The sequence below is a fragment of the Denticeps clupeoides genome, chromosome 10 (assembly GCF_900700375.1).
Source record: "Denticeps clupeoides chromosome 10, fDenClu1.1, whole genome shotgun sequence".
Lineage (NCBI taxonomy): Eukaryota > Metazoa > Chordata > Actinopteri > Clupeiformes > Denticipitidae > Denticeps > Denticeps clupeoides.
Window position 1 is genome coordinate 12,009,445 of NC_041716.1, and position 60,948 is coordinate 12,070,392.

Below are 60,948 nucleotides of genomic sequence, written 5' to 3' on the forward strand. Positions count from 1 at the left end.
CCAGTTGCCTTTCATGGATGGCCACTGCTCACTAAGGGTTAAATGCATAGGGCACACTTTGTTGTGTGTACCATGTGCTGTGCTATGCTGTGTATCACAATGACAAAACAACAACTTTCATGTATATAGAGTTGAACAGGGATTGTTACTGCTCTGTGAGTTGCTCTTTTCCTTCATGAAAAAATTTGCATGGTTACACATGACAAATGTAGAGAGGATAAAATGTCCCCATTTCCTGGAGAACTATTGATTTTCATGCCTTTCATGTAGCTTTTCGGCATACTTTTCCTACAGTCAAAAGTTTTGAGAATGTCACAAATACTGGTTTTCACAAAACAAGTTCTTTCTGTGGTGCATTGAAGTAAAATCACAAGAATTTTATAAGTTTCAAAGGATTTTATTTACAATTACATCAAATTTACACAAAGAGTCAATATTTGCAGTGTTGGCCCTTTTTTCAAGACCTCTGCAATTCACCCTGACATGCTGTCAATCAACTTCTTTGCTGCCCTTCTTTACACCAGGCCATCCTCCAAAAGTCTTCGCCTCACTGTGTTTGCAGATGCACTCACACCTTTCTGCCGCCATTACTGAGCAAGCTCTGCACTGGTGGCACCCTGATCCTACAGTTAAATCATATTTAGGAGACGGTCTTGGCACTTGCTGGACTTTCTTAGGCATCCTAAAGCCTAAACTTGAACCTCTCTCCCTGAAGTTCTTGATGATCCGATAAATGGATAAACAAGGATTTCAAGCATCACCCTCTTTTTAAAGCATCCAGTCTGCTATTCAAACTCAATCAGCATGACAGAATGATCTCCAGCCAACACTCTCACTTGTGTTAATGAGAAGGATAACTGAAATGATCTCAGCAGGTCCATTCGTGGCAGTTCTGAAATTCAGTGGAAATGTTTTTTGTAGGATTAAGTTCAATTGCAAATTGCACTATATGCAAATTTCCATAATAAAAAAAAACGGAAGCAGCAAACTTTGTAAAATACAGTATTTGTGTCATTCTCAAAACTTTTGGTCTCAACTGTAGATAGTAGTAAAACAGCACGGACATACATATGAGACAATATCCAAAACAGAATAGCAGATGTTTGAGATTATTACTAGCTTGGTACTCTGATTTGTGTCCAGTCTTCAGTCACTTTGCTTTACTCATTTTCATTTTGTTGAGATTAATAGCTCCTTGTTCTATATATTTTATGTACACATCGGCCGAGCAGGAATACGACCAGCCCTGATTCTTGAGTTTGTTGCTCTAGAATCGATGCACCCTGCCTTTCCGTAACATGACCCATAATCTCAGCCATCAGCACTAAAGATGGCAGGTTGATTTATAATAAGAGGTGTAGCGTGCAGCGGCATGAAAAAAGATTTAGTGACTGTGACTAAAGCTGAACGCTGATATTCTTCAAAACTATGAACATCTCTTTGGCTGTTTCTTTTGGGTTGTCGCTGAGGTAATATGATGGCGAATAGTTTCCTGACACAGTGATTGTGGCTTTCAATTCCCGCAACAGCCTTTCTAACATTCCCAGCATGGACAGAAAATTGTGGATCAGTCCCATTTTACCTTGACATGTTATGCAAGGAGCAGTGGGAGTAGGCTATTCTAATCTACGGGAACTGAAACACTCTGCAGGTTGGGATATGTCGAAAAATGACTGGTCTAGGGTGAGAGTACTGGTCTACTTAATGCCCCTTATTGTCCATGTGAGGCTTAACATAACCAGAATCCAATATGCAAAATACATTGTTATCTACAATGGTAAGGGGAATATCTAGGTTGTTTGAAGGATTTTAAAGTGAAGTGATTGTCACATGTGATACACAGCAGCACAGCACACGTTGCTGATTATTTAATGGATGGTGGACTTTCATTGTTTGCCATTATCCATTAGAGAAGTTGTTTGCTCATATGTATTGTATTGTTTGTTTGTTTTTTTACTTTGTGCTTGAATTTGACCCGAGAGCCCATCTTTGCTCACAGGTAACTAAAATGCCTCTGAGCCTTTTCTTGTCCTTCTCAAGGGCTGTTTCTCCTCTTCAGAGGCCTGTAGAAATTTTGAGTGGGCCATTTGAGCCTAGGCAGCCTGACAGCGATCCATGCAGTTTGCAGTTCCATCGGTTAAGAGAACACAGACCTATCACACTACAAACAAGAGTGGATATATGTTGCTCTTCAGACTGTAATAGCTTCTGATTAAAAGCCATTTAGCTGGTAACAGGGAGTGCACTCAAAGCCTTTCACAAGCGTACCCAAATCCGTACGGCAACGAGGGCAAAACATTCTTATTCATGCAGAGTAACTGTAGAGAAATCAATTGTAATGTGACCACAACCAGCATCAACAAACAGGCACATCCATAGATGCTTGAAAAGACCAGCGGGAAAGTCCACTCAACGGGGTGACACAGCCTCCCCCGCATCCACATTCAGAATTTAATACTGAGCAGAAGTTGGCATTATAGCAGCCGCTGAGCGAAAAATGCGGCCAATATCAAAGGGCCGGCCGCAACAACTGTTGGATTTTTATTGGTATGAGTGGTACCCTTTGGATCAAATTTTCACTTTTTTGAGGTGGCAGCTTTTTTGTTTGTTTGAGCATGAATGCCAAAGTAGCTGGGCCCATGCACACTCCATCTGTCCCATAGCTACGCCAGCGGCTCTTCCAGCATGCACCGAGTTACACGGTTCATCATTTATAAATCATTATAAATATTATACATTCTGTGAATACTGCATACGTTTTACGTAAGTCATATGTTTCTTATTGCGTCATTACATGTACACTACTTACAGTAACAAATACTATGCAATAAAGCACCTGTTATTCAGAAGCACTTAAAGGCACCAATCAAGTCAATGTAATTAACCAGATAATGTACTTATATTAAGTTTAACACTTCACATATATAAATGGAGCCATTCAGCAGACAAAAGCAGCAGGTTTATTTTAACTCTTTCTCTCACATATCGACCGCGTAGCTCAGTAACTCACCGTGGACTTTCTTGACGAAATCATAAAATGCATGCAAATATATCATGAGAGTCTGTTAATTATGAATAGGTGCAGCAGTGGCTTTGAGATGCCCAGCTGCAGGCGTGGTGAAATGAGCTCCAAACACAGGAGACATGCAACCCCCCCCCTCCCTGCAGTTGCCACAGTAACAGTCTAAAAATAGTATCTCAGAGCAGGGGGCTATTCAGGATCACAGTCGCTCAATGGCAAATGATGCTATATATATCCTGCAACTTTTACGTGCCACGTGAAAAACATGAAGGCGTCGGTTGACAACGGACAGAGAGCAAGGATTCTTGAGCTATCCAATTAAATTCTAACACCAGCGACTTTTTTCAGACATCACTGCCTACACATATATCTGCAGACCCCTTCTTCTAAATCCAGACCCTCACTTATTAATCCACTTCTCAATGCCCCGTTGGTAGCACTCAGCTTCTGGCTGCCAAGAACACGGTGACATGATGTGGCATTATGAAAAAAAGATCACAAAGTTAACAGGCTTCTGCGCTCAGAGCATGGCTGAGCCGCCTTTGCCAGGCTCGCACTGGGAACCTATGCATCATGTTATTTTATTTATTTATTTACTTTCACATTTAAACTGCTGAGGGATTCGAAAAAGGATGCTTTTCCAAAAGCTCCATGGCAACACTCCTAAGCAGCCAAAAGGGGTTTTGAGTTGATCGGGCTGAAACCTCAAAAATGCTTATGGATAGTGGCTTTCACTGTGAAGCGTGATTGGGGTGCAGAGGTAGTCACAGTTAAACAGACTGTAAAAATTATGAGATGTCAATCAGCAAAAGAATAAGAGTGGGCAATCGAAACGCTTGAAAATCCTGCAACTGAAAGAATTTTGCAGTGAATTTTCACGTTTCAATGTCAATTTTTGCCCGATGGACAGTTTTTTTTTTCCTGTTACACTGGTCAATTGCTTAATTGCAACGAATATTATTGAGTAAATGAATGAAAAAATGAATGTGACATTGTGTACCTGGTGGTTACACAATGGGGGCAAATAGACAGACACCGATGTGAATTGGAGAAAATTTAGCAAAAGCTAAAAATGCTCTCCTGAAACCTGTGCTATCATTTCCTCCTCGCTTCTCATTCCTGCAAGTGAACTGCTGGGTGGAGAAAGCTGCAAGCAGAGCAATTCTCTTCCGGGTTTTCAGTTAAAGCTGATGGATTGAGCAAAAAGACCCAGCACCAAATCCACTTTCTGAGGTGACGGAAATCATGTTTTACAGCGGCACCATCAAAATGATTCTGACCCATTGCATTACTGTCTGGTAAGACAACATCACCGCGGCTGAACGCATGCAGCTGCCAGAATAAGTGAATAGTGGTGCCTCTCCTGTCTGTAGTAAAAAAAAATGGTTATTTAAGCCTGCAGCATTGTACGGGACCTCTCCTGCTACTGAAGAGGAGACACTGCAGCAACAGAGCCAGATTTGCCAGAATGCAGGAAAGTATCTTCCCTCAGGCAGTGAGGCTGCTCCTCAAAACATTTACATTTACAGCATTTATCAGACGCCCTTATCCAGAGCGACTTACAACCAGTAGTTACAGGGACAGTCACCCCTGGAGCAACTTAGGGTTAAGTGTCTTGCTCAGGGACACAATGGTAGTCTTCTGGTTCATAGGTGAGTGTGTTACCCACTAGGCTAATAACACCCTACAATGCCACAGTAGCCAGAACCCCCAACCCTTCATTCATCCCATACCCCTGATCCACATAAACACAAGAATACCTTCTAAGGCTATCCAATAGTTTCTATTTATCCAATGACCAATCACATACTTAGTGACCAATCACAAAATAATGACAACTATTATTTTTGTTTAGTGGAACCATATATATATATATATATATATATATATATATATATATATATATATATATATATATATATGTGTGTGTGTGTGTGTGTGTGTGTGTGTGTGTGTGTGTGTATGTATATATATGTATGTATGTGTATATATATATGTGTGTGTGTGTGTATATATATATATATATCTAAGAGTCAATTACTGGTCAGTTGTGGTAATAGTTTAACAAAGGAGACAAAACGAGAAGGATAATTTAATGATTGTATTTGTTAAAGTGCATAATTTCCTAGTGTATACATCTTCCTATCATTCCTTCCTAGCATTTTTTCAGCTTCCAATAGACAGTAACATGTCACTTTTATTTAGATCAGTTGAAGTTTAAAGCCGAGTTAAAGGTTCCAACGTAATATTATTTTTTTTCTGTTTATTTAAGTCAACGTTTCTGGACTCCCTCATGTTTCCAATACTCGTCTGACTAGCTTCAGCAGGAAGAGTGAAACCGGGTGCCACTACGAAATATTCTGTACAAATAATCTGTGAGGCATATGAAAAACGCCAATATTAAGACATATACACACAATATAGTCTCAAAATACTCTTTAACTGTACATTTAAATGTTGGTTCTTTATTGATATTAACCCCGGACCCCTAGGTTATAAACTAAATGAAATTAAGTGAAATTAATGTAAAATACAGGTTATATCCTGCTGATGGTTCCCTGTTATTTATAAATACCCAAATAACAATGGCTTGTTACTTTCATAACCATTTTTTATTTCAACGTTATATTAAACATTAAAGTAGACACTGTAGTATTGCCGAATATGTTTGATTCACACAAATTTGCTTAATGTGCACAGTGCAGGTTGACTTTGACCCCCCATGATCGAGGACTAAGCATCATCATGTGTGCACAAAGGAGCCATTTACAACCTGGAGCATCTACGTCCATGTTCCGCTGTATGAGTGCGCGCCTTTATTTGGAGGTATCCCCTTTAAGACGCGTCATGTGACGGCGCGGGGCTCCGGTGCCGCAGCACCGCCAGCTAGCAGGCCCGTCCTCTCCTCCGGCGAGCCGAGAGGCGATGGCATTGTCGGCGACGTGCTGCGGCGAGGCCCGGCGGTCGTTCCCCGTCTTCACACCCCGCCGCGGCTTGCGCAAGAGTTCGGCGCCCTCCTAGCGAACGAGTAGTCGAGGTCGCGTCGCGCCGCGCAGGAGGAGCGCGATGGAGGACGACCTGGTGTGCGAGTACGACTCGACCTGGGACACGGAGAGCGACGGAGAGGAGCCGGGGGACAACGCGGGCCGCCGCTGCGGCCAGGACAAGACCAAGAAAGCCCGGCAAGGCTTCGTACGTGCTTTTAACCTCTCGCTGTTTCCGCGGCTGCCTCCTTCTTTATTTCCGATATCGTGGCGTATCGGCCGCATGTAGCTTATTAGCATTAGCATGAAAAAAACGAAACCTGCGAACTACTTCAGCCGCTTCTCCGCTTCGTCTTTGGTAAAGTCGTTTTCTGCGTAAATTGTTTGTTTCCGTACGCCTGCGTGAGCCTGTAGGTGGTCGGCGCAACCAAGGTTTTGGGCGTTTTGGACGCTGATTTACTTGTAGCAGGTTAGCATATTAGCCGTGCCGCTAGGCTGTGTTGCCATGTCCGCTTATTATAAACTCATTTGGCCGTAAACATCCTCTTGTCTTTGCTTTTATGGCTTGAGATTTTCGTTACGGTGATAATTGATGATAATTACGGTGGGTCTACGTGAATGTAAATTCCAATAAATATGGTGAATACAAATTAATAACATGGTGAGAGAATGCAACCATAATTTCCCTCAGTTTGAGGGGTTTCGCTATACTATTAGTTTCCATAATTTTTTTTCTTTTTTTTGGGCGTTCTGGCAAAATTTTTTAGCATGAAACATACACTCTTCAAATCACATACACGAACCCCTCCTTTTTCAAGCTTGTAAGGTCATGGATAGTGAATCTTCACTGACCTGCTCCTTTCAGTGCAGTTCACCTTAAAAACGCAACAGTAAATAATACAATGGTAATTTTCATGAAATTATCCACACATTTGGAAGTGTTTTATGTTGACCTGCATGGTATCCATAGCCTGTGCTATGAAGTAAGGACTTCATGTAAAAGACTTAATAAAACACCAGACACTTTTCTCCCTTGGAATAAAGGTGCAATTATTGCATGCAACAGAGATCCCTAAAGGTGGGATGCCGATTAAGGTTGTCTTGCTAGGTAGCTTGAATGCGTGAGAGAATTTCACAGGCACACGTTAATATGACTGGTATGTGCAGACATAGTAGACTAGTCCTGTCAGCTGACCAAGCACTGAATGCTTTCAATGATGCCAGATCAAAACAGATAGTAGGATGCAAGACTACTGCAGCTGAAAGATTAAATAAATGTGTAGTTCCATAACTTGTCCTTTTGGTTACACCTTTACAGTGGTCCAACTCCTCCTCCAGAAATGTAAGAGCAGCAAAGGACATGCAGAACTATAGACATGGTTATCCAGTAAGTCACCTCAGTTGATCACATAACAACTCAATTTGTATTTGGTCTGAAAATCTCACAAACAGTTATTGTCTCGACCTAGAATATTATAGAGGAGGAATGCCCAGAAGAACGGATGACTAATTTAAAATTCTATCTAAATGAAATCCCATCATCTCCAGATGGTATGTTTGGTGTTTTAAATAATCCTCCCAAAAAAACATAGCTAAATTCACATTGTGTGACAAAAGCAAGATTAAATATATAAACTTTACTTTTCAGATGTTTCAATAGAGATGTTCCATAAAGAATGGAAGACTGATTACAAAAGACTGGAGCGAGTCCATTCCTACATTCAATGGTATGAGTTACACAAATTTACTAGGCTTCATTAAGGAAAATTTCGTCACAATAAAATAAAACTAATCATGGTGCCACTGAGTATTTTATAATGACTGCTCAGGGGATGATTTGTTAGTTTCACAGTTTTGGAGTTTATGAGTGCAAGCCACTCATGTGCATTGTCACGTGGCACTTAGTTTGTAATGCGTTGCTGCTTCTCCACTTTCAGGCTCTTTCCTCTGCGGGAGCCAGGAGTCAACTACATGGCCACAGAACTCACTAAAAAGGAAATCCAGGTATGTTGGTGGAAGTGGACCGGCACCATTGTTATTTGTGCTTTATATCAATCTGTGCAATGTTTTTGGACATTTCAATTTCAAAGAAAGGGGCAATTTCGAAATATTTGAATACTTGCTTCGCTTTTGAACTGCAATGTAACTTAATTGTTTCCAAAAGAAACATTAATTAATTGTTACATTCACACATGTATTTTTATTTATTTGTCTAAGTATTATTTTTTCCTGTGAAGTTGCAATGCAAACTGAATTATGTTGTATTCATTACCAGTGTGGTTTTGCATAAGCTCATTGAATGCATAGTACTGCCTTAAAGGTTTTCCATGCATTTTAATAAAATGTTTAGTTGATCCACCATAATTCATATTTATGCCCTCATAATTTTAGATTATCTCAGTTAGCTAGGTAAATGCTTTGAAACTGTAGAATTTGTTATAGTCTGTGCTTAGTAGCATGTCTGATTTTAGCGCTTTTGCTCCCCTCTTCCATTGTCAGGCATTCAAGGACAACGAAGAGGCTAAGCGCAAGCTAGTGGAGTCCTACGAGCTCATGCTAGGTTTCTACGGCATCCAGCTGTTGGACAGAGAAAGTGGCGAGGTCCGACGATCAGACAACTGGAGGGAGAGATTTGCCAACCTTGAACGGTAAGCCTTTCTTTCACGTCGCAATAAAAAGACGACATGAAGTGATTGCTGTGTCTATAAATAGTGTGCAAACTCGAGCCGTAATTAAGGGCCTTTTAGACTTCAGACATCTACATTATGGATGTGGTGGCCGAGTGATGTCATGTTTTCAGCCTTTGTCTGAGTAGAGTTGTGCCCATCAATTTGGAACCCAGCGGCATGTATTCATGCATTACATTTATGCATGGTAAGAACTAGGACTTCCTGATTGCCGAGACACTGCTGTCAGGAGCATGCATCAAGTAGTTTGATTATAATCCAATCTTTGTTATTTAATTTTTTTTATTAAATCAACAACCTCTACACAATCACTTAGACAACAAGCATTCTGAAGTTCACCTATCACTGGAGACATCTTAAAAACAACATGAAATCCTGTTAGCCTTTATTTTGTAGCCAAGAATTTGTGTCGGCTACAGTATTTCCTTGGGAAAAACCCTTCTGCTGTCTTTTTATTTCTTCCAACTCTGCTCAGATGGTGATCAGTGTTTTCGATCATGACTCCGTGTTTAATAAATCTGCCTTGCATTTTTTGGTTCTGCGCCTCTCCTCCATCTGTCTGTGCAGTCTTCTGTGCCCCAGCTCACCATTTTTATTTTTATTTTTGGTTGTTCAAAATCTAGTTAAATGACAATTCTGCCATTTCTGGAAAGGTTCGTATTAAGGGCCACTGAATAACAAACCAGTGAAATTACAAGCAATAAGTAAAAATAAGGTATAAAAATGTCATTGACTTGTAATCCATTGGTTTGACTGAAATGCTATGTTTCTGTGTTTTGATTAAAACTTAATTTTGTTATCTTCAGAAATATGCACAACAACCTCCGCATCACCCGAATCCTGAAGAGCATGGGGGAGCTGGGCTTTGAACATTTTCAGGCGCCACTGGTGCGCTTCTTCCTGGAGGAGACGTTGGTGAAGAAGAACTTGAACAGCGTGAAGCGCAGCGTACTTGACTATTTTGTATTTGCCGTCCGGGACAAGCGTGAACGAAGGAAGCTTCTCCATTATGCCTACCAGCACTATGAGCCCAAGGACAAGTTCGTCTGGTGCCCTAGAAAGATCCAGAAACGCTTTAAGAAGTCAGAGAAAAGGCTAGAGTCTGAGGCTGGAAGTGTTGATGGAGGCAGCTCTGATGAAAGCCGCTCACGGGTAAAAGCCAAGGACAAGAATGCTGGGAACAGTCAGAAAGAGTCTTCAGAGGCGCCACAGCAAATGGAGGATGATGCTGCAATGAATTTGGATGCCGGAAAAGTAGTAGAGGCGTCCTCCTTGGATCCAGAATCTACTCCGGAGGGGTCATCAGTTGACCCATTAACTAACGGGGCAGATAACAGCAGCGAGAACGGAGAGATGGACCTCTCTGTCTGTAACGATTCCAGTCCCGCGAAGGATGAGGAGGGAGAAGATGACGACGACCTCAAGGAATGCGATCAGGAGAAGGAGGCAGAGGTGCGTCTGAAGAGTAACCATGAGCTGGCACCCTCCAAGCTCAGTGTGGAGAAAGCACAGAAGAAGAAAAGAGGGGGGCAACCGGGAACATGCAGCAATGGCTTATCGGCCGAATGTCCCCTCAGTCCAGGGAAGGGGAAAACCCCCTCCCTGCCTGGAGGCGGCAACGCCAGCAAGGTGCCGCTGAAACTGGATGAAAGCTCACCAGTGCGGAGGGCCCAGAGGAACGCGGTAGACAGCCCTAAGCATGTCCTGCGGTCCCGTTCTTCTGACGAGCGAGCGGAAAAGCACCCCAGGACCGATTTTAGCGGCTCAGTTGACCACGATGAAGCGACAGAAAAGTTACAGAGTGCCACATCTAGAGGGATGAGTGCAGACAAGGAACTGCACACTAATGGCTCTGAGTTTAGGAGCAACGAGGAACCAATGGACACAGAGTCAACTGAAGATTAAAATGAAGCCCTAAACCTCTGGTTTAAAACCGGGATCAAACACCAGTACACGTTTCAAGCTCCGGACTAATCGTTATACTGCAGACCTTTATTTATGATGTACTTTGATTCAATTGTTAACAATTGTTTAATGTTTATTTCACTGCTGGAATTATATGTAACTGATTTGTCCATTTTATTAATTAATGGAGTTTGGTCCATCGACAGCCTTATATTTACTTGAAGGTTAATATGGGAGTTTAATTTGTGTGAAATTGGTTGTTATTTGCTTGCTGGGATCAGTGGTGTACATAGCATTGACAAAGGTTCCGCCAAACCTTGACACAACTGCAGGCACTTCGCTCATACAGTAATTAATAAATGAGTAATAAAGTTTTAGGCTTTTACTTTTGAAAGGACCGTTTAGGTATGTTTAATTAGCCATTTATTAAATGTACTGAACGAGGAAATGTCCGTTAGTTTTTCCAGTGTTTCATAATGGTGACCTTCAAGCACCTTGTTAACCCACAGACTTTTGAAATGCATTCGTTTTGCACTGAAACTATATTTGACATAGTGCTGTAAGGTGCGGAGGATTGTACATCGATGCTTTTGCCGAAACACAGTTGCACAATTCTGTGGGGGGGAGGACAGTTTTGGCTGTGGGAGTATGTGCCAAAAGTGTGTGTGTGTGAGTGCGTATGAGACTCATTGATTGTATGAAGCATTCACGTTGTTCACAAAGGGGTGCTTCCCCCCCTACATTTAGTCCCAGACTATGCTTTATTCTTGTTCAGTACGAGCCCGGATGAGAGATATGACAAGCGTAATGTTCTGATTTAATGTTTAAATTTTTTCAGATACCACAGATATTTAATTATGATTTTGTGTAATTGTCGTCTTTAGATAGTTGGATTTTGTTTCTTGTTCCTATGTTACCGTGATTTTTGCCAAAGGTTAACCTACTGCCCCGATTCTGTTGAATAAAAAAAAAAAAAAGATCTCAGGAAGAAACAGAAATTGTTTCCGTCCTGATTGCATTTGTGTTGAATATTCCTTTTAATATGAAAGTGTATAAAAAAACTAGAAAATGTATTAATTGCTTGGGAAGGAGCTGGGGTTGAGTTGTAAATAACCAACAGTGTTTGGATGACTGCTAAATGAAATCATTTGGAAAAACTGCTGGAGCGAATCAAATAAAGTTTGTGCCAGTACGCAACGGCGTGTATACGTGCGTGAACGTTATTCACTTTCCAGAACCGCTCGGTCCTACCCGGGGTCACAGCTGCCGGGGCCCGTCCCGGGACACCGGGCGCAGGGCGGGGTGCCAGCCCGCCGCAGGGCGCACGTGCACATATGGATAATTCCTAGTTTCCAATTCACCTAGTGTGTATGCGTTTGGACGGCGGGGGGAAAGTAGAGGACCTGGAGGAGACCTGCAAAAATACAGCCACATGGGATTCAAACTCACAAAGATGGAGGTGCGAGGCCTTGTCCAGTTCAATCTTGGTTTTATAAATAAATGAAGTCTTTTTAGTTTATTTTTTTGTCATTGGCATTTGGCTAAATTCGAATTTGATGAAGAGTGGGGAAACTTAACCACTTCATTTAGCACTATTATGAAATCATTTAGATGTTAAATCAATTAAGCAATAGTAAAGAGGAAGTTAACTTCAACTTGATGACACCAACAGCGGAGAAGTACACAAAATAAGAAGTGTTGTGCTTAATAAAATGTAGCAAAATATGATTTATCAAGTCGTAACAGCTCCGAATCATATTTGAAAGGTTCAACATGTTTAACCCTTTATGAAGCTCTTACTAATTCACTGTACAATCCAGTCCTGCCTCCTATTGGTCCATATTATGGGATAAATAAAGACGTGGGAGTGTATCCCGTGCCCGACGTCTGCTGCTCTGCTCTGCTCGCACCCACTCCACTTCACCCCACCCCACGCACACCCCTCCCTCCTCGCACCTCCAGGACGGGGCGCTCGGGTTTGAGTTCAGCCCCTTCGGCTGGAGGCTCGGGTTCGTCCCAGTCGGCGCCCAAACTCATTCCGGAGCCGTGCGCCCACGGGAGAAGCAGCGGCGCGCCACGGACACCAGCGCCGAGGACCGGGGACCGGGCTTCCACTTTCTCGCCATTTCTCGGTGCCGAAGGGAGGACGGGACCCATGGCTGCGTCTTCTGCCGTGTGGGTGGTCGTGCTGTGCCAGCTTCTGGCATCATCGCTGGCTCAGGTGAGACGAACGGACGTGCCCATCCAGCGCTGGGGGAAATATGGGGGAATATGTGGGCGCATCCCCATATTTCAGTACAAAGAAACTTAATCTTGATGAACTTTAGTAAACTCTAATTATGAGTCATTAGGGTAGAGATCTTTTTAAAACCCTTTGACGTCTCTGTATGGTTCCACTAACCTGTTTCCACGCTCAGAGAAGAACGTCTCTTTTTCCTGATCTTATTTACCTGCGAACTGTATAAAGTCGTGCCCATGCGCAGGAATGCGTTGCGCGCCTGGTCACCACAATGCCACCTTTGTTCCCAGAGCTCCATGCTGAGAAACAGATTTGAACTTTATCAGTAAATTGCGATGGGTGTCGAATGCAATATAAATATATATTTACATATCAGTGTTCGTGAAGCACTTGTGTGCCGTGCGTGCGTAATTTGGAATGCGTTACAGAAAGCGCGCAATGCTTTTTTTTCATATGCAAATGTTCTTTTTTCACCAATACAACATTATTGTTGGTCGTCCATAGGATTTCTTCGGTATGCACATGGAGAAAACGTTTTATCAGTATGTGTCTGGCTAATTTTACCCCTAACGCCAAGAGGATAGTGAAGAATATTTGGACATGTCTGGTGTTTTGATACGCAGTGGATTGATTGATAGCATTCATTCGTGAACAGTTGTTGTTTTTGTGATAATGTTGTGCTTGTTTTTAACCTCGCGTGTTCCAGAGACCTGGGCTTCGTGGACCACAGGGGCCTCCAGGACCTCCAGGACCTGAAGGAAAGGATGGCATAGATGTGAGTGGAGATTCTGGTTGAGAAATCGACAGTATTTTGACATAATATCCATGCTTTTGTTGTGATTGTGATAGCCGGAACAATAATATATTATGTCGACTTTCTGCTACACAAAATTTTTGCTTTTAAAATGTACAATCCCTAAGACAGAACATGGACCCTGCAGTGGCATTTAAAAATAGCATCTTACTTTGCAACTAATAACTACTTCTCATTGCAAAGAGGATACTTTTGTGTCTGTTGATGGTTTCAGGGATGTGAATTGTGGAATATGGTCAGATGAACTTTATTTAGAACGCTCCGCCTCCACATCTTCATGCTCCACCTTTAGTTTGGCTTTTGTGGAGATCATAAATACTGCATTTCAGTGTAACAAAGTTAAACAAAAGTGAAATGTTTCAAGTTTCATTAATGGTTTTGCATTCATTGCCCAAAGAATGGAATCATTTCCTCTCATTATCAGTAAACATTTAACTGAATCTCACACCAGGCATTAAAAAATATTGGTCTGACATCTCTGGACTGGAAAAGGAAAGACTTGCACAGGAATTTATAAAGAAAACATTCAATGTTTCCTCAGAAAATGAAAAAAGTTTTGCTGCAATGTGGCTGCCTGCTATGACAGAGGACTCATTCATGCCACCCCGAAAGCCCAATGAGAGCTTCTTAAGTTACTTTTCTCAGACCCCACCCCTTCCTAAAGCCTACCTCCCCAGCCCTATCCAGGGGAACTAGCGGGGTCAGTCTCATGAGGGACTTGATGGTTGTTAACATCCAACCTACTGACATTTAATAATCTTATAATGATGTTATTCATTAATAATAATCAAGTTAGGTAAAATGTTTAATATTTAAATGTTATTTCATTCATTTGCTTCTTGACAGGGTAAACCTGGCCCTCCTGGACTTCCTGGAAAACCTGTAAGTGCATATAGATCCTTTTATGTATCATAATTGAGCATTAAGCCAGTCAGGGAGTGTTATGATATTTTAGTTATTGAGTTTAATTCTGCTCTCATTCCTTATTCAACCCTATGGACTGCCTAACAGGGGCCAAAAGGCAAAGGTGGACTGCCGGGCCAAGCAGGAAAACCAGGACTTCCTGGCCTCCCGGGTGTAGATGTAAGTGATGGCCACACGCCCGTGCAATGTGTTCATAAAGTAGCCACATCTCACATTTCATGACATGGATATGTTTACTATGTTGTTTGTCATGCATGTGCGTAGAGACTGTGCAGCATTGAATATATTTGTTCTGTTTGTAGGGACTTACAGGTAATGATGGACCTGCAGGGAAGGATGGGCCTCCAGGACCAGTAGTAAGTCTACCAGTGTCAGAACACAGCAATCTATGCACAATTTGTTCACATCATATGAGATGATACAGTTATGAATAACAGCAACACATCTCAGGGCAGTGACAGAAACCAGGGATGTTGTTGTCTGCTTTGTGTTAAGTTCACAGAGAAGCTCTGAACATGGGTCACAGTTTGATGCAGACCTGATTTTGAAAGACAAGACTGCAGCTAAGTTTTATACCCCAGCCTGTCAAAGTGGATATGTTGAGCTTCCGCTGGATCTTTGTGGGAAGCTTTTTAATGAGGAAATGTGTGGCTTCTGGTTGGAATTGTTTTGCATTGGCTGCTATGTTCCATAATCCTGCATGGAATGTGGAGACACCAAAACCTGCTTGACCTTTGCATGGTCATAATCTGCTGTGATCGTTTACAGGCAAATCAGGTTAGGATGTAGTAGACATAATCATTGTGAGTTGGCTATTTCTGTTTTTTTTTTTTGTTGCATTTTATAGCCCATTGCCCAATAAGCCATTAACATTAGGCTAATTGTAAAATGAGTATTTGTCTAGTCCCATAATTACCTGGATTTAATTTACCTTTTAACATTGGTAGTAGAAACAGTCTTTTGGCAGATGTGCAAGCAACTTGTGCAATAGAATGTTAAAAGAAAATAGGGCCCTGGATTTAAAAACAAAGGACAGGATCCTTTCCTGAACATCAGCAAAAAGAACATTCAATTAAGGAAGAGTACAGTTGTTGGATGTGCAACTCTGAGGTCTTTGCAGCATACATTTAAATGCTAATGTGTGTGTGTCTGTGTGTGTCATTCCACTGCTTGCACATTCCTGAATTGTACAGGGAAGTATCTGGCTGCAAAGACTGGCAACCTTGGCACTGCTGTGTTAGGTGTCTGAAAAGGTCATTTGCCTTTCACACCACACAAACACACAAAACACAGCTGATGTTTGAGGAGCAGGGTTCCACAGTATTTCTGCGGTGATAGAGGGTGGGGTCGTTCAGTTGAATTTTTTCCCCCCTCAATGCTCCATACTGAAGGCCAGCCCAGGTCATTTCAGGATCATACTTCACAGACAACAGACACAATGGCACCTTTTTTCTGCAGGCAAAGGGGAATTAGTGTTGGTTTTCATGATATCCTAACTGATTGTTGTTTTTAATGTTTTCATTTTATCAAAATGCATCATGGCCATGACAAAATGTTTGTTTTTATAGGGGGATATTGGACCGCCTGGGCCAGGTGGACCTCCTGTAAGTTGAACACCCAAAGAGCAGAGCATGTACATGCACCCATAAAGCACAATTTATATGGCTGTACCTGTCTGTCAAAACAACCACACACAAGCTGTCTCTCTGAATCACAATCTAACACGTCAATTTCTTCTTTGGGGATCCATTTTCATTCCTCATCATGCTGTAAACATAATATCATAAAATCTCCATCAAATCAGACTTCTCTAGTGTGCTGTAGGCAGAGTGTTATGTAGAGTGTGTTTATGCTCCAGTTCATCAAACTTTAATGAGATAAAATTGATTACAAATATCACAAAGGCATGTGCTAAATCATACATATTGCTGATGTATTCAGATGTATTGTGTAGCTGTTGAGGCTTTGCTGTTGCAGTGTTCATGGTTTTCTCTGTGTCTTATTTAGGGCAGGGGAAGACCAGGAGCTCCAGTAAGTGCACACCTTTTTTAATGTTACATTTAATTCTCTGATGAAGTGCAGTTCTTGTATAGCCTCTAATAGCTTGCTGATACTCTATATATATATATAGCTAATATTTTTGTGTGTATTTTGTGATATACACTGAATGAGGTCTGTGCATATTTTTTTATGAACTCAGGGGCCTCCGGGTGCCAATGGACTTCCAGGTGGACTTGGACCTCAAGGGCCATCAGTAAGAATCAGTCATAGCAATTAATAGCAATTATTTTATAGATTTTATATCCGATTTTTAAAACACAGAAAAGTCATGACCCTCTGCAGAGACATTTTAGTTTTGTCCAAGAGGGTACGGCGAGAGGAGAAGCATATGTAATCAGTGCTCTGCTGGAGAGGTGATTTCATGTGGACTTAAGTGGCCAGCTAGGATGATTTCACACAAAAACCATGAAAAAAGGGACAAAGGCAAATAATCACCTGTGATTTGAAGTGACTTCTGATTTGTTACAAGAGACTGGGGATTTTTGATTAGAAAGCATATTTTAAACCAGAATGTCAGCACAAAGGTTTTATGAGATTAAAAGGCCATTTTAAGTGGAGAAAATACATGAAAACTACCACTCAATTTCCTAATTATTATACTGGGTGCGTTATTGTGTCAAGTCTGATGTGCTTTGCTGGTCTTCTGCAGCATTATAGTGTTCATTTTTATCTTTCATCACTCAGGGCGCTGAAGGTCTTGCAGGACTTCCTGGCCCCCCAGGACCCGATGGACTCCCAGTAAGAAGAGCTAAAGTGTTTGCATGTGCCTTGGAAGCAGTTATTCATTTCAGTATTTTACTGGCCGTGACACCTGTGGTGATAATGACCAACACCAGGAGATTACTGCCTTAATTTCTGAACTGTGTATTTAAAAAAATGCAATTCAGATTAGATTAGAATAGAACGTTTAAAAATATTTAATTGTTGAAGTGTACTACTGCCACCTACTGGTTGCATGTGGAGGGTTTTATTTGAAAAATCACTATATTCTGTGTTCTCTGCTGTCCTGGGTGTTGGTGGAGAAAACGTGTTAAAAGTTTGTCTTTCTCAGGGTCTGCCAGGGACTCTTCCTGAAGGTGGTGGAGATCTTTTAGTAAGTTTTGCAGAGCAAATGTACCAAATTGTAACGCTAGTCAGAGCATCTTCAGTTACTGTCAATGGATTCAGGATCATGGGCACCCAAATCACATTGGCAGTTAATACAAAACATCACAATACAAATGCAACATGAAATAACACACAAAATAACCTGGTAGTCCTTTAAAAAATATTCAGGATTTCATTATGAGGATTATTTTTTAAAGATAAAATCAGCTGAACTGATTGATTTTACTGAGGATTGTTCAATTATTTTTATCATTTCAGTGTCCGGCTATCTGCCCTCCAGGCCCCCCTGGTCCTCCAGGAATGCCAGGATTCAAGGTACCACACAGCAAATACATAATACCACCATCAGGAGGTACATTAAGATAGTAATTAGCATACTATCTCCCTCTCTTTCTTTTCATTAGGGACATACGGGACACAAAGGGGACAAAGGAGAGCTTGGGAAAGATGGAGAGAAGGTGAGTTTGTTTGACTTGGAGACTTATTCCTGCACCTCAACACATTTATAGCATTTATCAGACGCCCTTATCCAAAGTGTCCTACAACCAGTAGTTACAGTGGAGCAACTCCGGGACACAATGGTAGTAAGTGGTGTTTGAACCTGGGTCTTCTGGTTTGTAGGCAAGTGTGTTACCCACAATGCTACTACCACTGCCTACTCGACTCTAGAGGTACCTTGAGGGATGAGAATTGTAAAATGTTTATCGGGTCATATACCCGAAAATGAAAGGATGCAGTGATAGGTCTTGGTTTGCCTTCTGCTGTTGTGGGATGCTCTTGAAATCAGACTTTACTTGTACTCATTTGTGCAGTGTGTGGGTTTATTGATGTAGTAATGTCTAAGTGCACCAAGAGTATCGTCTGCGATACTGCGATACCTCATGGGAATCATTAATGTTCAAGTACAGCTTTTTTCCTGTTTTGCCTGTGTTGCTATTTGATAACACTTAAACCTTTTTGAATGAGATATTCAGAGATGAATCCATTTATGAAATGAATTTTCAATACCAGTATTTGACCAGTCTGGAGCAGCTTGTTTCACATGAGCATGTAGTACCCCTCAGCTTGTGTAATATTGAGTAGTGCTGCTCCTGTAATGTATACTCACTCTAGTGGTAAACTGGGAGACTCTTTTGCTCATTTGTTGCTGTTGTTTTCTTGTTTTTTTGAGAAAGAGAGAGCAAGAGAGAGAGAGAGAGAGAGAGAAAGAGGTTATTGGTAATTTCACAGCTGCTGTGTTTGAATGCTGTGTATTCTTATTCTTAACATCCTAATTTGTTGACCAGCAGTACTGGCAGTGGGCAAGAACCACTGAACTACAGTGTGCTGTTCCTATAGTGTAGTGTAGATCTATTTGTATATTATACAGTAGCGTACTACTGCTTCCATTGTACTGTAATGTACTACACTGCTAATCATGATGCGTACAATTTCAGGCCTAATTTTCAGGACACATAGTCCAGTATTGCTCAACATGGAGCACCAAAACTCTATATTTTTACACACAGACTCTATTTCGGCTTATTTTACTCAGCATGAACATTTCTTCTCTCTAACAGGGCGATCAAGGGCCTCCAGGTCCACCGGGCATTCCTGGGACAGTGGGCCTCCAAGTACGTCATGTCTTTGTCAAATTCTGTTTCTTCTTGCTGTTTTTTCTGCCCCTTACATTCTTTCTCTCTGCACCTCCATTTCCTTGTCCTCCTCTGATTTGACAGTAAATGTTAAACTTGCCCTTTAGGCCCAGTGTTTTTATTCTCTACAGAGCCTGTGTCTAGACGGCCTGGTCCACAGGTAGTCACTTCTGATGTGCTCTGCTTCCGTATCTAGCGGTGACAAGAACATTGCAGTGGGTCATCATAGTGGGCCGGCCTGCCTAATTATTTTTTGATGGGCTTTGGGCTCTAATATGGCAATGCATTCGTTTCAGCTGTTGGTTTTGTGTTGCCATTAATAAATGTTTAACTCAACATTCAGCCTGTCATTTAAACCACAGAGGGTAAAGCCGTGAATGAGACAATGGCATAATTCGTTCCTGTCTGATGTGATCTCTGCCTGTGCCGCTCCAGGGTCCACGGGGTTTGAGAGGACTTGCAGGCCCCGAGGGGCCAGTAGGGGACAGGGTGAGTACAGCAGGATTAAATTATTCTGTTCAGGTCCCTTGTTAATGATAAATGCAGTAGCTGTGGCCCTGATATCATGCACCACCAACTGCTCATGCTGAAAATGTGAGCCGTTGCAAAAGATTGAAACTAATATATTAATATATCAGAAATATAGATTTATTTCTAGGTTGGGGCACATTTTGGTTATTGTTTATGAACCTGAACTTCATCCACAGTACTCTCTTCTTAGGGATTGCCTGGTTTCAGGGGTAAGCCTGGCGTCGCTGGAATGATCGGGAAAACTGTGAGTGTTTCTGTGCTTAAAATGTTTCAGTTAATTTTGAAGACTGTCCCATCTCTAAAACACGTTCAATCATTCTTTGAAATATGCCATGACTCTCGGAATTGAAGTGTCATTTGATCATTCCAGGGCGATAGCGGTGAGAAAGGTCCACAGGGAATCAAAGGGCCCAAGGGAGAAATTGTAAGTAAACGTGTTTCAGTTCAGTTGTGATGTTCAGATAATGTGATGTGCATAGAATGAGGTAATAAATGTGTCTTTTTGCACCTCACAGGGTAAAATTGGTCCCAAAGGCACTCCAGGCGGAGTAGGGCCTAAAGGGGAGCCTGTAAGCACTTGTCAATCACTCTTTTAAAGAGTTGATATGAAATAAATAAGTACATTTATAAAATGTCTCAACTCTTTTTGGGCCCAGGGCATGCCTGGCAGAGATGGGAAGGATGGCACACAGGGGTTAGATGGAGAAAAAGTAAGTTGTGCTTTCATTTTGGTATTGCCGCGATGAAAGCCTCGGCCGTCCCCTCTGGCTACATATCGCCGATGTCACAGTGACAACGTTTCTCTTTGTTACCAGGGTGATGCAGGCCGATCTGGGGTTGCGGGTGAGAAGGGCCCTAATGGGCTGCCTGTAAGTATTTGCATTTGTCTGAAACACTTCCAGAACAGAACAATGCATTTTGCTGAAAGGAGGACTGCAGCACTGATCCACTTCCCAATTCTGCATGGCATTTGCATGTATTAATCTTCCTTCATATTCCTCTTAAGAACACAGTTGGTCAATAAAGAATCAAGGGGTGTAAAACATAATGCCAGAAAATGAAAATATATATAAATAGGTTGCATTATGCAGATATGTATTGACATTTTTTAATATAAATGCCTACTGGATGGGTTAATGTACCTGCTTGCTCTGCAGTACAGACAATGTTGATAATCGATTAATAAATGTTGCCGGAACATCTGTATGAATCTACAAAGTATTCTGTCACAACAAGCAAAACCACTTCATCCACCTCAATTTAGCATGGCATTGATTTGTTTTGTTGTGTGTTACAGGGACTGCCTGGCAAGGCTGGGGCAAAGGGAGCCAAAGGGACAGTTGTAAGTGGGATTAGTTTTCTTTCATTATGATTTCTGTTGTGGATTGTTATAAAAGTAATAATCAAATGGGCCTAATAATCTAATTACCAACAACTGATCCGTACTTGCGTTGTGTTGTGACAGGGTGATCCTGGTGAAATGGGAGAAGCAGGGCCCTCTGGAGAGCCAGGTATTCCTGTATGTATCCTCAAAGGATCCTGCGGTTTAAGTGTAATCTGGGGTGCATAATAGATTAAATATATTATTTCATTAGAAGTGGTCTAGATGATAAAGCTAATATTGTACCTCTTTTTCTAAAGTTATCGTGGTGTCTCAATGTAAATTATTTTTCAATTGGTGGCGATATCAATATCACTGTCTCTTCCCACAGGGTGAGATTGGGATCCCTGGAGAGAGAGGAGAAGCTGGACCAAGGGGCGTGGCTGTAAGTACAAACATGGATCAGTCACTTCACTTTTTACATTGACCATGGCTGATCTCAATACAAGGCGTTTGCCAGATAATGAAAGATGATATGCCATTTCCATGGAGAAAACATGGACTGTAACTATCCAGGCACAATTCTGATTCAAGCAGGAACTTTTAAAACATTCTGGATTAAGATGTAAATGAAAATGGGCCTTTGTATATAATATAACATATTGGATTGCATAGATAATGAGGAAAATATGTTACCTTGTTGCTTAGCAATGAAGATATGGCCGTACCATAATGAGAACACAAAGGTCAGCACCAACATTAGCTTAGTGTGTCTACATATAGATTTGTATGCTGCAGATGACATATAGATTTGACAAACACACACACAAATAGAGATAAACGGAAAACACATAAGCCAGAGACAGCAGACAATTAAATACAGCAGAAGCAATATCATGAATGAGTGGAGAAATCAAGAAAAAGTGCTGGCAGCGAATGTTGACATTGCTGTCTATGGAAACTAATTGAAAAATTGATAAGAAATACAACAAATAATAAATAACCCAGGTTATTTTCAAAGGTTACTGTCAAAACTATAATTGAATTCTGTCTTTCTTGTTCCAAAAATAAATGACTTTCTGTAGCGTTCAAATAATACTGTTTACATAGAGAATAAAAACGCAAAATACCTTCACGCCCCTTTTAATGATGGTTTAGATAAGATGCTGCCTCAGCAAGTACCTGGATGTACCTGGTTTTCATTCTATTTCATGCTTCGTCCCCATGGCCTGTTTCAGGGTAGCATTGGATTGGTGGGGAATATTGGACCAGTGGGGATTAAAGGATTCCAGGTGAGTAAAACCACAAAAGCCAAAGAGATCAATGGAAATGAAAATGAATGAATTCTTAATAAATAAACTATCAATATCATAATTTGTTTATAAAGAAAAGACATGAACAGAGAAACGGAATGTGTTTTATACTATTATCTAAATGATATCTAATTTTAAATTATAAAAACTATTAAACCACGTGTGGCAGGTTCTGAATGATTGGTGCATCTTGTTTAGGGTGTTAAAGGAGCCCTTGGTGACCCCGGCCTTCCTGGGCCCACCGGAATCCGTGGCATTTTCGGTGAAAGGGTGAGTTGGTGCGGAGAATGCAGCATGGGGGCTGTCGAGTCATTTCTGAGCTGGTGAATAAAAATGAATGAATATTAATAAAATAGTTTACAGGTGAGGATTGCAAAATGAGGAATATGAATTTGAAAACTGTGATGTTCAGAAGTTCCCCAAATGTGTAAAACTGGTGTTGTCATAGATGCATAAGAATTGAAATATATTCTGTGGAGAAGGTGAAGATCATGACAAGATTCCACCATGACAACAAATAGGCCTTCATGAAATGGACACAGGGTCAGTTCCCTGCTCTCTGCTCTCTACCATGTTTAAAGCAACAGCCTTCCCCTCACATCCCTCCCTCCTCCTAAGCTGGAACGTGTTTTCATTAGCGGCATGTGGAGAGGTAGGGAACAAAGCCCCCTCCTGTTGATGGTGCCGGCTTGGAACAAAGCCTGCTTATATCCAGCCCTTCCATGGGCTTCGGGGTTTCAGAGTACACAGCACACAGCCCGCCGGCTCTCCCCAAGAGCCAGAAAACCCCGGGCTCCCCTGTTCACTGTTTATTCTCTCTGCTCGTCTCTCAGGGGCCAACAGGAGCATCAGGGCCGAAAGGAGACATGGTGAGCGTTTCATTCATCTGTTGCACGTCTACTTTGGAGAGTCCTGAGTTGGAAACACAGCTGTCACGTACCCACTCATTCCTTGGTCTTTCTGTATAGGGTGTAGCCGGAAGTGATGGTCTGCCAGGAGAGAATGGAGAATCAGTGAGTCTTAAGTTTTATCAAAATGTAAAATTAAGTTCTAATTAAGCATTTCATTTTGTGAAAAATGAAATAATGTTGATGTTGGTGTTTGATTTGATGCTATGTGTTTAAAATAAATAGTTTATGATTCATTTTTTAATTATTTTTATGTGAAATGTTTTTTAAATACATATGTTAAATGAATATGTTTGTAAAATGAAGGAAACTGGTGTTAATGAGATGTGAAATGGATGAGGACAATCATGACAATAATTCTTTGTTTTTACAGGGTCCATTCGGTCCTGTAGGCCAGAAAGGAGAGGTGAGAGCATGAGCATGAAATCACATTGAAATTAAACAATAAAGACTACATGCAAATGGAGAAAAACGATTTAAATAAATTACTGGAGAAGTTCATTTTTGCTGTCATGGTACACTTGTCCAAAAGAACAAGGAATGATCGCCGCAGATTAATATAAACCCTAATTTTATGGTGAAAGTGGTGTCTTATAGGACTCAGAACTCAAAACATCTGGAAATGTGATCACTCACAGTTGGTGCTGCAGTGTATTTAGTGAAGTGTAGTCAAGTCCTGGATTTTGCATATTCAACAATGACATTCAACAATAATATGAATATAATATTCGCTAAATAAAACGCTGTAACTAGCACAATGAGGTTTTGTGTAATCTGAATGATGTGATTGCATGGGGAGGGGGATGGAAAACACTATGAGGCCAAGTGATAGGCCCAGGCATTCATATATTTTCATATAAGTGGCCCTCATTGAAAAAAGTTTGAACACCCCCGTTCTATGATGATGATGCCTCCATCCACTCCCACTTGGTTATGAAAATCATAAAATACTTAAAGCTTCAATCATCACGTCCATTTGAACACCAACTAAAAACCCACCCCATCATAAACACACCATATGATGGAATATCTTTCAGATTTTCAGTACGTGAATAATAAAACAGGATCATCTGTCACCAGTAGCTCGAAAGCTAGTCTGGTGGCTGATGATTCCAAATGCCTTGCTGAAACCTGATGTTGGGTTTTCCTTTTATTTGTTATCACTCTACAGTGCACCACAGAGAAGCTAGATAATATTATGCAGATTTCCAACTAACTTCTGTCTGAAACTCTTTAAACCCCTGCTTGCAGATTAAGTGCATTCCAGAGGACATTTTACGCTTAACTGGATTAATTTTTCCTCCTGGATTGCTCCTTTAGCTCTATTAACATTATTTTTGCTGAGAACCAGGTGAGGAAAGTAGACAGTGTTGCTGCTGATGCCTTCAGCTCAATTAATGAAAGCGCAGAAGTGAAGCACTCGTGTGCTCCTCTCTCTCCGCCGCTGCCTGCCACTTGTATGTGTCTCAGGGCAGCCGAGCAAGTGCCGTGTTTACTGATTAGATTGTTATAAACTGAATTGTGTGATCATTGTTAACTGTCTCAGAATCTTATTATTCAAAGGAGCGAACCATGGAAGATGCCGTGTGTATATATAGGCAAGATTGTGGCCTAATGCTTATAACAATATATTTTTCTCCATTTGACATGTAGTATTTTGGGGGAATATGCCCACTAGGCCTATTGTTTGAATTCTGTTTGATGTGTTTTTATGTTGCATAAACATCCATCCAAAATCTGTGGTACTGAGAATTGTCGCCATCTCATCATCGCTCTCACCCAACAGGGTTCATGAAATATCTGTATTTTGTTGGTTTTCTAGAGTGGCAAGCATGGAGAACTGGGACCTAAAGGTTTGGGGGGGCCACAAGGAGAGCAAGGCGCCAGGGGGTTCCCCGGAAAGTCAGGAATTAGGGGACTGCAGGGAGAGCAGGGCATGCCGGGCGTCGCTGGAAAACCTGGTGTTCCTGTAAGTGACCTTCACAACGCTGCTTTCGGTCCTTGGCTGCTCTCATTAGGGGTCGTCAGAGCAGATAATTGATTTGGTGCCATATGCACCTCCCCATTTACCCTGGGCTTGGGACCACCACCAAAGAAAAAATTGCTTACGTCCGTCCCCATAAAGTAATGTTCTTCAATTTCGTATTTGCTATCTGTCTCACTTTAACTCCCAGGGTAAACTGGCAAGTGAGCAGCACATCCGCGAGCTCTGCGGACCAATGATTGATGGTGAGCATTCCATATTTTCCCTTACAAGAATACATTTTTGCACCCGATGACATTCAGACATGATGTTGTTCCTCTCTCAGCTCAGATCGCCCAGCTGGCTGCCAACCTGAGGAGACCTCTGGCTCCTGGTGCAGTTGGTCGGCCTGGGCCCGCAGGCACACCAGGGCCACAAGGCGTGGCTGGTTCCGTTGGACACCCTGGGTCCCGTGGACCTCCAGGATACAGAGGACTTCCAGGAGAACTGGGTGACCCTGGTCCCAGAGGTAGCTTTCAGTTCACTTATTTACTTGTATACATTTAACATGTACATTTAAATTCATTGGTTGAACTTTCATTGTATTCAGCCCCTTGGAGAAACATTTAGGTGTGTTGTTTAGCAATGATATTTACATTTACAGCATTTATCAGACGCCCTTATCCAGAGCGACTTACAGTCAGTACTTACAGGGTGGTAGTAGCCTAGTGTGTGAACCACAAGACCCAGGTTCAAATCCCACTTACTACCATTGTGTCCCTGAGCAAGACACTTAACCTTAAGTTGCTCCAGGGAGACTGTCCCTGTAACTACTGGTTGTAAGTCGCTCTGGATAAGGGCGTCTGATAAATGCTGTAAATGTAAATGTACAGGGACAGTCCCCCCCTGGAGCAACTTAGGGTTAAGTGTCTTGCTCAGGGACACAATGGTAGTAAGTGGGATTTGAACCTGGGTCTTCTGGTTCATAGGTGAGTGTGTTACCCACTAGGCTACTACCACCCAGTATGATATGGTAGCAGCAGGATAGCAAAGCAAAAGTGCAGCCTGAAGAAATGACTTTCAGTGAATTTCACTGCATTAACAAATGCGTTTGAAAGTCTGATGGTGCCACAGGAGCCACTGCTGTGACTGCAAAGCACCTAAAAATTCCGGAAGCTTGTTCCAATAGCGTTATTGCTATGCTATTCAATTCATCAAGCAGAACTGGACTATATAGTGATGAACTTGTATTTAAGGAGTTTTTAACTTTTATTACATGTTACAGGTGATGGAGGTGAACAGGGCGATAAAGGTCCAGTAGGTAAAGCTGTCGACGGTCCGGATGGTGACCAAGGAGATCAAGGTATGGCCAGCGTAGTTAGTGCTGAAAGATCTGATTGCATGACACTGAAGGTTAGTTTTGTTCTAATGTGTCGGCCAATGCTCTGCCATATCTGCTTAGGTCCTCCTGGTGTGGCTGGCATAGTTAAAGATGGCCGAGATGGGGCGCCCGGCGATCCCGGTGAGCCAGGCGAGCCGGGCCGACCGGGACGAACCGGACACTACGGACCCCACGGGATCTGCGACACGTCAGCCTGCCAGGGAGCATCCGTCGCTGGGAAGTCCAGCAACCCCAAGAACCATTAAACACTTTAGATCGCCCTAACCCTGAATGACAGCCTAGCACAGGGAGAGAAGAATGCACAGAGACGGACGAGGAAGACACCAAAGTTACTTCTTTAATATATTTAAAACACCAAACAGGAATAACAGAGAGAAAAGAAAGAGTGCGAGAGCATCCTGGGACGACAAGGAGTTGGAAGCAAACAAGGAATAACTGAAGACTCCTCCCATGAACACGTGGAGCTGCCTTCCATCTACTGCACTCCAAGTACCATCAAAGGTTTCGAGAACATTAAACACGAGTGGAAAAGCGGTTCTTGTTCATTTAAACCCAGTGCTCCTGTACAAATTTGTTCCCCTGTTATTTAAATTTGTTTTTTTTTTCGTGTACATAACCCTCCCCAGACGAAGCAACAACTGTGATTGTATTGCTACACTGAGGAGGAGCGGCAGAGAAAGCCCCACTGCTTCAGCTGGGAATTTACCTCAAGACGGGCTAAGGCAGAACATCCATATTCAGGTGTTTCAGAGAGCTTTGCCATTGTCCGATTAAAAAAAAAAAAACGATATGCGAAATTTGCTGCACCCAATGCATTTTCTCACACGCTAGGTTTGTTTTTAATGCAAACTGAGTATCTTGAAATTTTTGAAATGTGTTGAAATGTGTTTTTTTATCGTGTTTGGACAGACAATAAAAACAAGAAATTGTTTCTCCTACAGAAACTCTTAACTCATTGCCGAAATGTGGGCTTATTCACTTTTTTCTTCAAAAATCCACTTCATCCACTGTGTAATGGTGCTGTAACTATTAAATATACATGATTTTAAATACTATTTATTATTTGTGAGTAACTGTTGTATGTACAGTAATACACTATAGCACCATGTTGTAAGAAATAACGAATAAAGCCACTTTTCAGTAAAACATTTCTTTCTTTTAGGAATCCAGTGTTGTCCAGTTAGTTGAAAATGGCAACGCGCGCATAAACAGTCATGTTCCAGACTTCGCTGTCAAAACAATGAGGCAATTTATTTTTTCCATGCTGAAACACCACAATACACTAACAGCAATCAAATAATAGTAATTAAAAAACATACTATTAACATACTATTAATAAATTCGCACTGTATGACAGCTTTTCAAAATAATTGGATGCGATTTTCTGCCACCCTGTAATTTAAACGATATTTGTTTCTTTCACCATGAGGCTATTGTAGTGTATCACTCAAAATAAAGCGTCACAGAGAAATGATGCCATCTACAGCTGATTTTCTATAACTTTCTAGTTTTATGAAAACTACAGTCTGATCCCATTCCGGACCGTCAAGGACAGCTTTCATGCAGTACAAAGGATGAAAAGATCAATGTAAACACAACCAAACGTGTCAAATATACACTGAAAGTCCTATGGCTTTGGTGATTTATAGGTGGACAACTGCAACACCCACACACACGTATACTAAAGAACTATCCCATGAAAGCCATCTATAGTTTTGTCATTAACCATATTTTTTCTACACTAGTAACAAACTTTCTGTGTTAAAATTAATAAAAAACATTAAACTGATAAATGCTTAATTGAAGTGACTTAATAAATACTGTATAAATAAGTACTAATACTGTATAGTAACCCAAATAAATAAGCAATAAATACATTTAAAAAATAAATGAATGTGTCCAAAACCAAAACATAGTGCTGATTGTAGTAATAGTTAACCTTGAATGCGGGCGCACTTTTGGAACATCTTCTGACAGCACACACTGGGCTTTACCACTGGTTTGAGGTGCCATACGTCTCCTTTGTGCTGCTGTTTAGTTGCTGCTCAAGAGCTGATGACACAATGCTGGACTTCATCACTCCAGTTTTAACAGAGAAGGTGCTCTGGAAATCCTACAAAAACACAGCAGACATGTATGTATCTTTTGTAAAGAGCACTGTAATATAGTCACAATATGTTAAAACCCTGCCTGGGTTCATACGGGCTGTGGTACCTGTTTAAGGGAGTCTCCGTGGATCTCTCTGATGTATTTGAGGAAGGCTGTGGTCCACTGTAAGGTGGTGGCCTTATCGGTCTCAGAGGAGCAGAAGGGGACAAGTAGATTCAACTCGTCACAGCACTGACGGATCCTCCTCCTGTCAATGGTGTGGAAGTATGTGAGATCCACTCTGAGCTTTAGGTACATACATAGCAAACAACCATGGTTCCTGCATGTCTGACCTGCGATCTCGTTCCTTGTTGTTATGTCTCTCTCTGCGTTGCATGCATTCCAGAGGAGTTGCTAGTCTTCTGCCTCCGATGGCATCTTTGGACCTACCACCGCCATTCAAGTGTCCAGACCCTGCAATGGTGCTCAGGATCTGACGGCCGTGAGGTACACATGTACTGGACTGTTTCAAGGGACCTGTTCAAAAAAAAAAAAAATTAAGAGTATGTGAAGAGTGCTGGTGCACTTGTGGTGTACAAATGAACCAAGTTAAAACTCCTACCCCAGTACAAATTCTGCAATGGCAAAGTACGAAAGCACTTAATAATAAAGGGAGTGAATCTGTAATCCCGAGCAATACACGTTTTTTTCGTATTATTATTAAGAAAGGTTAAAGCAGGAATACCACTAGAGAGGGTCCAGGATATTATAGAGAATTAAACAAATTCATAAATTGTAATCACAGTATCAGTCACGAAAACCTGAATGTTTCTGTAAGAAGAAGACCAGTGATCATGGTGATTTTGTATAGAAGATGCATCTTCGAGTCTGCAGTTACCCTGTCTACAGTTGAAATGGTTGGGAATGACCAGTTCTGCGTGTTTACCGCCCTCTTGTATGTGTGCGAGACCTCCATGACCCTACAAAGCAAAAAATTCAACACATTAATCACAAGACGTTTAAAGGCACGACCTTTACTGTAAAATAAGTCCATGAACAACTAGCCAGGGACGCCTCAAAAACATACTTCTATGTAATAAAAAGTGGCAGTATTAATAAGGTGTATGTGTTACTTACCCAATCTTGACAGCATAAAGATGTGGGATTATATTTTTGTGTACAAAAAGAAATTATATGTAAACAAAACACATCATGTGAAAAGTATAACCTGTATAAATTGTATTTAGTCCTGAAAGAAATAGGAATAGCAACTACTGGCAAATGTTAGGTTGCTCTATAAAAATAAAGAACATTTACATACACAACAAGGTTGACACCTACGGTGCTGAAGATGCTCCCTCTGTCTGGGAATGTCTTGTCTGTCTGGGAATGGACAGCTATTCCAGTTGATTCGGACGGATGGCGCAGTGGTTTCAATAGCCTTAAAAAAAAAAAAAAACAGCACGTCTATATCTGTGGCTCACGATCAACGCGACCATGACCTGACGTGAATGAAGCCTTACGTGTTCAAGGACTCTGAATGGGGCTCACGCACGTCAGCGTAACAAGGGGTGCGGCTGAAGCGCTTCTCGAGGCATACACGGGCTGGCGGATGGCCATTCATCTCCAGCAGTGAAGTGCCATTCTGACCACACACGTCCACCCGGCTCCTGCCTGCTTGTGGGCCAAATCTGGCCTTGCCCAGCACAGAGCTCGGGACCTCTCCGCCAGAGGGTGGAGTCCTCTCCCCCCGCGTGAGGCTGCTGCCAGGCTCCCTGTCTAATACCACTTCCTCGTTGCCCACATGGTGGCACCCTGCTAAGATGGGCCCTGAAGAGGGGGGTGCGGAGGAGCTGGCCGCGTTGCGGATCTCCGGCCTGGCTCCACCTGAGCCACCTTGCTCCGTCCCTTCCACCTGAGACTGGATAACGTGCTGAAGATGGGTGTATTCCACATCAGAAATTTCCATGATGTTGAACTCCGTTGCATGGACACCATAAATGCCTTCATTTTGACCAACAATTACACTAATAGGCTGAGACATGAACTCGCCATGAAGGGATTTGCAAGTAACAGATGTGGTCATTCTGTTGAAAAAAAAGTATAGTGTACATTCATTTAAACATTATAATTTAATATCAGATCAAAATTAAAATGGGAGATAATTACTTGTTGGCGCTACATAAGCTAGTAGCTAAAGTTCATTAAGCTACAATCTGATGGATACGCTCGCCAAACGCGATACCAAAAACTATATAACATATTAATTCATATAGCGACTTCGCTAGCGCCATTACTATTTACATGTGAAGCAAACCTTCACGTTAAATCCTGATCAGCCGCCAAACTGCCCTTTGTTCCTCAAATGAATTTCCCGCGCTGGCGAACGACCGACAGGTGGTGCGCATGCGCAGACCGTCTCTCCGCGCCCTGGTCCCGTATGACGGACTCTACGAGTGTACGACTTTCAAAAACGAATCTGTAATGGTTCATCAGTTGCAGACACTGCTCTAACTGTCTGCGGCTATTCCAAAAGATGCGACCAGTGGCGGTTTTTGCTATGGGCGACATGAGCGGGTTGCCCAGTGTGGCATGGTGGTGTGGCCGGGATCACGGGCATCGGCAATTTTGTAGTATTTTATTTATTTATTTATTTTTTCGTGGGAGCGACAGGAGATTCTCTTAACATCTTATAACCAGCTCACGAAATAAGGCACGGCGCTGGAGTTGCTCTTTGTTCGAATTGTCCGGTCCACCTTAAATACTGCTCAGCAGGCTGCAATGCCCGTATCGTGGCTGTAGGGGGTGTAGTTCAACGAGGCTTATAAAGTAACGTTCTTATATTTACATTTACATTTAAGGCATTTGGCAGACGCCCTTATCCAGAGCGACTGGATTAGGGCGTCTGCCAAATGCAGTATCTGCCAAATCAGTATCTGGTGGTGATCTCTGTGCCCATTCAAAAATCCTGAATTATTGGAAATGACGTGTTACCTCTATGGCCCAACAATGTTTTCAATGAAAATTTCAGATGGAAACTGTGTATTGGCTTGAATGGAATTATTTTACAAAAATAAAATAAAATTAGAAGCTCTGGGTCACTGAAAACTCACTTGTTTAGGGTAAAATAGGATGTGTAAAAATATCAACTAATACCTTCCTGGCTTTGCTCATTTGCACGTAGATTTATGATGAATATTGACATTTCCATGTAAAACAAATAGCATTGGAGGTGGAACAGACATTTCGAACAAAGAAAAACTTCAGCATCATTGTGTACTCTATATTCTATCACACCCACACATGTGGGATGTGAGCGCAAGGTCCTCGGTGTGCCTGTTTACTGCTGCTGGGTTGAAGTCTGGGTTGGCAGGGGGGTCAGGCTGCTTCCAAATAAAGCACATTTCATTTATAATATTGACGATCCAAGCTCATTGTTTCACAATTAATTCTTTTCCCTGGGTTGTGCAAAATCGCAGAAAATGCAAACTGAATCTGTGCACTAATGTGTGTATTAGTTTACACTGTGGTGATCTTCAGGTTGGAGGATGGGTGTTGATACTGGAGTGCAAAACTAACATTGATGGAGGATGGACAAGAAAAGGTCAAATTCCTATATATGTTTATCTGGTTGAATTCAGTAATTTAACAATTGAACAAATGATTTTACAATAAAATGTTAATATATAATTCTTAATATGTGTTGTTTCTGTGTGTGTGCACCAAACCGCCCCTGGATCCAACTAATACTGGATGTAACTAATGTCTTAAAATTAAGCACACTGATTTTACTGCTATTTCATGAAGAGTACTGACTGGTGGAGGTCAAATAAAATGAGTTATTAATTCAAGAAAATTTTATTTTACACAGAAAGAAGCACCATAAATAAGAAAATTATTTTTGTTCATTTGAATGTTTATTTGAAAATGAGTTAGAGAGCTACTAATAATTTCCAATGTGTGCACTGAAGACAAAATGACCAGAAAAGATCAAGCACCACAGATTTATGTTAACTGAATACTAAGCAGTGCTACACAGCAATATCTAAAACAGTATTTTGGTTTTTAATATAGAAGTAACATTCCACTGAAATTAATTTTTTCCACTGAAATTCAATTTTAGTTTACTTAAGCATAAGTAATTTCACTACGTACTTTTTCACATTAGAAAATAAATGCTGAAAAATAACAGAACCATCACATTTAACTGCATTACAGGATACTTCTAGTATATTAATAACCTCACATAATGTTCAGACCAAAATCAGCCCTGAAATTTGTAGCAAATAAACAGCTACGTCTGAAATGTAGCAGTAAAAAAAAAACTTTAAAAAAAGTCGAAGAGCTGGTCATATGTTCAACAATAACAAATTACAAATTACTCCTGTTTACTGCTCTGAGGTTTGCTGTCTATTAATTCTCCCGATTCTGTGGCTCGTCGAAGGTCTTTTCCCCTCTCTGCTTTTTGTCTTTGATCACGTTCTCTGTACCTTCTTCTGTCCCTCTTTCGATTGCGTTCTTGATGCCTTCTGTGGACACCGACTCTGTTTCTTGGTCGAGCTGCAGGATTTTTAGCCAAGTCGTTTCGTTCAGCATCTCTGTTAAGGTTTCGATGCCAGTCCTCATTTCTCGTTCTTTCTCTTTCAGAATCCCTTTTGTCTGGATTTCTAGCTATGCCTCTATCTCGCACCATTCCTCTCCTGAGGTCACCTTCAGTCCTTCTGCTGCTTCTTCCTTTGCTGTGACCGACCTCTCGCTCCATCATAGGGCCCCTGTCCCAGTTTTGTTTCTGGCCTCTGTGTCTTCCATGGCCACCGTCTTCCTCTCGCCTGTATTCAGACACATCCCGGTGTTGTTCCCCTTGCAGATGAGGAGATTCGTGGAATTCTCTGTGATACTCTTCATTTTGCTCATCATAATTATAAGTGTCTTGGAATTCAGGATCCTCCCTTATGTAACTGCACCTTCTGGCAGGTGAGTTCTGCTGTTGCCAGCTATCGCCTGGGTTTACAAGGGGATGTTGCATTCTCGGGCTGAACATTCCAATGGGCCTCTCCATAGGAGTTGGCAGTAATGAACCACCACGCCGAAAGGGTCGTACAATTGATGGAGCATTTGGGTTCTCAAACCACGCATTGGTTAGAGTTTCGTTGTCTGCTAAATGACCTGGAGAATGACCTTGATTATTTATTGGCATGTGGATGCCACCCCTATGGGTTTGCAAAGATCCCCTGTACTGAGAAGAAGAAAATCTCTGATTGTGGGGCAGAGGTGTCCTCGGGGGCACAGATGTGTTTGATTGTCCAAAGCAAACACCCCTGTTTTCACCACCTTCATTAAAGCAACCTTGATTCACAAACTCACTATTATCCCTCAGCCCCCTTGGAGTCTCTAATAGAGCCATTCTAGGTCCAGCACCTCTAGGCCTCTGAAACTGCTGAGGAGAAGGCCCTCGTGGGCCTTCAATGTGTGGCCTAGGGCCTCGGCTTGCAAAATGGCCACGAGGTGGCCGGCACACATAAGACGCCGGACCTTCTGCTGAGGTATGGTAAAATGGTGGATCATCACACTGGCTTGAACTGAATGGTCTATGAAAATGATGTGGTGGACCTCTAGGAGCATGAAGATACTCTTGTTTGGAAGGTTCCCTTTGAATCACATTACCAACAGAACCCAAATGCTCAAACTGATTGTGGGCCGGAGGTCCTTTCTGATCCGCAGTATGAAGAAAGTTAGGACCAATACCTGGATCAGGGATGAATTCTCGAGGGTTTTTGATGTTTGGTTGCTCGCCTCTCCAACGTTTCCTAGATACATGCTGGAATTCTTCATGTTCTTCCCGTCTAACATTACCGGGCATTCTCTGGGACATTTGTTCTGAGTGAATCCCTTCCATGTCCTCACTTGAATCTTGCTGCCTCCTAGACAGCACAGATTCACGTTCAGCACTTGCTCTGCTGGCCTGTCTAAGCACAAGGACCTTCTCACTAGCATAATGTGAATGATGACCAACCTTATGATGCTGATTTAGCAGTTTTGGACATTCATTTCTTCCTGAGCTCTTTAAATTACGCCTACTTCTCAAATCTTCTTTCAATTGCATATTGTCACTCCCTGTTTCCTGAGTTGGCTCACTGAAATTCATTTCCTCATGAGAAGACTTTTTCTCTTGATCTTTTAGAGAGTCCTCAGGAGACAATACATCAGTTTGTGGAGATTTATGAGGTGGTTCTGACATATGTGGCGGTTTAGAGTCTTGAAAAGATGGTGTGTCCAAAATCTGGTTATTGCTGTCTCTCCTTTGTCGTGGGTCCCTGCTTTGATTAATCATTGGTGTGTCCATTTGCATTTCTGATTCCATGCTAAACTGTGTATTACAGTGAGCCACAAATGATTTCCCCGGTGGCGACATTAAAGCATCTGATACAGAGAAGTGGGCCATGGACACACCTACGGCCACTCTTTGCAGACGCAGCATTTCCTCTTGCTCTGCCAGCTGACGCTTCTGCTCTTCAATCTGTTTATTTAATTCCTCCAACATTTTCTGTTGCTGTGATAAAGTGGTTGACTCGCCAGCATCGCTCTCTTTTTCTATGGACTTCACTTCATTGCCTAAATCAGACTGCATTTCCTCAAAAAAAGTATCATCCTCTGGATCATACGCAACCTCTCTGGAGGCGACCAATTCCAAAGTAGCCTCAACTGTTTGTGATGGGCTCACAGATTTCCCACTGTAATATCCTGTTGCTGGATCATATTCTTCTGGATCATACGGCCTGTCATCCTCTTCATGCTCCCTGTCTATGCTAGTAGCTGGTTGCCGGAACACCATACAGTTATCTGGCTCATATTCCTCTTCTGGGTCATATGGTCTTTCGTCATTGATTATATCCGTCGTTGCTGTGAGAACATTCTTAGGATTCTGCTGGTACTGTTGGACAATAGGATCAACCATTTGGGTAGATGTGGTGAGGACTGTGGAGGAGTTGTGCTCAGTTGGGTGTTTCAAGACATCAGTGTCTTGCTTCTGCCTACCAAGCTGTGTGTATTGTTGGACAATAGGATCAATAGCGGGGGCAGAGGTGGTCAATGCTACATTGTCTGTGGGGTATTTGTGTTCAGTTGTGTCCTTCGTGTTGTCTGAATCAGACTTCGCCTTACCAAACAATGTTTTTAGAATGGTTTGAAGAGGAGTGGTGGTGTTTGTGGTGGCAGATAAATGAGCACTATTGCCAGATGTGTTGTTTACGGGTGCACCAGGTTTGATAATGGACAAAATACCAGTTAGATTCGATGGGGAGTCTGATGAAGATGAGCTAGATGAACGAATGGATTGTGGAGATCCAGGAGGTGTTTTGCTGATGCGGATCTCTGGATCATAAAAATGACTTTTGTTCTGGTTAACAATAACTTCAGCGACTACTGGAGAAGCGGGGAGACCATCATTATGTGGATCCGGGATAACCTGTATTTTTGGTCTCTTTTCATCAACCTCTTGTAGAAAGGCTCCTGGACGCTTTGGTTTCTGACATATAGCCAGTCCAAGCAAAAGATTAGGACGGTTCTCTTCGAGGCCTAGAGAACATTTAGGACAAAATTAAATGTTTAAGTTGTTCAATTTACAGGGACATAACTTTAATTATACACCTTAATGAAACATTAAACGTTACCTGGCCCTTCAAGTGGCAGTAAAATCGAGGGAACGGACTCTTGTGCAGAAAGAGGAATGAGGTAGAAGTCTTTGATGTGATTACAACTGTTTGAAACCACACCAAACCGCCTGCGACTGTTGAAGTAAGAGAAAAGTGACACATATGCCACTTCCTCTTCATCAGTGGCTGCGTGAAAACGGATCAAGCACAAATCCTAGACCAGCAGGAAGAAGCAACAGAGTCAGTTACAGAAGCGTAAGTGCTACAGGAAAGGGTTTATTTAAAAGGCTTAAAGAGTAGAGAAATAAAGCCCACCTTTAAAGGTGATGTCTTTAGTCTTTCCACATACTCCCACACTGTCTGTGGCAAAATCCGACCTCCAATGTGGATGGTATCTGGTATGTCCTAAAGATAATTAATCCAATACACTGTTAGGGAACAGTGTACTGCACAACAATGGCAGTGATGGTGGTCTTTAGAAATTTTGATTTGACTACGTTTAACATTCAAAATTACATGAAACCCATACATCTTTCAGATACTCTGAGGTCCCTGAGACCAGGTATCCCTTTGTCACAAATTTAGCGACTGTCTGCATGTTGAGGAATCCTTTCCATATGGTCTCCTGCCGGGCCAGGAAATGGCTGGTGTCATTGTCCAAATGAGGTCGAGAAGGTCTGTTTATAAAAAGGGGAACATCTGAATAAAAGTCAAAGTCAATATAAAGCTAGTAGGTAGAATAAAATACAAGCTCTATCTTCAACCGATTCAAACCACTAGCACAAATGGAATTGAATAGGCATGCAACCTATTCAAATTCCAGGTCTCAAAACCAATAAATAAATAAAAATGTCTAGTCACCCTATCTAGAACAAGTATGCTTTTAATACCAAGAGTGTAATCACCTTGAAGATGCAACAGAAGAGCTGTAAAAACTGGTGGCAGATGATCTTGAAGGATTCATGAGGATAGATTTTGGAATAGTTGGCGGAGCTGCTGGAGCGGGTGATGGGACTTCTTTTTTTCCCTGACTGACTGGTTCACCAAGAACAGATATTGTTGGTGTAGATGGTATCACAGCAGGGGTATCTTTAGGTCTTACTAAAGGACGATAGCCAGTGGTTCGTGGGTCCTGCCTCCCACTGGACACAGTGGATATGGATGGGATTACAATAGGGGCAAAGTCAGGTGACTCCATTGCAGAGTTCTGACAGTCCTCTGCAATAGGGGAAGCAGGGGATTCCATGATGGCCAAGTTGCTCACTGGTGTGTTTATAACAAGGCTTTGATCCACATTATCACCAGTACTATAAGTCTCTGGCTCAAGTTTGTCATCTTCGTTTCTAGGCCTCTTAACCTCAGGATCCTCTTCATCAGCTGAAATTTGTCCTATAGAAAGAAGCAATCATTGAATGTACTGAAAACTGTGATGTACTTATTACATGAGTTAAATGTAAAAACAAAAACTGGATTCCCACCTGTACATATCCTGCACTTGAGGTCAAAAAGATGTGTTTTATGTTCAGATGTAGTGTCTTTCAGCATGCAACTGATGACATCTGGAACAGAGTTGCTCACACTTGGTGGAGGCTGCTTCTTCTTGGATTCTTCTAGGCTATTTTTGATCTATTAAAAAATGAACAATGGCAGCATCAGTAAAAGAAAGGTCAAATAAAAGGGTGAAATATGAAATATAAGAAGTTAATGAAATGAGGGCAAGAAGGCACGGTAAGAGAACTTTGAAATTAGAAGTGCCGCAATGACAAATAAAGGTCTCAAGTGAACATACCTCCTTTTTAGATATAGGGGTACACTCCTCTTGAGCCACACTATTTGAGCCCATTGCTTTCAAAGGTGATTCTCGAGGGGTTTCCAAAACCTGACAGAAAATATGTTAATTGAGTTGAAAGGAAATCAGTGATCAGATTGAATTGATCCCAAAATTAAATATTTTAAGAGTAAAAAATTGTTACCACAGGAGATTCGCTGATCTTCTGCATCACTGTGTCCCTTGCCTGCAGTTCTTGCTGACTCAGCCGGGTCAGCTTGAATGGAGTGATCTCCCCTTTTATCACCTTGTAGAAGAGGACCTGTACAGTAAATAAAATTATGAAACATTTCAGTATATCACGATATTCAGATTTTTTTATACAAGATGAATACTTGCTATATTAGCCTTCAATTTCATGGTGCAGTTTCATGTTATGCAAGTCCAGCACACAATCACTGGTCAGTTGTGAGTTTCCTGGCTGGATTTTTCTTTAACATATACTATCTATCTAACTATCTATCTATCTGTCACTGTTGTTAGGTCAGTGTTTCTTCTGTAAGAAAAGGTAAAAAGGGACCTGACAAAGTAAATGAGTACATCATATCTGTAATGGATGAAGTCTGCTATTTAACTATAATAATTATAATATTATTCCTTTTCATTATAACTTGGAACTACTAATTTAATAATAACTTACTAAGAGAATGCAATTTATACTACACTGTAAGACATGCCCACCTTGTTTTTGGGGTCTTTAAGGTTAAACATTAGCGATCTGTACTTGTTCTTGTACTTGCTGTCGGTAGAAAGGAACATGTTGTACAGCTCTGTCTCAATGTTCACGGCCAGTTTTCCAATATCGCTTTGTGACATTTCCAAATCATCACTGGCCTCCACCCTAATTGGAATAATATTGTTGTATTACCTAAATATTACATGGACATTTTTACAGTTGCAGTGAAATCAGTATTATTCAGTATCGCTCACCTTTGGCAGAGGATATCAGTAAGTGAACGGCGGATATTTTGCCTGATCTGGCTGTTAACCTGGGGCTGCTGGGCTCGGGATGGGACAAGTGGAGCCTGAGGCCCTTGGGGAAATCTGCCCACTGTTGCCGGAGTGGAAGTTGAAGGTGAGGGTGAAGTGATGGTGACTGGCGGCTTGGCAGGAACCGAGGAGTAGATCCTGTTGGCTTCTAGGGCACCAGCTGTGTTGTGCCTCAAAGCAGTGGAGTCTGAGTGTGAAGAACAGAGTTCTGACTTCTTGGATTTGGCAGGAAGGAGACCCGAGTCTGGCTTCCTGTTAGCAGGTAAAGGTGGAGATTGCCTCTTTCTGGACAGAGATTTGCCTAAAAATGTTGCTGATGTGTCCTGGGCATCTGTGTTAGTGTTACTCTCTGTATGGTGTTTGTCCTTTGTTGCTATAAAAAAAAAAAAAAAAAAGACACTATATAAGAATGCCTGTATAATCACTGTTTATGATCTTTATCATTTTACTGAACATTTTGTTAAGGTTACAAATAGTTACTGATTAATGCAGATAAATAAAAGACAGTCTGACTTTGCAATTGTGCATGATATTTTATCATAACTTATTATGTAGTCAAATGAATATTTACTTGATATAATAATTTTGAAAGCGATAACATAAAAAAATACAACCTTGTGTTCCACCCATGCAGTCACAATCTCTCTTTATAAATCTAAGAGTCATGGGGAACTTAAAATCAGTTCCAACATTCTTGTCCTTCATCTTTCAGCTTTCTTGTCCTTCAGCTAATTAAAGCAGATCCCATTACAGCTGCTAGGGGCCACTGGGCGATCACTGCAGGAGCTTCTGATTATGGAGTCCCGAACCATCCCAGCTAAAACCAATTAGGCTTGAGGGACCAGGACTCCATAAGAACTGTTAGGCAGCACCCAGTAGGGTGCCACATTAACGGTTGGACTCTGAACAACTCTGCGTTTGTTTCAGTTCCTGACTTTATACCACACGCCTTCGGGTTTATTTTCGTTCTTTCCATTTACTTTTGGCAAATTATTTTTTTTTTTACCCTTGTGCAATGCTGTTTTGTTCTTTAATAAATCCATAATGTCCTGCTTCTTTGCCTCAAGTCGTGACAGAATGTGACAGCCCAAAAATGCGCAAAAGAAGCAAAAATAAGCAGAGGAAAAGATGGAGGACAGCCGCCAGCGGGGATCGCTGGAAGACTGGCCTGAGGAGAGTGACACCATGGCAAGGTGAGCCGTGGTGGAGTGGCAAACACTGCGATTTGAAGGAGAGGCGCAATCACTCTGATGCGGGGGTCACACGCCATGGCGGATGGGTGGCCCAAACATAATCCGCTAAACCTGGAAGTGGGTGAGCAGGTGGGAGGAGGAGCAGGATGACGCCAAGGAGTTTGCATCCCCCATTGTGGATGCGCGGACCATCAAGGAACTCTGCACCATTCTCAACCGCGCCCAGATCGAGTGGGACGAGGCAGTTGAGTGGGGGTGAAATGATGCAGGGTTATGCACTTCCCACCACTCATGTGCTGACAGATCAAGATCCCTGTGTCATTCCCCCCAACTTTCAGGTGCATGAAGGAGAGAGAGGTGGACAGCGAGGAGGAAGAAGGCAATGTGGAGGGGGTAAGCTGGTGAAAGGTTGCGATGGATCATCATCAGCCTGCAACTCTGCTGGTCTACGGGATCCTTCTGGCTGAAAGTGTCAGTAGGGACTTGCAGGGGCAGAGGCTGCACGTGCCAGGACAGTACAGCAGGTTGGGTATCGGCTCATGGGTGGTCTGGGATTACGCATGACGCAGGGAGGACTACTGGCACATCCAGTAGGGGCGTGCAGGGGAAGGGTCTGCACATGCTCAGACGTTACCTTCCTGCGGTTCGGTAAGCAGGCACTGGACAGTCTGGAAACACCTGCCTGGGGGTTGGCAAGGAACAATGCAAGTAGTATCGACAGAGACGTGCAGTGGAGGGTCGACGCGTGGCCAGAAGGAACGGCCCTGAATCATGTCCACAGGGTCCAAGACCACCAAGTCACATGACGTCCAGGGTGCAACCAGAGGGTCTGGGTCCTCCTGGACAAGAGAGGACCCCCAGCAAAAGCTGTGGTTGCCGCCACCACTCCCCCACCACCTGTGTTGGAACTTGGTCACCCCAGAGAGGCGCCCTTGGGAGGGGTTCAGTGTGACACCCAGGTGCCATTAGGTAAACACAGAAGGCGCTCCTGCACCTGATTATGGAGTCCTGATCCATCCGAGCTCAAACCTATTATTGATGGACCATGCCTCCATAAGAACCATTAGGCAGCCCCCAGTAGGTGCTCCCACATTAATGTGGACTCTGGCTTTATGCCACTTGCCTTCAGGTTTGTTTTTTTTTTTTTTCTTTCTGTTTCCTTTTGGCCCTTGAGCAGTGTTGTTTTGTTCTTTAATAAATCACTAGCATCCTGCTTAAGCACCTTCTTCCCCCTTTGACCCAAAGTCGTGACACATTCATAAAAATCTAGATAATTAATAATAAAATTACGTTTAAATTCATGATACATCCAACGCATCATAATAAATGTAGAAAATATATTAATTAAACACTGTCCCTTCATCCTGAGAATTTAGACCTGCAAAAGGCACAGAGGAATTGTAACATTAAATTGTACAATTTCACTTATTCTTGGCTCAAGTTAAACCTAAATGGCTTTTTCTCTGCTCTATTATGTGTGAACAATGAATGTTATTCCACATTTCTCTGCTCCTTCCTTCCTTTATGTATTGTATGTATTTTGGTCCATTCAAACATTCAGTAGTGCAAGCTGACATATGGTCCTTTATATAAAAAAAAACCATTCCTTTCTATATTTGGATACAAATATGTATTTTGCAGTTTGTGCTTGAATAGAGCTGCAATACATAAAACAGACTAATATATTAATAAAGCACTGTAATATTTAAACAAACAAAAAAAGGCAATTGCCTTGCTTTGTAATGTGAGAAACAATTTGCGTTCTTTGCAAAGGGAACATTCTTTGAAATTTTGTAAATATATTTATTTTAAATATATCTAGAAATTTAAATCACTGATTTAAAGTTTTTTGTTTGTTTTCACCTATGTGAGCAATTTAACATTTTATTAAGTGCATCTAAATCAGGTTAGGCAGTCTCTTCATGTCATGTTTTCCACTAACTGACCAATGTTTAGTATGTGCATTTTGCTTGATGATTCTGAAAAACTCTGAAATCACAGAGCTCAAAAAAGGTCAGTGGATGGTGGGTCAGAATCAGAGTAAAACAAGAAAACGAGTCTGTTTTGCACTTAAATTCATTGGTATGGAGTTTCCTCATCTAAAGAAGCAAGAGGCCTGAATTAATATTAAATAACCTATGAGCAACAGTTCAGGCAAAAACGTTATTCCTGGTAATATGACCAGACACTTTGTCATTGGTTAATTTACACCAAGCAAACAAGGAGAAATGCTTGGGACTGCGATTCCATACATAAACATAAAAAACCCTCGGCTGTTAAACATGTGGCCAGCAGATGGCAGACACACTCTTTGTACAAGAGGTGTTTTTTTTTTTTAAATAAATTCTAAAAGCGTTCATCCAGATGAGGGATCCAGGAGTACTCGGACTGTCTGTTCCTGCAGTAGGAGCACACTGCAGTATCCAGAGACATCCGTATAAAAGCTCTGAGCTACAAACTTAAGGCTTTCTGTCGTGGAAATTGTGCAGGCATTCTGTGCTCGACCTCCTTCACCTTCTTTCTTCAGACCATTTGGATAGTATTTCGCAAGTAAACATTTTATGGCAAAATCCAGCGTATTCCAGTGCACAACTGTTCTGACTTCCAAGGATTTCTTGCCTGGGCTCTTTCAACTGGTCTCCTTTCAATGAGCATCCGGCCACATTGTGCAGGTGGCCAAGGGACTTCTGTGACATTGCATCCATGTCCTTGTGTTAAATGCACCTATGAGTGCACCTGAGGACAATACTAACAAGAATGTACTTGTGTGTGGAAATGGGGCTTCAGTATCTCCCATCAGAGCCTTGTATGCTTTGTGTGTATTGAAATATGAGTATTCAAGAGTCACTTCAAAGAAAAAGCTATGTGTTCACATTCCACAACATCCTTAGTGTGAATTGAAAAAGTGGTGAGTTTTTGTATGCCAACAATTCAGAAAAACTAGAGGATTGCAGTTAAGTTTCGATTCAGAGTGTTTCACTGGTTACACAAATGCTTGATTCCACCAGCGATTATAATGTCAGATATGGACCGGTGTGCACCGTGAGTCAGTGATATTGTGTGTGATTTGAACTTGCAACATTTTACCCCTTGCACGCTCCTAAGACCAGGGATGGATCAGGGTCATCTGGCTTTCATTCAACACTTATTTTGCTGATTACAGGTTTTGGTCCTTATTAATGACAATTCAGGACCAGGGCAACAAATCACATGCATTTGAGATCAGGTATACAGGAGGGAGGTTGCTGAAGTACAGTTGACATGTGACATCTGTTGTATGTGTCTGCTTTAAGAACTCAAGTCTCAGTACGTCATGGCTTTCCTCATGTTTACAGCGTAATGAGTAAAGTATTTTAGTATGTGAGCACGCTATAAAAAACCTCTCTCTCTCTGTTGAATGTTTTGAAGTATAGAGCTTTTGTTATGTCACAGTCCCATTCCAGTTAGCTATCCAGGTCATGCCATTCACAACACAATCCTCTCATATTCATTAATCTAGCATGGGTATAACCCCTTCTACTGTCATGGGGTGTATGTGGTCAGTAGAAACCTCTAATGTGGCAAACAAAATAAAAGCATATGGCATAATTTTCATTAAAAATTGTTGGCAGACCTGATGGTTTGTGTGCATACAAGTAGGATGAAGTGTAATCTAATTTAAGTATCCCCCCCAACAAATGATATATTTGAACTATCCAACTTTACGATGCTCCAATAGCATAATTTCCCCCTTAGGATTATAAAAATTGATATAAAATAAAATGCCATTAACCATAAATAATGCACCCTTAATTGTCTAAGTTAAAGAGGTAGATCAGTATTCATTGTCGCATAGTAAATCATCAATTGGTTGTGCAAGAATAGGTGTTCATTTGCCTCCTAACTCTGAATACAAGTCTAGTGTGGGCCGGTGAGGCTCTTCTGGGCTTGAGACCATTCCAATTCCAACTGCCATATCTGAAAGCTATTATGATAGACTATTAGCATAACTTATGAAAAGCTCAATTTGCTAATTTTTATGTGCTGACACTGCAAATATATTTTTGGTGAGTTACACTAGTCTGCTAGAAACTCATTATGCCTTTCACTAAATGTCCCAAAAATAAATAAACAGAATACACAGACAGACTCACAACCCAAAGACTGTCTTAGGATCCTCTAACCTACAAATTAAATTAATCATATTCATCATATTGCTTAAGACAGCATCCCTATAATAAAAATACCTTCTGAAACCGAACGTCTGTTCAATTTATAATCTCACATGTGTACTTACCTGCTTTCAGAGGAACTTGCTGAATAGGCATGCTTGATTTGTTTTGTCAAAATTGCTTACACATTCTAAAAATTGCATTCCTATTTTGAATAAATAGTAAAGAGGACAAGTGTGACGCAGCAACTGTGATGGGGTGCTGGGGGCTGGGTTGAGAGTGGAGTTGGGGTCTGTGAAGTGATACATACTAGGCTTGTAAAATACTGATGAATCAAAGGCAGTTTGCTGTGCCCTCACTCCCTCGTGATTATGGTCGCTTTGCAGCTGAACTGCCTGCATATCACCAGCCTCCTCATCCTCAGTGTGCCCCTCCAGCGGTGACTCAGTTGCCCTGTTCTGGGACAAAGTCCCTGGAAGACACCTCTTCTGCCCCTGAAAACCATGCATGTATGATTATCAAAGAAAAAAGAATGCCATGTACCATGTGAACGGACTGTCCTTGATTCCATTACAGTGATACCTTACAAAGTAAGAAGTACACACTGCTTAACAAAAGCAGTGTGCATATGTCGCAAGATTACCTTGGGTGCAGAGTGAGTGGCTAGCTTAGCCTGTGCTTTTACTGCTGGCTTGGGTTGCTTGGCATCAGTGAGAGACCTCATTGCCTGTGCAGCATGCTGCAGGATGCACTGATGGCCACAGTAGACAGAGTCCTGCAGTGCGTCGTTGCTGCAGCCTGGCCCAATGCATTTTGGGAGAGAGCTTTCCTCTACCTCCACTGCAGTGGTCACTGCTGTTGTTGCCTAAGATGAAACTAAGATAGTTACACTCTCCCTCAAGCAACATGCCAGCAAAAACTGTACAGAAGGCTTGGTTGGCTGAAATTAGATTTGGGACATCTATTACCACATTCCTCAAACAAAATATATGCCTGGTGATACATTTTGCATGAGACAGTCACATAATTAATTTACAGTAAATATGCTGCAAATACGTCCCATATCAATCAATACTCCACAGCAACAATAGGAGCACTTGTATTACAAAGGTTCATATGAACAACGATACTAATAATAATTGTGATAACATATTTTATATTGTAATTGGGTGAGAGACAAACTGTCCACTAAAGTCTCACAAATCAATTACAAACCACAACAAGCTTCTGCCATCTTCTGATTCAATCTCATAAAACATTGACCGCTACATTGACTGCAGTAAACTGAGTGCAAAATTGAGAATCTATTCAGTCACATCATATTGACTGTTCTTAAAAGCACATTACACATTAAAATCAAACACAAGACATTTTACCGCTTCAATTATCTTCATTTTCCTCTTCTGACCGAAGCCGCTAGCCTTTCTAATCTTCCCCTTGATACTCTTGTCTTCTCCATGTTTCTCCTCACTCGGTGAGGTGCTCGGGAGGAGGGCCGAGTTCGTTGGCTGGGTTTGGGGAGGTGCTGGACTTGCGCAAGGGCTGCAATTTGGGCAGACATAGTCCTCACCGTTCTTCTCCATCATACGGCCACGCTTCTCTGTGATGCCGACACAATCGCCATGGAACCACTCCTGGCAACGGTCGCAGCAGATCATGAACCTATAGGGAACAGCGTCCCCCACGGGTAAATTCAAACAAAGGACAAGTGGAATAAAAAGGAAAGCATTACACGGAATAATAACATTACAATAATTAAAAATATATACTGTTACAACTTACTATATTTTATGTCATTTGTTACATGTTGCTATCATTATTCTGGAACAGTTATATTATTACAGTCTGATGAAAATGCCAAATAATTGCAAGGGCAGGATTAAAGGTAAAACACAATCAAATGGGACACAGAAGAGCATAAGTCATGTTTAGTCATGTCTCGATATGACAGCTACAGGCTAAAGAGGGATGTTTCTCAGGTTGTGGGTGTGGGCAATATATCCTGCACCATATTTCTGTTCTAGTAAATCCTTAGTTTACATCAGACAAGGTAACTATAAAGAGTTGTAATAGGAAGTACCCATATCAAACTTGTACCTTTTATTATGCTTCTGTCGACAAATGCAGTACAAGGCGTCAGGGTCACATCCCTCGCTGTCATATTTTCCTGATGACTCGTCACATGTTGTCTCCTCTTCCTCTGTGTCTTCAATTCTTCGAGCAGACATTCTACCTGTGGCAGTTTTCTGGTCTCTCTTTGCTGGCATGAAATCTCTAATGGCTTTGCTAATAAGCTGCAAGGACACAGTCTTAGCCTGAGGCTTTACAGCTGCTTGCTTATTTACAGAGCCAGCAGCCTCCTCTTCTCTCCCTGTGGTCTCTCCAGTATCTTCATTATTGTTTTTTAGCTCGTTTGCCTTCTCGCAGCCTTCTAGACCAGACAGTCTCTTCTTTCCCTCTTGCTGCCGTTTCTTTAACTGCTCAGAGAGTTCCTTCAGGGTCAGTTCATCACTGTCCTCTGCTGAAACTGCCCCCTCACTGACAGGATCAGTTCTGGATGACTGCTTTTCCTCTGTACTGGACTGCTTGGTTACCGGGACATTCCTCATCTCATCGGTGTTTGAATCTGCGATATTGTCTGCCTCGTCTGATGTTTGCCAGGGGTCAGTGCAGCTCTGAACTTTCTCTGGGCCACACTTACTGACCTTCACAGCCCTCTTAGGAGGGAGGCCTGGAGGAGGGGGTGTGGCCTGTCGACCCTTGGCTCGGTTCCTACCCTTGGGCTGGCGAAGGGTACGACGGGTTGGCAGCATTTCTTGGCTCAGTTCACCAACTTCCTCCATAAACTCTCGCCTGGCTATGGTGGACCTTCGAAAGCCCCATGTTTTTGTCATTTCAGGCTTTGTGTCACTTCCCTCCATATTCACATCTGGATCTGGAAGAAGAATTCTGGATAAGGACAGTCTACACATGCTTAACTTCAAGGCTCTGCTCAAATTCATTGTTTTAATATGGAGCACAGCTGCACATGTATACAAGACGTATCTTTTTCTTTCTTTATGTTGTCATTTCACTGTGCAAATACACTTACATAACACAATAGGCTTTAAATCGAATGGTATTTGGTACTTGGCCAAAAGGCCATTAGTAAATGATCACAATGAGTTTAGATCAGCGAATTTGGGAGCTGATCACACAGTACTAGGGGCAGTGGGGCATAGGTTAAGAAGGTGGACTTCTTATCAGACGTTCACGGGATTGACTGAGGTCCCTTTCGGCAAGGTACCGGCACCACACACTGCTCACAATTGGTGATGGGTTAAAAGCAGAGGACATATTTCATTGTGTGCCACATACAACAAATAATCACTTTATTTATACTGTCTGAAAACGACCCAACCACAATCTTGCACGAGACCACGCCCACCACAGTAGCATGGTGAACCTTGTTTATCATATAAATAGGTTAAATTGTTAAGTTTTTATTGTTTCGCACGCTTTGCATTGCACTGCTTCGCCTGAGCACTAATTCCAAGGGCGCGTTCGGAGCAAATGCCGGATAAAAGAGCGGAATACAGGATTCAACGTAAAATACTCGGCAATTGATTTATTTTACTGATAAATAAACCAGACCGGCGGTAAACAGCTTCGGCTAGCTTACATTCGTAGCCGAATCGGGGTTCGCCTTCAGAAGAGGAAAATAAAAGGCACGCAGCCTCGGTGTCCTGAATTATTGCCACTCAGCATACTACACACCACAAACGACAGAAGTTCGGCCGTAGCTGGAGCACGAAATAAACAACAAAAACAACGCGTTTCGAGCGCTACCGTGTTGACCGCAGAACTAGCACCACGGGTCAAAAGGTCAGCCCGTCCACGCACTAACCGAGCGACGTGAGGGGTGACGGGACGATCGTTTTGAATGCGGCCGACGGCGCACACCGACACGCAGAGCCGCCGCGACCCCGCGGCCGCCACTTACTTTTACTCTTGCGCTCCCGTACACGCGGAAGAGACGCGTTCCGTCTGGACTTGCGTGTGGCCGGGGGTGGGGGGGCTCTCGGGCCGCGCGGGGCGGGACAGCGACACCCGTGGCGCGGAGGCACCGAGCTCACGTTTCCACGCATGTCGACGCTCGGACGCCGACCTCGTCGGTCATGACGACGTCTTGCAGGCCCCGTAGCCAATAAGCTCCGCTAATCTATCGTTCTTTATCAATGGCGTGATATTGAAGGGTAACGCGTGTTCAGACTGTAGACAGCGCGGGCAGGAATACGGACGCCTGTAGAGCGGAAGGCGGAAGTGACGTCACTAATCGGCGCCCGCGGCCTTGCGTCATTGCGCGAGCTGCGCGTAAACACTCGTTCGCGTCAAAGAAAAGTTGTGCGTTCCGCGTCCGCCGCGGCCGTTGCTGAAGCGCCCCGGGGACGGTCAGGTCAGGACAGGCCAGGCCAGGCCAGGCGCGATGACTTGCACGCTGGAGAAGGTGCTCACCGACGCCCGGACTCTGCTGGAGCGCCTGAAAGACCACGACGCGGCGGCGGAGGGTCTAATCGAGCAGTCGGGGACGCTCAGCCAGAGGATCCACGGCATGAAGGAGGTGGGGAACGCGCTTCCTGACAAGGTAAAGTAGCGTCGGGCCGGACAGCGGCGTCCGAGGCGTGAGCGTTCTCGACTGAAGCCCGCTGTCGTTTCAGTATATGAAGGAGAGCACGGAGCTGCAGGAGCTGTCCAGGTACAAGCCGCACGTGCTGTTGACCCAGGAGAACACCCAGATCAAGGAGCTCCAGCAGGAGAACAAGGGTCAGACGTCCTATTTTCCAACGATTTCTATATTATTTGTGAGGTTTGTTGTGATAATGTTTTGAGACCTTTATCTTTTCACATCCGACAGACCTGTGGCTGTCTCTAGAGGAGCATCAGTACGCTCTTGAGCTGATCATGGGCCGCTATCGCAAACAGATGCTGCAGCTAATGATGGGGAAGAAAGAGATGGATACGAAGCCTGTGCTTAGTCTTCATGAAGATCACGCCAAGGTGAATTCTCGTCATTAGTTCATAGTCCACATCCTACTGGGGGGGGCAGAATAGTCGTACAGACCAACAGCCTGTCTCCAGCACACAGTGCCAGTTTTGGTCCATGAAAAAAGTCTAATTTGACTAAGCAGTTATAGTTTTCTTTATAATTATATACTTTTTATAATTTGTGTTTTAAAGAGCACAATCTATGTGGAAAGGTTTGGGTGGATGTTTCAATTATAATTTACTACATATCTTTCTGTTGTGCTTTGTGTTCCAGGAAGTCCAAAGCCAGCTGGAGAGGATATGTGAGATGGGTCAGGTGATGCGCAGGGCAGTTCAGGTGGACGACCAGCACTACTGCTCTGTGCAGGAGAGGCTGGCTCAGCTTCAGGTGCTGAGGCTCACTTAAAATGAAATATCTAATCATTTACATTTTACATTCACAGAATTTGTGAAAGTGAAAAAAAGTGATTGTCATTGTGAAGCACAGCACACGGTGCACAAAGTGAAATGTGTCCTCTGCATTTAACCCATCAGGGGTTAGTGAGGGTTAAATGCAGACAGGCACCTGGGGAGCAGTATGTGGGGACTGTGCTTTGCTCAGTGGCACCTCAGTGGCATTTTGTCAGGTCGAGATTTGAACCGGCAACCTTTTGATTACAGGGTCACTTCCTTAACCGCTAGGCTATTTACAATCAGTAGTTACAGGGACAGTCCCCCCTTGAGACACTCAGGGTTAAGTGTCTTGCTCAGGGACACAATGGTAGTAAGTGGGGTTAGAACCTGGCTCTTCTGGTTCATAGACGAGGGTGCTATCCACTAGGCTACTACCCACCCTAATAAACATTTAAACACACATGGGCTGTTGCTGTCCCTTGTAATACCTTGCTTACAAATGTGAGCAGGCATTTTAGAGAAAATCCACATTGATGTGTGAAATTTAAAATGATTAATCCTTTAATGCAGTGACTTCTCTGGTGGTTAAAAACATAGTCAGCAATGTCTGTATTTTACCCACCTTTAAAGCACACCACTAGCTAATCAAAACTGATTCAGAATGGATCTCAGCTAACAAGAAAGATTATACAGTTTAGTTTGTGTGCAATTTTCACTTTATAGTTAGTGGAACTGTTTTACCTGTTTTCATTTTAACAATTGATAAGTAGTCGCTGAATAATTTAAGACACTCATCTTTTTCTTCCCTGTGAACTAACCTTTGCTTTTTCATCATGCAGATAGAAAACAAGGAGTTACGAGATCTCATGTCCATCAGTAGAAGTTCTGTAAAGCCATTGAGAGAAGAGGCAGCACATCCAGACTCAGAGCCAGAACCTGAACCCTCAACCCACTAGCATGCAGATCATCCACCATTGGTTACATGCTTATTTCTGCTCTCATTTATATATTTTTTTCCTCAGGAAAGATAATCATACTTCACTGAATGATTATCAAAGAATGTATTTTAACCATTGGCTAAAAAATGTCATGCAGTTTCAAACACAGGACTGTATTTTAGCAGCACTGTGCAGGGCACTAAAAAGCCTGACATGGGAAACATTAGTCAACATCATATCAAGTGCACAACAAATGTCTTCTGTGTTATTGGAAATGGTACAGTCTGTTGCAAAATCAGTATCCTCTTCCAGCTCATCATCAAGCATCCTTTCCCATTCCCTTGGGTGCTCAGAACACAATGTGCCACTCATGGAAGACTCTTGCTTAATTCTGTCTTAAAACATACAGCTCCGCAACAATTGTGCTTTACGCGTTTCTTCAGTGCGGTCTGCATTTGAGGGAGCTGAATGTGCAGCTGTCCTGCGAGTATGGAATTGTACATGGTAACATTAGGCTTTTATGTGCCGTTAATGGGTTGTTCGACTGTTGTTATTTTTTTTAAATATGTGCTTTTAGGAATATTAATACAAAATATTAATATTAATTTGCCCCATGCTAACAAATGTCTGAACCATTTGAATGCAGCGTAATACGTGTCCATCCAGATGTCATTTAAAGGCTTGTGAAATGATAGTCATCAGATTGATTTGCAAGGCAGTGGTATTAGCATATCTATTTAAAGACTTAGAGATATTAGATAGGAGTAATGGAGTTATATAAATGTGTAATCATTACAAATGCAAATAAAGAGTTTCTAATAATGTAATCAGGCATTTTTGGAGTATTAGTGTACAGCTCTCAAGGCACAAGTCACCACCATTAAGAGATGCTATTGTGCTAAATCTGAGGATATGATCGATTTGCATTGTTTGCATGTGCAACACCGTAGCAGTTCAAGTCAAAATGCTAACGATGATGTAGACGTGTGCACAAAATGCAGATCTGAAAGCATCCCAGCCTTCCCATTAGAAGCACTGACCCTGTTGGGTCTGGTTATTGCTGTCAGTGGATATTTCTGGGTTGCGGGCCCAGCAACGGTGACACCGACCTGTGTAAAAAAAAAAAAAAGAAAAAATCCTGACATGCTTCTGACCAACACTAACACATCAATGTTGCTTTTGTGTTGGAAAAAATTGTCATTTCATCAGCAGCAGTGATTCCTTGTTTAAAAACCGACCTTTGGTGAGTGGGGCGCTGTATGCAGCGCCTGTAAAGTGTATTTATAAGACCGGGCAATGATTGGAAGGGATACGGGACTTTAATAAACCAATGTTACTGTATGTAACCTGGAATGGAATAATTTAAACCATGCATGTTGTGTTGCCTCTACACAATGTGGACGTTCAGGATTCCATGGATTCAACAGATACCTTTAGCCAAAATCAACGATGCTTGTCTTTTGAAGTAGCGTGTTGTAGTATCTGAACGTTCTCGGCGTTGACAGCGATCAGCCCCAGTAAATTTGATTTAGTAACCTGCGTAGGAGGCCGAGTAATATTAAGCTGCAGAGCACTGCTGTAGTAGGTCACGGGTGAATTTCGACAGAACCCAACCACCCCACCCCCGCCCCGGCATGACGTTAAAGCGCCACAATCTCAAATTACGACACCGCTGTTTGTTTGGTGTTTTTTTTTTTGAGTGTCTGTCCTTCACGGTCATATGTCAACAAGGCTGTGGAGCCATTACCCTCGTCACCTCTGAGTCAGGGTTCAACTCTGGATCCCGTCCTCCGTAGAAGATTACATGGTCATCTTTACAGGTCGATCTGCTGCTGAGATTAATACTAACGTGAGCCGGTCGTCTTAACACCGCTACAGACAGATTCAGGTCAATGTGCCATTTAAAAATGCTGTACTGTCTATTTCTCTGTGCAAGGCCGTCGTGCTCAAGATGGCGCCACACCTGCAGTTCCTAAGAACACACTGTTTGTTTAAGGTGGTAGCCAAGGAGACGGCAAGTGAGAATCCCCACCCGTGACAGGAACAAGTTGTTTTGTAAAGTAAAAAAAAAAAAAAAATGGGTCTATGCCAGCAGCAGACAAGAAAATAAACTGAAGAGCGCATTTTTATTAAACCTTCGGTTAAATATGCCTTTAGGTCCTTTTTTTTTGTTGTAAAAGATAACTATTTACTCGGGCAAACTACTGAAATGTAAACATAAATTGAATTATATGACCAGTTGGGGTCAAACAACTTGGTTGAACTCTAGACCTCCACAGAAGACATAACTAATCAGAAAGTTGCAGAGCTAGTATGTATTTGTATCTGATCTGCAGATATGCATTTTAACTGTTGGGTGAACTGACAAGAGAAAGAACAGTGTATATGAAAAAAAAAAAAAAAAAAACTTCTACACTTAAAAATAAATTATAGTCTAGTTAACTTAATAGCTCTGTGTTTACAGATGAGGTCTCGCTGTACAAATGGTGCGTGAAATTTCACCAGCATGAATGCTTTCATTGTGTACCACATTCTCTCATATGAAAAGCGTGCTTAGGATGTAAGCGCTGATCTTATGAATCCTACATAATGATAAATCATAACAAAAAGGAAAAGCTGTTGTCTTTGGATTTTTTTTTCCCCTCCCAAACCAGCATTGCACTCAAGCAGAAACCAGTTAAGTCAGTAAGTCACGAAAGAATCCAGTCCAGGTCTTGTGCAGTGTTGACCATCTCTGTTTTCACCCAAGCACTCCCGCCCCTTCCCACAGCCCAGCCATGTCCCTATTTGGAAGGTTCCCCCAGCAGATGGACGATGAGCTCGTAAGTGGACAAGACGATGGCGGTGTTGGGGATCTGTCTAATGAGCTGTGGAATGAGTCCTCTGTAAAACGCAGCATAGCCCTCCTCCACTGCCACCAGCCGAGCCGTCTGGAAGAAATACTTGTACTTGCTACCCTCTTCTCTGAGCCGCGTCCGGATGACCTCTGTACAAAAAGTTGAAAGAGGAAGCAGTGAGAAGGAGGATTCTTAGAAGTATCACTGATAGGAACAAATGTTTAATTGGTGCTAATGAAAGGTTCAGAAAAGATCCATATTTATACATTAGAACATGGTGACTTCCAGTGCTGTACCTGCTAGTGGGAGTCCAGGCCAAATCTCTTTAAATATAATTTAGCCATATTAAATTATTTAAAGAAACATAACAACTGCTCCATACATTACAGTCAAAAACCAACAGCAACGGTTGTCATTGGCCATAAGTTTTCAATTAAACCACTGCTCATTAATGACAACTATATGGAAAATTGGAAATGCCTGTAGTACGCCATGAGAGTGACAGTGCTGGTATGGTAAACCCCCCCGTCATTATATTGCCGTTTTTATGAACGGCATGTCTGAGCAGCACAGTCAAAGTATCATCTGTAATACAGCAGGAGGTGGGGCTTACCATGAGGATATGCTATGCAGGAGGCACAGCCTTTAGCGAAAGCTGCAGCCATCATGAGACCCAGGAAGTCAGATGCACCTTTGTCTGCTTCCGTGCTGGCAGAAGTGAACCTGCTTTCTGCCAATTGTTTCTTTAGCGTCTCATAGATGAGGAAGCAGATCATGGTTTCCGAGATGCCAGCATACGAAGCAGTCAGGCCCCGATAGAAACCTCGCACCCCTTCCGTTCTGTAAACATAGCGCGCGCACTGCAGGGCGTTCATCTTCTTCTCTCCCCTCGCCCTACACAAGATGAAGACATAATATTATATATGTTTAAGCGTATCACAATTTGTGGTGTTTTTAAAAAAAAAAAAAAAAAAAAAAAAAAATTCCACAGCATATTTAGTCTAAAAGTGGCCCATCATTCAACCCCCATATATTCAGTACAGCACAACAGTACCGGTTACCCTTCAACTGACACAAAGTTACTTATGACCGTTCACTGATGCTTCATGATTGACAGGAGGAGTGGTGGGTGTTTCATTTCAAGGCCGCAGGAAATGATATTCAGGCCTGACATACTTTTCTCACCCGACCTCTCTGGAGTCCCCTGGCCTGTGTGCTCTGGCGTGTAAATATAACCTACCCCCTCCACACCTCCTAGCATATCAAGGTTGAGATATATATATATATAAAAAATTCAGGGCTGGTCACATGCTCGCGATCATGCCATATAAACGCAATGGTCTGTAATGGGTTTAACACTGTCCCCAGAAGTTCAGGTTACGAGGAGCTTTGCCTGCTCACATCCATTTGGCTAAATGCGCTCTACAGATAAAGGAATACAAGGTAAAAAACAGGACCTACTTCTTCTCCAGCTGCATCCGTGTCTTAACCATCCAAATCGGGTTCATTAGGCTGTTTGTAACAAAAGCTGCGAAGAAGCAAGCAACTGTTGTGAAAAAAAAAAAAAAACTACTTCCCTCATCATATCTATGATGTGGAGACGGGTGACTTCATGAAGGGTGAAAGGGGCTGCGGAACCCACCTGCAAAACCGGCGGACGACATGTGCACAGCTCCACTGTTAGGCACAAAGATGCCATTGAATGTCTCTTTTGATTTGGAATAGGCAGCAAAATAAATGGCTCTGCGGGGTCACAGGGGATGGGAGGAACAGAAACAAAAGAGAGAGAGAGAGAGAGCATGCATTATTAAAACAGCAGGCACACCAGGTTTATGCAACTGGCACTGTATCGCTTTCATTCTTTGATGTGCTTCAGGAACAGCCTGTTTCAGACCAACACAATGTACCCAGAGAGCAGCTGGGTCTCCCTCTGAGGAATAACAGTCCGATCCAGCCGAGAAACCAGCGACTGTGAAATGATATACTCGGGTGGAGCCCTTAATTTGGATTAAATCAGACTAAAGGCACGTCACCATCCTGTTTGTGGTACCTTCCCATGACGCTGGAATAAAAATCACTACTTTAGCAAGCTATGCTAGGCAGCAAACAATATCACTTTAAAGAACAAGCAAAAAACAAAAATGCTGAGTCTAGATGAAAGAAGGCATTGCACTGCTCTGTGGTGTACTTTAGAATCTTACAGAAAAGTTTCACTGTTATTCAACTCAGCACTTGATTCCAAAAGGGCTGCCATAAATACACTAAACAGCACATCACAGACATCAGTTTAAATAATAAAAAAAAAAAAAATGAAAAGAATTATGTACATACGATGTACAGGGTTTCATGTCAAAATTATAATTCAGTTCCAACATACTATTGTGTATTGCACTATAAAAAAAAAAATAGAAAGAGCTCAACATTTTATAAAATGTGATATATATTCATCCACCATATATTTATTTATCTCTCTCTTTCTCTCTCTCTCTCAGGAGGATAAAGAACTACAGAATACTTGGTTTAGTTTACTCTTGTGAACTTTGTTCTGAGATGCACTTTTAGTTTAGAATTTTACAGGAATGCTTTACTAATGCTTGATTATGAACAGTACTGAATGGGCGTTGTCAGCAATCAACTTATTAAAACTCCCCGAATCCAAAACCATAGCCAAGTGCCTACAATAAACGGCTATTTCTTAAGTTACCAGAATGTTTAAAGACAAAGACAGAGCATGATCGGCAGAGGTAAAAGGTGGTTACTATGGTTTCCCATAAGGAAGTTCTAACAATGGCAGCAATGTTTTCTGAGAACCACTGATGGGTCAAAACACTCGGAATTACCTTGAGGGAGCCACCCCAACAAGATTTGGACCCAGCCCTCGGAAAAGTGATCTCGGCCCCTCCTTTTCAAGAATGGACCTAATCCAAGAAAAAAAAAGAAAGAAACAATACAGAACAGTCAGTGCAGTGATAACTTGGTTATGTTTTTGCCATTGTTTTTTTGTTACAGCTGTGCTTTCAGCTCATATAGATAAGAATTAATAAATATTATTCTGTAGCCCATTAAACTTGACAAGTGAGGTATTACACAAGTGACACTGATGACATTTTTGACATTATGAAAATACATTTTGTAAAAGAACCATCAGCTTTCAGCAATTAATAGCCATCTTTATGTTATCAAGTGCACATGTTAAAGCCATCAGCCATCTGTGGTGACAGGATCCATCCAGTTTGCCTCCCTGAAGGCCATGAACTGTCCTCAGAGTTCAGTGACTTGCTTATTATTAGCAAAAGAAAATCTGGAACCCGCAGCTAGACACAAACGCATACAGTGTGAGAGAAAAGTGAAACATTAGGCATTACTGTGGCAACACTATTATTACTTTAACAGGTAGTAAAGATCATTCCCTTTGAAAGCTATCACAAAGTATACCTGCTCATGAGAAAACACTGCTGTTGTATAGTGCTTCAAATCATTAACAACTACCAGCTGCCAACTGGGCAGGGTAACACACTCGCCTATGGACCAGAAGACCCACTTACTACCATTGTGTCCCTGAGCAAGACACTTAACTCTAACTTGCTCCAGGGGGGGACTGTCCCTGTAACTACTGTAATCGATCTGGATAAGGGCGTCTGATAAATGCTGTAAATGTACCAGCAGTGAAAACTGGGCAACATGAAATGGTGAAACACTGCAGCACAGCACATGGTGACACAACGAAACATGTCCTCTGTATTTCACCATTACCCTTGGTGAGCAGTTGGCAGCCATGACAGGCGCCAGGGGAGCAGTGTGTGGGGACAGTGCTTTGCTCAGTGGCACCTTGGCAGACCGGGATTCAAACCCTCAGCCTTCATATTATTGGGTGTTAACCGCTAGGGCACCACTGTCAATAGGTATTGGTTTAAAAAAATGATATTAATAAGGCCTTGTTTGCCATAGCTCTACAAGGGAAGAACTCGTCCAGTGAGGTGCTGCATAAGTTGCAGTCACGCATCTCTCTGCATTGGGAGATAACAAAGAGGAAACATCTGCAATCAACTTATTAAAACTCCCTGAAAGAGGAAACGTCCCATCCAGCATAAACCAGGCAATTCGGGGGTAGGGGCGTCACATGGTCCGCACCCTGGAGACACCCTGTTCTCAGAGGCATTCATTTGATACTGCAACAAACACCACAACTTCCCTTGCGTGACCTCCTCTAGCCGTCTGCTGCTGCTAGCGTTCTAGCGGCCAAAAATAGGCATGTTAAAGCCGCACAGCCCCTGCGGCAGAGCACGGACCAGGACTTATGTAACCCTGCTGGACTTTGATAGAGCGACAGCAGCAGGCACTGTGATAAAACTACTTTACGTAGTTCTTCCGTCTGTTGATTTTGCTCTTAAACAAATAGTTATTCAAATGCATTTCTAACGCACACACAGGCAAATATAGACAAATATATCCCCAAACTGCCAAGGTGCCACTGAGGTCCCCTAGAACAAGGTACCGTCCCCCACACACTGCTCCCCCGGGCACCTTTCATGGCAGCCCACTAAAGGTGATGGGTTAAACATAGAGGACACATTTTATTGCGGTGCTGCATATCACTTCAATGCACTACAACCAACTCACCGTAGGACCTGGAGCAGTCCGGGCGTAACAGCGCCGGGCCTGATGACCCCGGCACCACTCACGGTGCCCAGCTGCACATGAAAGACGGGCCGCAGCGTGATCCCCGACGACTGCAGCCGTGTCTTCAACACCTCCAGTGGGCAGGTCATAATGGCACCAACTGTACCACCACATCTGAAAAATGACAGCGTCAGCGTCATTAATGAGAGAATCTACCTTAAGCAAAATTATAAGATTATATTATAATAATTTTAAGTAAAAGTACACACATCCATTACAATTAGCGAAAGAAGCAAGTCAGCAGATCTGGTTTGAACAAAATCACGTTACTTTCCACCCCCACCCGACACAGGTTAATCACAAGTCAGGAAAAGTAAACTCGAACTGTGTAAATGTGCGACATCTGACGCACGCAAGCAGGGATCAATTCGGGAGACCATGAGGGTGGCCATGTTTACCTGGAAACTACTGCACTAGAACCAGAAAGAGGTTAACAATTTAAGGCGCAAAAAAAAAAAAAAAAAAAAAAAGTCAGTAGTGTGTAGTAGTTACAACAAAATTTTTGTATTTTCACAAGGAAGCACAAACCACTGCAGATTGTTAGGAGTTTGGCAGGCGTGAACTACAACCCCAGTCTGACCCAATCCGACTCAATAGATTAGACGAACAACTGAATGCATCAGATGACGTATGACGGCCCGTCCGCACACGGGGAAGGTCGTCCCAACAGATCAAAACGATCCAGAACACAGACGTTCCTTCGGGGGGTCGCGTTGGCGCCCCGCTGCCAAAACTCAAGGGTGCACATGACCACTTCCCTCTTAAAAAAGGCCGAGCGAGGCAGGGCTTTGTTTCGCAGCCGGCACGTGGCGTTAAACTATTCGGCTAACCTGCCATGACCCAGTCCTTGCACGTCCTTTCTTATCATTCAAAGCAACAGCGGTGTCCAAACCAGATATTCAAGCCCTACAACGTTTAATTATGTTCATTTAACAATAGTGTCAGCTTACTAAGCACAATTACAATCATCATTTTACTTTTTTTAATGACATCAAATTCACATTTCCCACATGCAGACCACTAAGCTTCGTGAGAAATAAAAAACATTAATAGGAACATTTTTACAAATGGGGTATGAAATAAACTCGATGTTTCAACATGTGTGCAAATCCTTCTCTCATGTACAATTAAGAGTCCAAGCAGCCATTTTCACGTGCCACTCACTTTGATGAGAAGGTTACGTAAAACCAGGCCCGTGCCCTTGGAGACCAGGAAGAGGGCGGGCGTAACGTCACGTGACCAGTCCGACGGCCAATGGGAGCGCGGCTTTATCCTCGCAGCCCATCCCGCCGCGTTGCGCCAGCACAGAGACAAACGCATTTATTGGACGTCTCGCTCGGTATTTTAGGAAGGAATTACGCGTGGATCGTTGGAAATGTGCGAACACGTTGAAAATTATGCTCCATTGGCTAAAAATATTGCGCCGTAGCCGCATTGGCGCCGGGATGAAAGTGTTAGTAAATATATGTATATGGTTCTAACTACCTGAAAATAATATGTACATTGTTCAAATAATACATTGTTCAAATGTATTTCTAGTATTATTATTATGTGGCCTCAGGAGCAGGGAGAGCCGCACGGCTGCTGATGTCACACACGTGCCGATGTTCTGGTCTGGACGCCCTAGTGTCACCTGGCCGAGATTAAAAGTATGAACTTGCATTAATTGTAAATCCCATTAACCGATATCTCAGGGAATCGGATTAGCTAAATGAATGTCCCTTTTGGATGAATGTGAAGAACACTAAACTCGATCACCGGCTACATGAAACCGGCTCTTAAAATAATAATAATAATAATAAAGTCAAGCGAACGTAGGACATGTGGTACGCGGTCGCATCACCCGGGGAAACGCGTAAGTATATTCGAGCCGAGAAGATGGTGGCACCGCGGGGAAGAAAACTTGACGGCTTGTAGCCGCAGAAGCGCCACATGGTTCGGCCGACGACCGCCGCCGGTGACGCGCCGGCGGAACTTACCCCCCGGCAAAGAGGTGCAGCAGCGTGTCCTTCTGCGCCATCGCTAAACGCTCATCGTAGTGCGCCGGGGCTTCGGAAGAACGTGTCGCCGACGCGCAGTGCGGCTTCTGCCAGGCCGCCCGGCTCGCACCGCTCCGTTTCGCCTCTGCGCCGCACTGCGCAGACTCCAGGCTCGCGCGCGGGGACGCGGTGACGTCAGAGAGGCCGGTCCGGGGGCGTTGTCTGTGACGTAGGAGTAGGACGAGCGACCAGAGAGGGGGTGGACATAAAATAATTACTGTCGCAAGCAGGAGAGCGCCGCGTGGGCCAGTGGCGAATGCCGGGCTATTTTCTGTCACAGTCATCTGAGCGCCAAATGTCGTCCACATAGTTAGAGCCA

At 42.5% G+C, this 60,948-nt stretch overlaps 6 protein-coding genes across 6 annotated transcripts; 3 read left to right on the plus strand and 3 right to left on the minus strand.

Moving 5' to 3' along the window:
• Positions 1-5,854: 5,854 nt before the first annotated feature.
• ogfr (opioid growth factor receptor) lies at positions 5,855-11,804 on the plus strand. Its single transcript, XM_028993797.1, has 7 exons — positions 5,855-6,214; positions 7,325-7,393; positions 7,476-7,557; positions 7,655-7,733; positions 7,944-8,010; positions 8,506-8,654; positions 9,500-11,804. Exons 1-7 carry the CDS (start codon positions 6,089-6,091, stop codon positions 10,596-10,598), a joined length of 1,671 nt encoding a protein of 556 aa, XP_028849630.1. The 5' UTR covers positions 5,855-6,088; the 3' UTR covers positions 10,599-11,804.
• Positions 11,805-12,571: 767 nt separating this feature from the next.
• On the plus strand, positions 12,572-27,963 carry col9a3 (collagen, type IX, alpha 3). The gene is made up of 32 exons (XM_028993252.1): positions 12,572-12,819; positions 13,544-13,612; positions 14,498-14,533; positions 14,663-14,734; positions 14,878-14,931; positions 16,144-16,179; positions 16,583-16,606; positions 16,776-16,829; positions 17,321-17,374; positions 17,688-17,729; positions 18,002-18,058; positions 18,148-18,201; positions 19,303-19,356; positions 19,813-19,866; positions 20,099-20,152; positions 20,279-20,332; positions 20,424-20,477; positions 20,565-20,618; positions 20,724-20,777; positions 21,206-21,250; positions 21,374-21,427; positions 21,621-21,674; positions 22,468-22,521; positions 22,741-22,812; positions 23,376-23,411; positions 23,511-23,555; positions 23,824-23,856; positions 25,273-25,419; positions 25,625-25,679; positions 25,760-25,942; positions 26,699-26,776; positions 26,876-27,963. Exons 1-32 carry the CDS (start codon positions 12,754-12,756, stop codon positions 27,058-27,060), a joined length of 2,037 nt encoding a protein of 678 aa, XP_028849085.1. The 5' UTR covers positions 12,572-12,753; the 3' UTR covers positions 27,061-27,963.
• An 842-nt stretch (positions 27,964-28,805) lies between these two features.
• On the minus strand, positions 28,806-30,989 carry LOC114798040 (transcription factor-like 5 protein). Its single transcript, XM_028993402.1, has 6 exons — positions 30,427-30,989; positions 30,245-30,344; positions 29,802-29,883; positions 29,257-29,440; positions 29,030-29,171; positions 28,806-28,928 (listed from the first exon to the last, which is right to left on the minus strand). Exons 1-6 carry the CDS (start codon positions 30,987-30,989, stop codon positions 28,806-28,808), a joined length of 1,194 nt encoding a protein of 397 aa, XP_028849235.1.
• A 1,938-nt stretch (positions 30,990-32,927) lies between these two features.
• LOC114797758 (death-inducer obliterator 1) lies at positions 32,928-49,017 on the minus strand. Its single transcript, XM_028992811.1, has 15 exons — positions 48,700-49,017; positions 46,815-47,652; positions 46,094-46,379; positions 45,361-45,582; positions 45,028-45,211; positions 39,314-39,746; positions 39,065-39,224; positions 38,529-38,645; positions 38,345-38,434; positions 38,034-38,181; positions 37,461-37,944; positions 37,085-37,232; positions 36,871-36,960; positions 36,574-36,769; positions 32,928-36,478 (listed from the first exon to the last, which is right to left on the minus strand). The coding sequence occupies exons 1-15, from the start codon at positions 48,842-48,844 to the stop codon at positions 33,282-33,284; spliced, it is 6,738 nt and encodes a 2,245-aa protein (XP_028848644.1). The 5' UTR covers positions 48,845-49,017; the 3' UTR covers positions 32,928-33,281.
• Positions 49,005-51,900, plus strand: sike1 (suppressor of IKBKE 1). Its single transcript, XM_028992813.1, has 5 exons — positions 49,005-49,341; positions 49,415-49,520; positions 49,612-49,754; positions 50,017-50,130; positions 50,975-51,900. Exons 1-5 carry the CDS (start codon positions 49,183-49,185, stop codon positions 51,089-51,091), a joined length of 639 nt encoding a protein of 212 aa, XP_028848646.1. The 5' UTR covers positions 49,005-49,182; the 3' UTR covers positions 51,092-51,900.
• Positions 51,901-53,180: 1,280 nt separating this feature from the next.
• On the minus strand, positions 53,181-60,715 carry slc25a33 (solute carrier family 25 member 33). Its single transcript, XM_028992812.1, has 7 exons — positions 60,570-60,715; positions 58,531-58,704; positions 56,751-56,828; positions 55,553-55,653; positions 55,372-55,438; positions 54,524-54,804; positions 53,181-54,059 (listed from the first exon to the last, which is right to left on the minus strand). Exons 1-7 carry the CDS (start codon positions 60,608-60,610, stop codon positions 53,857-53,859), a joined length of 945 nt encoding a protein of 314 aa, XP_028848645.1. The 5' UTR covers positions 60,611-60,715; the 3' UTR covers positions 53,181-53,856.
• Positions 60,716-60,948: the final 233 nt, after the last annotated feature.

Bases quoted from the DNA above. Each gene is read 5' to 3' on its own strand.
- ogfr (XM_028993797.1), top strand. From the start codon at position 6,089: ATGGAGGACGACCTGGTGTGCGAGTACGACTCGACCTGGGACACGGAG. The intron at 7,394-7,475 runs GTAAGTCACCTC...GTCTCGACCTAG, and splicing joins ACTATAGACATGGTTATCCA to AATATTATAGAGGAGGAATG. The intron at 8,011-8,505 runs GTATGTTGGTGG...TTCCATTGTCAG, and splicing joins TCACTAAAAAGGAAATCCAG to GCATTCAAGGACAACGAAGA.
- col9a3 (XM_028993252.1), top strand. From the start codon at position 12,754: ATGGCTGCGTCTTCTGCCGTGTGGGTGGTCGTGCTGTGCCAGCTTCTG. The intron at 18,202-19,302 runs GTGAGTTTGTTT...TCTCTCTAACAG, and splicing joins TTGGGAAAGATGGAGAGAAG to GGCGATCAAGGGCCTCCAGG. The intron at 25,680-25,759 runs GTGAGCATTCCA...TTCCTCTCTCAG, and splicing joins CTGCGGACCAATGATTGATG to CTCAGATCGCCCAGCTGGCT.
- sike1 (XM_028992813.1), top strand. From the start codon at position 49,183: ATGACTTGCACGCTGGAGAAGGTGCTCACCGACGCCCGGACTCTGCTG. The intron at 49,342-49,414 runs GTAAAGTAGCGT...CTGTCGTTTCAG, and splicing joins GGAACGCGCTTCCTGACAAG to TATATGAAGGAGAGCACGGA. The intron at 49,755-50,016 runs GTGAATTCTCGT...TTTGTGTTCCAG, and splicing joins TTCATGAAGATCACGCCAAG to GAAGTCCAAAGCCAGCTGGA.
- slc25a33 (XM_028992812.1), bottom strand. From the start codon at position 60,610: ATGGCGCAGAAGGACACGCTGCTGCACCTCTTTGCCGGGGG. The intron at 56,829-58,530 runs GTGAGTTGGTTG...TTCTTGGATTAG, and splicing joins GGACTGCTCCAGGTCCTACG to GTCCATTCTTGAAAAGGAGG. The intron at 55,654-56,750 runs GTAATTCCGAGT...GTGACCCCGCAG, and splicing joins GTTGGGGTGGCTCCCTCAAG to AGCCATTTATTTTGCTGCCT.
- LOC114798040 (XM_028993402.1), bottom strand. From the start codon at position 30,989: ATGACCACATCTGTTACTTGCAAATCCCTTCATGGCGAGTTCATGTCT. The intron at 29,884-30,244 runs GTAGGTGTCAAC...TTTGCTTTGTAG, and splicing joins GAGGGAGCATCTTCAGCACC to GGTCATGGAGGTCTCGCACA. The intron at 28,929-29,029 runs GTACCACAGCCC...GTGTTTTTGTAG, and splicing joins ACGGAGACTCCCTTAAACAG to GATTTCCAGAGCACCTTCTC.
- LOC114797758 (XM_028992811.1), bottom strand. From the start codon at position 48,844: ATGCGTGGAAACGTGAGCTCGGTGCCTCCGCGCCACGGGTGTCGCTGT. The intron at 46,380-46,814 runs GTACAAGTTTGA...TGTTCCCTATAG, and splicing joins CGACAGAAGCATAATAAAAG to GTTCATGATCTGCTGCGACC. The intron at 38,435-38,528 runs GTAACAATTTTT...ATTTTCTGTCAG, and splicing joins AGATCAGCGAATCTCCTGTG to GTTTTGGAAACCCCTCGAGA.